We start from the raw sequence: 71,435 nt of genomic DNA on the forward strand, positions 1-71,435 counted from the left end.
GTTATGTTGGAATAGTCCATCGCTAGCGATGCATGCCTAGCAACGTCTTTCTTTATTTCTTTTGCTTTATGTGATCTGGTACTCTAGTAAACCACTCAACCGGACCACTTCTATCTATTCACCTTACATTATTGATAGTACATGACAATTGATATGCCACATCATGTGTTAATAGAAAATCTCTCTTGAAAATTGAGTCTCCAAAATGCATGGAGATGTTGTATTTACTATCGAGAAACTGTAGGAGTATAGAAATTCTTCTTGCATAACACCTGGTTTGTCAAACGCTACATCAGTTATTTCTTCTTCATATGCAACATTGTTGTAGATTTCTACCACCAATATGAGATCTAGAAAATCTCCACTATTGAAGTCTCTGAAAAGCATCGGAAAATACATGGCTGATGCCTATTCGGAAATCTTTGATACACCTGATAACTCTGAGAAACATTACCATCGCAAAACCGTAAACAAAAGTATCTGCATATCATTCGTTGCTAAACTGCATTATTAAAATTTGTACCTTTTTTCAGTAACAATAATTAGAAGCACAGTATATGAGATTTGTCACAAATTAATAGATAACAATTAGTAACTATCAACCTTAATTAATCACTTTTAATTTTTGTAAAATTTATCAAATTTTGTAAAGTTATCATTAAAAGCTGTTAACCTTTATATTAGTCAAACGAAGCCCAATAGGGACCACTTCGTCCTTTTTGCTTAAAATTGGATTTTTTAATTTTGCGCCTCCTGGTATAAATCACCCCGTATACTATGAGCTATGAAGTATTTGATTCTACGAATCAGTAAATCTGTTTTAACATTTATTTTACAAATAACACATACCTATACTTGATATTTAAAGAACTATGGTTTTTGGGGTTGTTATGCTATGACTCAAATGTTTACAAGCCACGTGACTATAATTATTATGTTGAAATAATTGCGTAGGTACCTATGTCTTCACTAAAACTCAACAAATAGAACATAAAATGAAGACAAAATATTTTTAGATACCATATGTTTTATTTGTAAAAATAATTTCGATGTTATTCGTTAAAATAAAAACGAAACGATTTTCTGTTTTTTGCATGCATTGCATTTTATTGCAGAAAGTGCAGATGAGAAACCACTTACACTTTCTGAAGCTCTTGGATTACAAAAAAAATTAACGCTTCTAGAAACAGCGATTCTAGTCATAGTTTGGAATGCAATTCTAGGTCGATTTAATGCTGTCAGTAAAAAATCTCAAGAATCGAAAATTAATTTATCAACTTTATAATTCTCTCGTCCTATTCCTCCAAGATATGTAGGTAGGCCAGGAAATATAACATAGAGTTGGACGCGACTTTTTGTTTCGGCAAGCTGAATTTATCACTATAGATGCTAAATATTATGTACAATAACATATTAGTTTCCAGTCATAAAAACTGGGGGAAGATTGTTTACAGGGTGGTTAATTATATAATTTTTACGTAAATTCACGTTTCTTGCTTATAACTTTTTTCCGTTCATTTCCACGAGAAAACAGTATAGTACCTACTTTTTTTCGTGTTCAAAAGACCTACAAAACTAGCCCTCGAGTGTGAAAAAATATTGGTTAAATCAAAAGTTATAAACAGACGAAGTTTATTTATGACTTTTGAATTAAACATTTATAAACTGCGTTATTATTACCAGAACGTTTTGACAACGCATCCTCTCATTGCTTATTACTGCCTAATAACTCACACGAAATCTGGAATCGGTAAGTTGAATAGTTTACAAGTTATGGCCCTATAAACAAATTAACTAATTATTAGTCTGGACGATCCCGAGCATTTTACACAATCGCAATGTCAAATATATTATTTTCAAGCGAATTTCGCTTTTTTAACGGCAGGACTATGAATATTATCGACATTTTCTTCGGACTCGTTGTTGTTCGCTTCCCCCACCCTTCCACCGCGCCAAGGCTCGCCGAGAAATCAAGCGACCCATGACTTGATAATATTTCTTATGCACTTAACATACTTCTATAAATAAAATATTTTTATCTGGAAAAGTACTCGGGTTGCCACCGGTTATGACAATATTTTTTTGCCGCTACCAACCTAATTTGTTTAACAATAGGTCGTCAACTTTGACAGTCTGTAACTCCGTTGAAAAAAATGAAAAAAGTCAGTGCGATTGTGGAAGATGCTCGGGATCGGCCAGACTAATAACATATATCTACTAATAATTAGTTAATTTGTTTATAAGGCCATAACTTGTAAACTATTCAAATTACCGATTTCAGATTTCGTGTGAGTTATTAGACAGTGATAAGGAATGAGAAGATGCGATGCCANATTCCTCGCTCTTCCACGCAACCACATAAAGAAAAGAAAAATAATTACAAAAAATTTACAAAGAACATTAGAAATATAAAAATAATATTTCATCAAATATATATTATAATTTTTTTATTGACTCTTTGTGTGCCTATAGATTAAAATAAGATGATAACGCAGACAAAAATAGTATGATAAACCATAAAAAATAAAGAAAATTTAAAAAACTGGACAGAGGGGCAGAAGTAATTAATTAAAAACAAATTATACTATATATGTGCAGGCCTATAAATCTCTTCGTGATACGAGGAGCTGCTTCATCTGCCTACGGAACGACAAAATACTTGGTGCTCCTTTTATATTGTTAGGGATTTTGTTAAAAATCTTCGCGGCGTTATACGAAAAAGAGCCTTGAAATTGAGCAGATTTGTGTTCTGGAACCAAGTACAGGTGTCGGTATCGGGTGGAACGGTTGTGTACTTCACTGCCTTTTACTAGTTTGTTGCACAGATAAACAGGAGATTGAAATGTTTCAGTTTTATAAACTATGCAAGACAAATGTAGCTCACACCTTTCTTTTAAATATAACCATCTGGATTCCAAAAACTTATGAGTTATGTGATCAAATTTTCTTAAACCAAACCAATATCTGATGCAACTGTTCTGTATTTTCTGCAAGGTATATTTATCTGATTCTAATAGACAAGGCCAAAAAACACTATCACAGTAATGTAGTAGAGATAAAATTAGCGAATCACATAACTTTAGTTTCACATCAGTACTGAGTGAATCTTTATGAATATTAAGCAGTTTTAATTTCCCGTACGATTTTTGTACTAAATAGTTTACATGCTTTTGAAATCTTAGATTAACATCCAAATATACTCCAAGGTTTTTGCATTCTTGTTTGGGCTTAATTACTTGACCATTAACAGAAATTCGAAAGTCAGGATGCAGGGTTACTAGTTCCCTAATTTTGCCGAATACTAGCAATTCAATTTTGGCTTCATTCAAAATAAGTTTATGAGCAGTACATAGTAGTGAAAATTTACGCAAGTCTAAATTTATTTCATCAATGGCTATATTAATATTACTATATGGAAATGAATAATATACCTGTGTATCATCAGCATACTGGTGAATTTTGCAACTAGATAGGTATGTAGAAAAGTCTGCAGTGTAGACTGAAAATAATAAAGGGCCCAATACACTACCCTGAGGAACTCCTTTATTTGTGACCCTGAAATCTGAAGATTTACCACAACACAACACCTTTTGACGCCTGTTGCATAAATAATTTTTAAAAAATAATTGAGGAATATCTCCAAGACCGAAATATTTAAGTTTTTTAAGCAAAATGTTATGATCCAACGTATCAAAGGCCTTGCTTAAATCTAAAAGAATCAAGCAAGTACTAAGATATTTGTCATTTGATCGAAGTATATTGTCTGTGACATCTAAAAGGGCTGTAGTTGTGCTATGATTAGCCTTAAATCCCGATTGATGCAATGGTATAATATGATTTGCAGTAAAATAAGAATTAAGTTGCTCACATACTATTTTCTCTAAAACCTTAGAAAGAGTAGGTAATAAACTGATGGGTCTAAAATGAGACAGGCTTGTGGGATTTGTGATTTTAGGAACAGGACATATATAAGCGTGTTTCCAAATATCGGGAAATTCTCCTGAAGTGAGACATTTATTTATAATAAATGTGAAATACTCAATTAAATGTGGAAAAAATAAGTCTAAGGTTTTTAAGTTCATTCCGTCCGCACCTGTAGCGTTAGATTTCAATTTTCTTAAAACCAAACAAACTTTCTCATCNCCTACAAAACTAGCCCTCGAGCGTCAAAAAATACTGATTAGATCAAAAGTTATAAACAGAAGAAGTTTATTTATGACTTTTGAATTAAACATTTATAAACTGCGTTATTATTACCAGAACGTTTTGACAACGCATCCTCTCATTGCTTATTACTGCCTAATAACTCACACGAAATCTGGAATCGGTAAGTTGAATAGTTTACAAGTTATGGCCCTATAAACAAATTAACTAATTATTAGTCTGGACGATCCCGAGCATTTTACACAATCGCAATGTCAAATATATTATTTTCAAGCGAATTTCGCTTTTTTAACGGCAGGACTATGAATATTATCGACATTTTCTTCGGACTCGTTGTTGTTCGCTTCCCCCACCCTTCCACCGCGCCAAGGCTCGCCGAGAAATCAAGCGACCCATGACTTGATAATATTTCTTATGCACTTAACATACTTCTATAAATAAAATATTTTTATCTGGAAAAGTACTCGGGTTGCCACCGGTTATGACAATTTTTTTTTGCCGCTACCAACCTAATTTGTTTAACAATAGGTCGTCAACTTTGACAGTCTGTAACTCCGTTGAAAAAAATGAAAAAAGTCAGTGCGATTGTGGAAGATGCTCGGGATCGGCCAGACTAATAACATATATCTACTAATAATTAGTTAATTTGTTTATAAGGCCATAACTTGTAAACTATTCAAATTACCGATTTCAGATTTCGTGTGAGTTATTAGACAGTGATAAGGAATGAGAAGATGCGATGCCAAAGCCTTCTGGTAATAATAACGCAGTTTATAAATGTTTAATTCAAAAGTCATAAATAAACTTCTTCTGTTTATAACTTTTGATCTAATCAATATTTTTTGACGCTCGAGGGCTAGTTTTGTAGGTCTGTTGAAGACAAAAAAAAAGTACCTAACTATTTTCTCGTAGAAATGAATGGAAAAAAGTTATAAGCAAAAAACGTGAATTTACGTAAAAATTATACAATTAATCAGCCTGTAAACAATCTTCCCCCCATTTTTATGACTGTGGAAACTAATATGTTTTTGTAGAAGAAGCAATAAATAATGAGTGCATTCATTTACACTATTTACAGTGTTACTTGAAGCAATTACTAAAGAAGGATTCTGGAGAAAGATCATTTTCTGCACTAAAAAGTGTAAAAAGCTATTTAAGTGCAAGTATAAACCAAGATAGACCCAATGCACTTGCATTATTATGTATATTAAGAGAGTTATCTATTTAAAAAGCTCTATCTCTCAAATTTAGAAGATCTTAATCTTTAACGTGACCACCCTGTAGAAGAAAATATAATTACATTTTAACTAAAAGACGTTCTTTTATTCTGTAACCATTCTCGTGCGGCACTTTATAATAATAAAATTGTAGTACCTACTTAACTTAACTTACCGACAAGCGAGGCTTCCCAAGAAGTCCAGGTTTGTACTTGCAGCTCTTCTCAGGCGGTATGAGAACCAGAAGTTGCTCCCTGTCCCCTGCCGTATCACTAGCTGCAGGACCTGGGGACCTATTCCGAGTGCCCGCCGACAGATTATTGAGGTGGATGTTGGAGGAGTTGTTCCCATAGCTGATGTTGTTCGTGTTGTTCACTTGCACCAGCAAACTGCAGGTCTGCGAGGCGATCTGGAAGAGTCCGTCCTGCAAGTTCCTGTGCTTCGGCGTGTCCTTGCCGAAGTCCCAGAAGTGCGGCATTTTGCGTTTACCCCGGATCGAACATTGGATTGGCGTCGGTTCTTCGTGACTTCCACCGCTAAACTAAGCTAGTAAAAACGTATGCCCATTGATTGCCACCCTTAGTAGGGTACGATGAGTTTTCTAGCTGTTGCCTTGCGCTGGATTAGGGTATTTGATTGACATTTTGTAATTGTCGATTTTGGTAATGTGTCTTGCCACGCCAAGGGCTTATTAATTTGTTTTTCTTTTTCATTAAATTGTACAGCAAATAAAAAAGTACTTTTTTTCTGTTTCCATCAGTGCCGGTTGATGAAAATTAAAGTGGTAATGGGTATTATAATAATAATACCATACCACTTTTTAGGAGATGATTTCTAGGTCCACAAAGAAAACTTTCATGATGAAAAAATTTTGATAGAAATTTGAGAAATAAAACACGAGATTAGGGGACGCCGATATTGGATTCTCCAAAACGGAAGCGTATAGGTATATTTGCAAAATCATTGTCATGTCATTTTTTCATTTTCAAAGAAGCGTAACCCCTAGAAAAATGTAGAGGCTAATTTTTTTAATTTTTATAGCCGTTTTTAAGATTTTCGCACTTTTTTGAAATAGAAAAACGGGTACCTACTTGTTTATTATGGTTATAATGAACTGTTTTCGAGATAAGGGCGACTGTTGATGTAATAAAAAAAGTTATAACAAAAAATCGATTTTCAACTTCAAGAACTATAAATAACTGAAATAAATAATTTTATTTGAACTTGTGACATTATTTTTTCGAGTCCTACCCAAATTCGAGAAATTACCCACATTTCCCGAACACCCTCTATACATATAAGCAGCGCCGGACTGGAAGAAACAAACGGCCCGGGAATTTTTCAAACTAGCGGCCCTAAAAAATTTTAAACTGACGGAGTGACGGTTTGCCATAGTAAAAAGTAAACGGGTATTTCTAGTGTACAGTTTTGAAATAGTCGTTATTTATGTCGAGTTTTCCAAAGTTGAGAATATTGAAAATTTTTAAATGTATTATTTATTTTATCCATCAATTAGTTTATGATTTCTTTTATTTTTTTTTTCAGTGGATAATTCTACCTTACATTCGACTACTTTTAAGAGCTTTACTCGGTAACTTTTTACTAGAGACTTTTCTAAATCCATTAATCTTAAACCATAGAATACGATTTTGTATTCTATATTAAATAAGACATGAAAATATGAAAGCTGTAATCTAAGAACTTAATTCTAGAATAAACCACAATTATTTGTACGAAAATAAAACCAAGGAAAGCGTATTGTTAAATCATATGTATTAACCTAATAGTATTTAACATCAGTAACATCACACATACCTATGATCTTATTATTTAAAAAAATTACCGACTGTCTGCCATGTGTGCGCCCTCATTAAAAATCTAGGAAGCTTTGAAAATACCTATAGACGAAGAAATAGCTAACTACGAACGCTAACTAGAGTAATATTTAAAACTGTATTATAAATCTAGAAAAAAATATTCTTCATTATCAATATGCAGATACAGGGGTTTAAAAAGTTTTGAGTTTTGAGTAACAATGGTGTTGATTTGGACTATGTACATAGTTAGATTTTTAATTAAAACATCCTTAATGTGATTTTTATGAAAATCACTTCTAAAAAAATCGCTAGGGGTCATGGATAGAGATATGATCATTATAATCGTGGTGTGAATATGGTGTGGGCTACACGCTTGTTGTAACGTTACAAATAAACATGACTGGCGAACTCTAGGAATGGAAATGCCTTTCTGTCGTATTTCTAATAGATACCTCATTTCTACATCTGTTAACATAGTAGGTAAATTAAAAACATGGACATGATAATATTAGATCTTTGTTTCTGGGGTGAGCACGGCATAACAAATTATTGTGTTGTTCATTATAATATATACCTTGATGTTATTGCGTAAATGTTTGATATCTTCTTTGTTTATTGAATGTATACTTCCTCATTCCGGTATTTGTTAGAGTACTTCTAAATTGATACCCTTAATAGACACCTAAACATGTAAAAATATTCAACATTTTTATCGGTAACGACGGTAACGTCATAGATAACGATATCATTTTATTAACCACGTTAGAAATTATTTACTATGGTGTAAGTAATCAAAGTCAAAATAATTTGATTTCATCATTTAAATGTTCTTTACGATAAATACGTTCAATTAACATATTTTCGTTGAAGCAAAAAGCGAAAAAAGTGAAAATAAAACCATTCTTATAAATAGAGGATAATATTTAATTACCTACTGATTTTATAGTCTAACCTTCCATAAGTTTCTTATTAAGACAGCCTAAGATCGTAGCTCGCTATGACCAAAAATTAAGAAAATTTTCAGAGAAGGGCAAAGTCTCATCAAGATTCAACTTTTTCTTATTTATATTAGAAACATAGGTACCTACTGTACGATGTCGGGCAATTATTATTATTATTATTTTTTTTGATGGGCCGTATTGGCTACCCCCTGGATACATCCCTGCATATAGGTACATTACATATTTTAACACAAATTAATTTTTAACAGGATAGCCAATAGACGCTCGCGTCTTTGAGCCTGTTTGAATTTCATGCTCAACAAAAGGAACATAAGCAAAAAGGACGAAAAATGTTTAATTTTGGAAAATCAAAATTATTTCCGTTAAACCGGAAGTATGTACCTAATTAATAATTGATTTAATTATTTAGCCTCAACATTTTTCTGCTATCAGTCAATTAAGTATCGTTACCGAAATAAAATATTTCACAATTCGTTTGGTTAAACAAAAATAAATTAACACCAAACAATAACTTTAATTAACATCATCTTTCAATTAATTTATGGTGTCAAATTTTTTAGTGTGATTGACTTGAACCATATGCATATGTACCTACTTTTAGTTAAAAGGTATTTGCATTGCATATTAAAAGTTTCTTATTGAAAATGGAAAAGATGTTACACATTTTTGTAAAAATATTCAAATTTTACGTCTTGGTATTTCCGAAGGAGCGCCCTAACCCTGTAAATAAAAATAAACCATGTTGCCAAGTTTTAGAATGTCATAACAAATTTGATAATTTTATAGGAATTATTCTTCCTTCCAGACAAAATTCTCTAATTTATTTTCAACATGTCGGAAACAAAATAATAAACATTTCTTTATACAATTTTTAAGTAAGTTTTATCGAAAACCAATTTAAGTACGTTGAGAAATTGAGGTTAATCATGAAAAGAATGCTTTAAATGTGGCAACAATGTCTGCACGAGGAAATGTTGATATGTGATAAAAAAAGTGTTAACTTCTGCTGATAAGTATTATGTGGATGTGGTATTTTTTGATAATTCGAAATAGAAATAATTTTTCATGTAGCACAAAAAGTGGCACGCCCCCTTAAAATGGAACAGGAAGAAGCAATTTACAAAGGGTTTTTATTGTTACCACCAGTTGGAAAATTATTAAAGGTACTTGCTTATTATTGTAACAAAGTATTATATCTCTAAATATCGTGACTTGTTTTAGAAATCATGGCAACAGAAACACTGCTTGCTGTTCAAGGCAAGCAAATTCGGAATAGAAAGGTTAGAAATATATGATGCTGCGGATTCGAAAGAATCCAAGATTCTTACCCTTGAAAACTGTATTAAAGTCCATGCAAAAAGTGCTACAATTTTCTGCATCACAACGAAAACAGCAATCCACGAATTCGCTACTTTAACAGAGCAATCCCTAAACGAGTGGTTGAGTGCCATCCAATCTGTTGCCTTCCCTGAAGAGGGTTCCAGACTTACGAGTATCGAGGAAGACAACGATCTGTACTGCTCTTCTGGGGAAGGTGTATTTAATGTGAAACTACATCATTCGCCAGCATCTCAAAGATGTGGGCTAGAAAATAAACATTATACTTTAGTGTTAACCTCAACCTCCTTGCAATTAAGGAACATTAAAGACGATAAATTGTTATTTACTTGGCCTTACTGTTACATTAGGCGTTATGGTTATAAGACTGGAAAGTTTACTTTCGAAGCCGGTAGGAAGTGTGAGTCTGGTGAAGGTACATTTTTTCTCGAGCATCCTAATCAACAGGAAATATTTAGGTATGTTAAATATATTTTTTAACATCGTATGCTCTTTAGTCTTATAAAAAGTTAGTACGTACTAAAATTCGTCCTAATCTGTGAGAGTCAACACTAGTGTTATAAAGACAAGATAATTTGCACTTGAGAATATTTGCCCATGTTTGCACACAAAAAACTCATTGTGCACAAATATTTTCTTCAGAAATGCAAAAGGAAAATTTTTCTGAATTCTCTAAAATTTCACAGTACCTACTCAAGCGGCATGCTGAACTTTAATAACTACATTTTTAAATACTGCTTTGGTAAATAATGAAAAGTATGAAGCAAGTCCTTTGCTTTTATACTTATTTATTCTCGTTCAATCTTATTTCTGCTTATTGAAAATGGGGTGTTTGCTATTATTTGCTGTTTTACAAATTACCATAAAATTAAATCATTTGGTAATGAAACTTTCATTACAGAATAGTATTCAGTTGCAAAACATATATTTTTCATACCAAATTACAAGTTATTGATTTGAATAACGATACTTATAACCACGTTACGATAATCTAAGTACACAGCAAGTTCATGTTTTGGATAAAGGATTATATAATTTAGAGGCTGAACCATAATTAGTGCATATTATGGAATAGACTTCCAGTTTATAATTTCTAGTGGAAGTATATATAGTTTCATTGTTATAAAAGATCTTTAAATGCAGTTTGTCTAATACTTTAGTAGTAATTTTATAAACTTTGAGAGAAATTGCAAAATTAAAGTCCCAGAAATATCTCTTTAGTTTGAAGTGTCATAGTATTAAAATATTATTTTCAATGTAGGAAAAATCATATGAAAATTTCTACCCAGACGCCTTATTCAATTTTAATCATATCAGATAAATATTAAAATATTATATGTAAGGGAAAAGTCTCGGGAAAAGTGTAGGAATATGTTTCTAAAAACAAAATTTATTTTAGATGCCTAGCGACTAAAATGAAATCTATGAAAAAATTACTATCCGGGGAAACATCTCCCGTGTTAGACTGCGGCGATTTACAACTTCAAGCGGCCCTAAGTATGGAAGCTAGATCGCGAACTCCATTACCACCATCACCGACATCTCAGCTTATACAAGATCCAAATTTCAAATCTCAACTTAGCTTACCCGACTTAGACCAAGCCTTAAAAAAGACGAAACCAGCGAAGCCTCCCAGGAAAGGTGTGATCCCAAAAAAACCTTTCAGTAGTCCCACCCCATCAAACAACTACGTTTATGAGACTGTGGGCAAGTATGATGATATAGAATATAGAAGTGATGCGTGGCGTACACTCGGCGTCGATGAACCTAACCATACAGAGCAAGTAAATGAAGACGACGAACAAGAAGACTACATGTCGTGGGGACAATTTAAAAAAGAAGTGGAAAATATAAAACCTCCCGTACAACCGGTGGCGCCTAAGATCATTACGGGTTCCACAACCGATTTAGATGACTCATATTACGATAAATTAAATTTCTTCGGATCCACCAGCAAACTTAGTACCAAATCTGGGTACAAACAAGTGTTACCTATACCTGTGGCTGCCACTCCGTACCAACCTTCGTTTAATGAATACGATGAGGTTCAGTGCTTGGACATGGAACCTGTGAGGCCCGCTGACGACTCTCATTTAGGATACGCTTTAGTTCGAAAAGAGCCGGGTAAGGAAGGTCTGAAGGAGGTTGTGAGCGATGACAAAAAGAAGAAAGAAAAAGATAAAGTAAGTCACCAGTTTCACAACGAGGAGCCTTATGCAGTAATTAGTAAACCAAAACGAGTCTAGTCAAAACAATTTGTATTTTTTTGTATATGATTTTTATTTACAAAGTGCAATTATTGCACCATTATTACCTCTCCGTTTATGAAAATTTTCAACGTCTCACCTATTCAAAGATCAATTTAATATACCTTAGTCTGATCCGAGCTGAAAAAAAAACTATCACATCAAAATCAGTATAACAGTTTTTGTGAGTGTTATCATCTGTTATCAATTTTTTCAAATGGCTTTTTATCAGTTTTATTTGATATGATATGCAGGATCTCCTTTTGTAGTATTGAGATTTTTCTATTTTTGATATCAGTAGTATGTAGATACAAGTATATTATTATTGCGAAATTAATGAATAAGCAAATAATATTTATGATTTTCATCCGTATGTATTGGAAATATTTTCAAAAAATAAATTAATGTCAATATTAATATTAAATCGAATTTAAAGGAACTAACTGGTGACAATTATGTAATACAGAGTGTTGCAATTTTCTACATACAGAATTGTAGAGGAAATTCTCTTACTAGAAATAATAAAAAAGAAATTGGTCTTCAAACGCTTCACATTTAAGACTTGGTGAAAAACAATATAATTTTTGTAGTTATTCTCATTATTTTATACAGTGCAACCCATTTGAAACCTGGATACCCTCATAAAATTTTTATTTACAGGGTGATTTTGACCAACTTAATTTTGAATTGTAGAGGGGAGAAAAGTGTACTTTAGAACCAAGTGTCATCCTCTTTATACAAAAACCAAGGCCTACCAGATAATTTTTTAACGGTAAAAATTAAAGAACCCGTATTAGCGATTTTTTTAAAAAAAAATCTGAGCACACCACTGGATTAAGCGCCCCTTAAAATGGGCCTATACCAAATTTCATAAAAAAATATTGCATATTAATAATTCTGACAAATTTGAAAATCATAGTTATGAATTTTTTTTGTCTGGCGAAGCAAGCCATGCAATAAAACGTCAAAAACAAAAGACAATAACTATTTTTATTCATAACAATATTCAACAAAATTATTGATGTTTCAGAAGAGAAGAATTATTAATTAAATGCTTGTTACCTCCACCAATTCGCTTCTAAAAAATCGCTAATATGGTTTCTCCAAAAATGATCTGGTAGTCTTTGGTTTTTGTATAAAAAGGATGACACTTGATTCTAAAGTACGCTTTTCGCCCCTGTACAATTCAAAAATACATACAATATTCAGTCTATGAATTTTTTTATTACAGACAATGATTTTTCTTTCGAGAAAACAATTTTTTGCCCATTGACTTTAATCTCGTTAGTATTTGTGTTCATTTTACTGTTTGGATAGAAAGTTAAATCAAATATTTAGTACTTGGGTATAGAAACACAAACAAAACAAACTAAGGAATGACGTGCGCCCAGGGGAGATGTGGAAGTCGTTACCTACTACGCAATTTATCTATTTTGTTAATGACGATTAATATTACTTCAGAAAATCCGGAGAAATTATCGCATCCCGGGAGTTCGGGAGGTTGAACATTATTCCCGGAGAGTCCCGGGCATTCCGGGAGAGTTGGGAAAACTATCTGTTATCGGAATTACTGTAACAATTTACCGCAACAAGGACGTGCCTTGAAATTTTTCACCAATGTCTCGGGTATCGAATTTGGTTAATTAAAAAAAAAAATTGTATTAACTGTTATAATTGTATCTATTGTAATCACGCCACTGCATCAAATTGCTATTTCAGGGCAAAATTAGAATAGTCACTTATGGTATAGTCTTTCCGAAGTCAGTTGAACATGTAAAAAAACGCCTGACAATAAAATTGAATGACTTTCATAGGCATCATTTGGCAAACAACGTATTTTAATTATTTATGTCCTCAAACAATTTTATTATATTGATGGTAAATTTCCTTTTGTTCCATTTCAAAAGGCCTCCAAAATGCCATGTTGTAATATTATTTCTCCCTTTCGCAATTGTAATATCAATGATAAATAGAAGGTGCCTATAATAAACTAAAATTACCTGAATCACACCAATTTCCCCACTGCTGCACTGCACTGCTGGGCAATTTGTCGACCTCAGTTGTCAACAACTGAGATTTATTAACCGGCGGCCCTTCAACTAGGCGTGTACATTTCTACCACCTCCACGTTTAGTTCGACCAGACCTGTATATGGCTATGGCTAAATAAATACGGGAACAAGTTTTTCATATATTTCAATGAAAAAATGAAACACCTAGTTTTAAATGTTTTAATTTGTTGGTATACCATAATTTAGTGTCACTTATGCCCTTTGCACGAACTAAAAATCCACTTGATATCACGCACCTGAAAAGAGTTAGTAGGTACTAGCATCCCCGTGGACCTCATCTCAAATTTTTTCTTTAAATTTTAATATCTCGAATTCTATGACTCCTAGATATAGGGAATATTTAATAAAGTGACTCTCAAATTTCACATAGAATCGGAAAATGCTATAATATAAAGGGTGTTCCATTTAAAATAATGAAGTTGGTGTCGACTTCTGGTTAACCAGAAGTGCTGGAGAGTTCTAAATATTTTAGTTGTATTCGCCCCAGAAACATTGCCCAGTTGCCAAATTTTCAAATTTTTCGGAGCAGTATTTTCCTAGATATCGACCGACGCAGTTCCCACTGGGACACCCTGTATATTAATAATGATATTTAAATAAGCGTAACTGTACATTCCACAATAACTATTTAAATTAAACAGTAACTTGTGATTATTGAGATTAGAGGTACCATTGAAACTAAAAAAAATTTCACAAAATCAGTGAAGGAGCAGTTAAATAGACTAGAAGACATCAAAGACAATGAGTTTGCAGACTTATGTTCATGCCAACTTTTTTCTTTTGATCCGAAATTTACTCTACACTTTTGTTGGTAAATTATTGCAATGCCCTATATATTATTTTTTTTTAATACATATTTCCTAAATTAAACGTTAAATGTAAGTGTAATACAAAGGTCTAGCAATTATATCGAATAGAATTGAAAAAAAAAATTATTGTCACGACAAATAACGATTTTGCATTCAAATTTTTCAGGAAAATGAAACATTTGTACGTTCTGCATCAGTGTTTGTGACGTTTTTGTGATGTTACATGAAAAGTTTTGCCATTAATCCAACATTTATTTTTGCAGGATTCAGCAGAATTTTATCCTGGCATTGAAATATAAAATGGGTATTATACTATTCAAAATTCTTTTACATTCGGTAAAGAAATATCAAGACTGCAATTTTAATTTAAATCTGTGGCTGTTTGTGATAGAAACCTGTCCTATATTATTAAGAAAAAAAATGTTAGATCAGTGGATCGTATTTTTTTAGATTATAAGTTTGATGTCCAGAACTCCAGTATTCTCCATAGATCCCCAGATCAAAATTCAATACTATTTTTTATTTTTTAAAATCATTACACTGTCTGCATACATAAAAAAATATATAGATATTAAATTTTATTGCTTTAAGCAGTCAGTTTAAATTAATTAAATACATCTTCAGCTCATTTGCATTCCAATAATTCAATATATAGTAGTAAATTTTTAAATCTGTTAAGAATTTCTAAAGATTTTAGTGAATCAGACTAAAACAAAATTTCATTTGTTCTGTTAAAATTCCTTGCATTCCACTTAATTTTCGAAAATTTCAATCAAACGTTAATTTCGTTGATTCTACTTCTCATAGTTAATATGGCTCTGTGATATTTGCAACCATCACCATGAATTTGATGTAAACGTTTAGTCGCCAAGAAATGTGCCTTATATAAAGTACTTTAATATATACATATATAGATGTAAGGATAGCATAGAAATACATGTCAAATATTAACGTAGAAATTATCACTGTACCAGTCAATTATTTCAGTCAATAACAAGTATAAATTTGACTTTATAATGTACCAGTGATGTTACCATTACATTCTCTTTTTTGAAATGAGAACTCGCTTAAAATATGAATATGATAATTATGTGCTAAATTTCTTTTTTTTTATGTTGCTCGTACACGCAGTAATTATATAAGCTCGTTCCACTGAACAACGTTCAATGGATGTTCCGATGTGCACTAATGAAAAAAATTAATTAAAATCTTCTCGTTATTGTGTTTCGCAAGAAGGAAGAAGGTTCATGAATTTATGTAACAATTTTAACACAACTTTATGAACTGTGTGTTTCATCAAAGGAACTTCAACACCAGATATATTAAAATGCCGTTATTAACATTATAGGTATGTTGTAAGGCTAATTTTATTAAAAAAAAATATTTAAGAGTGCTCATCAAAGTCTTTCATATAAGTTATAAATTTAATGAATATGAAAAATTGTTTTTTGTCTTCACTTGTACAATGTAAATTGTTTTAATATCGAAAATGTATTCCAATTTTATTGTATAAAAGCCAAAGATTATTTTATTGTGCCATCATGGTTTTTTTACAATAACGTATAATTAAAGTGACATAACTAAATTCTAAACATTTAAAAAACTTACTTTCCCTTAAAATTTATTATAGAAACCGCTTCCATTATTTAATAACTTAACTGCCATGTTACTTAAAATATTGTTATTTTGTATAGAAATTAAACATATTAAGTTCTTAATGTTAGTTTATTATCAAAATTTCTACATGTAATTTTTGTTTCCGCTATCATTTTATAAATTCTCCAACTCCAATTGTTCGCACTTTTTCACCTTTTTCTGCTAAAATGTCTTCTATATTCCTTTTTCCATTCAAATCAGTAAACCATCTGAGATTGTCTGCTATCAAATGGTTGTTCTTGCAACCCGTACATGTGACAATAACGACTCCTTTTTCATAAGCAATTTTAGAAATGTGATGTTCATTTCGTGTAGTGCAAACTTTACAAGTATACTGCAGAAACAATTTTCCTTCTAATTTTCCTAAAGGCTGAGACTGCTGTGTACTATGCTGTTTAATAAGTGGATTAACTGTTGCACTCTGGACTTTGGGAAATGAAAGTCTATTGGGCACAAATTTATTAACTGTGGATGTTCTTATTAACCGTGGTATAAATTTAGATGCGAATAATCGTAAAGCCATTTCACTGGACAATAATATAGATCTAAATCATTTTAAATCTAAAATGCATATTTAAGTAAATACAAAGTAATATAACCCAATTTTACATGAACAATCATAACCACAAAACAGAGAAAAGGTCATAACCATAGACTACAACAATCCATAATCCTGTAGATTGTAGTCATAGTCAACAGTTATAGAAGAGAGTGATTGCAGTGATGGGAGTACTCGAATGAGAAATCGAGAATCGACTTGCTAAAAGTACTCCAATACTTTTAACTATTCTCGATAGTTGTCAGGTTACCTAGCTGAGTTCTCGAGTGCGATAAATATTGGAACGAATTTACATACACACATATTGTTTATGATCTTAAAAATATTTATTGGAAACGAGAATATATTGAAATAATTTTTTTTAGAAAATATGTATTTACAAAGCAGCAAATTTAAATAATTACACACAAAATTTTTTATAATAAAGATGTGAATAATATATACCCGCACCACGATAATAATGTTCTTCATGCAACGTTCAATCCAGCTTTTGGTTCTCGATTTTCATTACTGTTATTATCGTTCGATTCTTAAAAGTATTCGAGAACCAAGTACCCGATTCTTACAATTAAAAATGCTCGATTTTGCTCATCACTACGATGTAGATTGAATTTAAAGACATAATCCCGTAACCAAACTACAAAACAAGGAGACTATACTCCCTGCTACAAACCTTCATCAATTTTCTTTAAATCCATTTTTCACCTATTCACTCGTGTCAAATGTCCATCAAAAACTCATGACATATCATATCACATATCACAGACAGCTGATTTCCAACTGACAAAAAATATACTCTGGAACACTTCAGATTGACCTCGTGTGTTCCAATAAGTTAGAGTATTTAATATTTCACTAATGCACTCCTAAAGTGTTCTAAATCAAGATAGTACGCTTGAGTAATTGTACGATCAAACGAACTTAACTGTGAAGTTCGATCGTAATTATACTAGGCGCCTCGCCCGAAGAGATCACTTTGATTGAACTATGTAGTACCGCTTTAGGTGCTAGTTGATCACACATTTTATAGAAAGGAACGCTACTATTGCCGTTCCGTTCTGTATTACTAATACTCCGTGCTGTAACTATCTTCATTACATTTTAAAGTTGCAAGAGTGGATATGAAACATTTCCAAATTGGGTTGGGATACTTACTCCTTTATATCTTATTCTTAAAGAATTTTTGTTTAGTGGGATTACTTATTATTTTGTAAAGGGAGGGAGTGATCTCTTCGGGCGAGGCGCCTAGTATAATTACGATCGAACTTCACAGTTAAGTTCGTTTGATCGTACAATTATACGACGGCGCCTCGCCCTCAAGATCACTTTGATTGAACTATGTAGAAGTTTAAAGACTTAGAAATGTTACATATCCATCCTGTTGTTTTCAATAAATTACTGCCATCAGTGTAACACATTTATTATGACCATGCACAAGAACTCTTCGTGTATGATTTTACAATATTAAACATGTATGAATGTATTCACAATTCAGTTGCTAAAACAGATTTTGCAAAATTGTTGTCTTCTACAACGGGACGGTTGTAGAATTTTGCAAAGACTTTTGAGGTTTTTGTCCAGCCTGCTGTTTTCCTAATAACATCCCAAGATACACCATTTCTAGCGGCTGCCGAGGTAGAGGCATGCCGTGTGGAATACGCTGAAAAAATCTGCGTATTTATTCCCGCTGCGTTTAACGTTTGTTTAATCCATCTGCTAATTGTGTCTTTTGATGCCCTCTTGTATGGATCCTTTGCTGTAATGAATAAATAGTCTTCTGATTGTGGTCTCCACTCTGACGTTTTTTCTAAATAGGATATGAGTGTTGAAACAACACATAAATTAGGTTTTCCAGTGAAATAAGGTACTTTAAAAAAGGGCTGCGGAGCATTATTCTTCGAGTTCTTTACCTGGTCAGTTATATATATGCATACTCCTTCGCCATCAAATATAATATTATCCACTTTTATAAGGTATAGTGTTTGTATTCTATGGCCTGTGGCCAGAGCCAATAGTGTAGCTAGTTTCTTTGTTAATATCAAAGTAGGTAATGTCTCGTCTGGTCCTAGTGAATCGATATAATTAATGACTATTTGGGGATTCCAGGTGGTATTATATCTTGGTTTTGTTGGTCTAAGCCGATAAACTCCTTTTAAAAATCTTCTTATTAAAATGTCTTTTCCAATTTCTCCAGGAAATATTAGAGAAAGCGCTGATCTGTGTTGATTAAGCTTGCCGTACGAAGTGTTCCCTTTTTCAAATTCTTTCTGCATAAACCTCAATATTTCTGATATATCTACCACGAGTGGATTTTTATTGTTTTCTAAACAGTAACTCCACCAAGATTTATATGACGTATTATATTGTTTATGAGTGGATTCTGAAATGGAGTTCAATGTAACATCCACTGTTTCTGCAGGATATCCCTTTTTTAAGAGTGCTTGCCGCACAAACTCCCTGCTACCAGGGTAAGCTTGGCATGAAGAGGATGGTTCATTCTAAAAGGAGAAGATAACAAATTAATGTCAGGCCCTAATACCACTGGTTCGCTAATTAATAATTTTTTGAATAACGGGTACCAAGGTTGCGAAGGCCAGTCAGGTACAACAACAATGCCTTCTGCTTCATCAGTGATGATTTTTTGCAACGTTCTGAGGATAAGTGTAAAAGGTGGAAAGGCATAAAAGAAATTTGATTTCCAAGAAACAGTGAAAGCATCAACTGCTATAGAATCTGGATCTTTGTACCACGAAATATAATTGTTGCATTTTGCATTTATCTTTGTTGCAAATAAGTCTATGTCTGGACACCCCAGTTTTTTGACAATATATTTAAAAGCAAAATCTGCTAGTTCCCATTCTGTTTCAGGTGACAATACTCTAGAACTTTCATCTGCTTTATTTTCGGATGACGCTATGTAAGAGGCATAGAGCCATATGTCCCTTCTCTCGCACCATTGCCATATTTGTCTAGTTAGTTCATTCAGATATCGATGTTGAATACTACCCATTTTGTTAATATACGCTAGCGCAGTCGTATTATCAACCCTGATAAGAACATTACAGGACCTCAGATCCTTAGCAAAGCATTTTAAGCTGTAAAAAGTTGCTAAAAGTTCAAGATAATTAATATGCAAGTTTATTTCCTTTTTAGACCACCAACCATGAGTACTATTTCCTTGACAGTGAACGCCCCAGCCTGTTTTTGAGGCATCAGAGTAGATTTCGATAGCGAAATTATCTTGTCTGATTTCGTTGTTCGATATGTTTATGTTTTCTAGCCACCACCTCAGATCCATTTTAATCGAGGCTGGTAGGGTCATGATTTTATTATAATTTTGGTTTGTCTTTTTTAATGCTAAATATTTTTCCTTTTCAAAAGTTTTTGTATAAAGTTTTGCATATTTTATTGCTGGACAAGCTGATACAACGAGCCCCACAAATTGTGCAAATTGTCTAATTTTTATATGCTTTTTATTTTGAATAGTTTTAATACAATTAAATATCTTCTGCCTTTTTTCCGCAGTCAGCTCTATCGTCATTTGAATTGAATTAAAAATAAAGCCTAAAAATTTACATGTTTGAGAAGGTAATAGAGAGCTTTTTTCCCTATTAATACTAAAACCTAACCTTTCCAATAACTGAATGGTTAAATTGGTGAAGTACAAACACTGTTCCTTTGTTTCGCCCATTATCCAGAAATCATCCAAGTAGGCAACACATATTACACCATTGGACCTAAGATAACCTAGAACGGGCTTTATAACTTTTGTAAAGACCTGTGGGGCCGTACAAAGGCCGAACGGAAGACATGTGAATTGGTACAGATGATTATCTACTTGAAACCGTAAGTACTTTTTATAATGTTTGTGAACAGGTATCAAGAAATATGCGTCTTTTAAGTCAAGACTAGTCATGTAACAACTTTTCCTAATTAATTTCATTACCATTCTCGAGTCTTCCATTTTAAAGTGTGACGTAATTATAAATCTGTTCAATCCTTTTAGGTTCAAAATAAAACGATTTTTCCCGTTTGGTTTTTTAACGAGAAAACAAGGCGAAATAAATTGATTTTTAACTTTTGTGCATTTTTCTATTGCTTTCATTTCAATTAGCTCTTTTATAGCTTCCTGTAAGGCCCGAAGTTCTTTCCTCGACTTGCCTTTTAATTGATTTTGTTGAATGGGTCTTCTAAAGAAGGGAATTTTATAACCCTTAATATACTCCTTTATTGTCGTTGTAACTGGTAGGCCTTCCCAATGCTCACTGAAAAAACGTAACCTTCCTCCGAAGGTACTTACCTCTATTCTCGATATCTCTTGTTGGATTGGTAACGCCTGTGAGGGAGCTCTGCCGGTTTCCTGTGCCGAGATTGCCCGTATTGTCTCTGGTTTCTCCTCCCCCGAGACGGGCCCCTAGAGTTTAAAGTCGGCACCTTCCACTCTGTTCGCCTTGGATTACTAGCAAAAGTCGACGCTTTATTGCCTTTTAAGTCTTTACTTGACTTTTCAATTTCTTTTGCAGCTTTTAGTCTCTCCCCAAAATCTGCACCGAAAAGTTGTATATCAATGGAACTGGTCTTTGCTATGTTCATAGCTAATGGATTTAGTTGCGGGGTTAGAAAACTTTTCCTTTGAACTGAAAAGGAGTGAAACAAGTCAGTTAGTAACTTACCGGATTCACTAAGAATCGGAACAAGGGATTTTGCCAAATCACTTTCATCTACCAATACCATAGTTATGGCCTTACCCAGTGCCGTTATTCCTGCACCCAACTGAGATTGCATAATCACCTGATATTTATCTTTCTTTAAGGATATATCGGAAACGGCTTGGGCTATTTCTGGATTTAATGTAGGCGTTTGCAACCCGCCACAGTTGCTTGGGACTGGATATTTCGCCAGCAGTTCTAATTTATTATCTTTTGATATACCTTTTGTCAGCATATGCTGCCATCTAGGAGACAATGCCTTGTGCAGCTCCACTTTTTCGGTCTTGGCATTCTCAGGGTCTTCTCCCAAGCATTTCAACACTTCTTCATCCAAACCCGGTTCATGTACCACCAATATACTATTATTAATATTTGGTGAGGGGGCATTTTCCTGCTCAATACTTCTGGCAGATATTACAGAAGGGGTAAAACCTTCCGAGCCATCTTGTAATGTTAAAGAAGGGGTAAAACCTTCTTGGCCAAAGGATGTCGAGTCTCTGGGACTTCGAACCGGTGTCGAGTTTCTTGGCATTTGCCTTGAGTTTCGATCACCCCTTGAATTTAAGCTTCCTCTGTCGTAATGTTTTGACCTTTTTGACGTTGGGGATTTGGATGATCTGGATTCACTATGGCGTCTAAAGCGTCGTTCCAACGCTTTTAGCCTTTTTTCCAATTGAAGGGTTTTTCCACGACTAGAACACCCTGGAGACGGTGATCGTGATAAGCTTCTTTTCCTTTTTGACTTTCCCATTGTTAATCCTATTTTATTTTCCTAAAACAAAATAAATTAGTCTAGTTATAACAAACACGACGTGATCTTCTAGCACACAAAAGCGTAATGAAGATAGTTACAGCACGGAGTATTAGTAATACAGAACGGAACGGCAATAGTAGCGTTCCTTTCTATAAAATGTGTGATCAACTAGCACCTAAAGCGGTACTACATAGTTCAATCAAAGTGATCTTGAGGGCGAGGCGCCGTCGTATAATTATTTTCTTTTAAATCCAAAAATTCCTCTTGAAATCGGATAACAGCTTTAGTAGTCTAACTGATCTCAGATCTTAGTTTACGAAAACCCTTCCTGAGATGATATTTAAATACGTCAGAATTTATTATGTTGATTACAAAGTAGGATCACTTAATTGAATTGAATGCACGTTATTTATTTGACAGCGGTATATATCCATAAGAGTAACTACTCTTGTGTATATATCCACGAAGAAGAAGATGATGTTTAATTAGTGACAGTTGACATTTTTTCGTTCTTTTTGTGGTTCATTTCGTTTTGTTGATCGTTGTGTATTTTAAAATTATGAGAAATAAATATTTTTCAGAAGTAATCTTTAAGATTCAACTTATATACTATGAATATATCTGGATTACAAATTAAAATTAAGACTGATAATATGGATGGCGAAACGGCTGATGAAGCAAACAATTTACTTAGGAATGGTATTTTGGTTGAAACAAGCAAAGGGTAAATATTCACAGACGATGACGTTCCACTTTATTGTATAATAAATTTTTATTTTTAGTTTAATTTGCATGTCACTAAATGATGCTCTGTCATCAGATTTAAATTTGTCTGTTGAGGATCTACGCAATGTTGCTGCTCAGCTAATATCGCAACAAAATGTAGCTGGTAGTAAAGACAGAATATTACAAACGAGTATAAATTGTGATAGTGATGGATTTTCAAGTGAATGCAGTGATATCAGTAGCATTAGTACTACTACTTCAGGTTCTGGTGTGCAATCGGCATTTTTAACGTTTTCTTCTTTGTCAAATGATATTCATACAAATATATTTAACTGTGAGGGCCAAATACAGAGTATTATCAATAGGCCTAAAATAGTCTCAATAAGTAACCTAGCATTCGAAAAGACTGTTCATAATGTTAGTAGTATTATTACCGAGAAAATTGATGCTCCACTTATAGAATTAGGTTCTACTAATGGTGAAATGACAAATAAATCATCGGTAACAACTAATATTAAAACACACACTGCTGAGGAATTAATAAATCCAACCATATCAAAAAATATAGTAGAAGTTATTAAACCAAAGAAGGGTCGAGGGGGGTGGCCTAAGGGTAGGAAACGTAAGCCAGAGCTACTAAATCTCCCTCCTAAGGCCCCTGCCACTGGTTACAATTTGTACCTAAATGAACAAAGAAAGTTATTTAAGGAGAGTAACCTTGCTTTTCATGAAATCACAAAAATTATAGGCAATCGTTGGTCTAGTTTGACATTGGAGGAGAAAAAACCTTATTTAGAAAAGGCCGAAGAAGACAAAAAGCGGTATAGAGAGGAATTAAGACAGTATAGGCAGTCTGACGCATACAGGGCTTATTTGACCAAAAAACGAAAAAAAAGACTTCAAAATAATGTTCTGTCTGAGAGTGATATGGATGCTACTGATGATTTTGATGTAAGTAGAACCGTTACCAAGATGTTGATGCTTTGTGCATGACGTTACTTCAGAAGTGAGATCTATCTCTTTGTAAAGCAATAAAGTATAAAGATATGGATTTACTTATTAAAAATTCGGTGAAATAAAATTGTTCTGTCATTTCTTTTTGTCATAACAACAACAATTTAGGCTGTTTTATATCTCTGTGGTGACTTTTAGGAAGAAGATAATGAAGAACTCTATTGCCGAACATGCGACCAGTGGTTTCATAACCTTCACAATAAACGCGAGCACTTGCAGGGCAAGCAGCACCTGCAGTCGGTTGCAGGTGATATTACGAGGGAGCTAGGATCTGATATAGAAGGAGTCGCAACTACAAGTACCGTTTCTTTCAGTACATCATTAGATGAGTCTAGTCTTGATGGTATGCCCAATTTAAAAAATACTACCGATGGCCAAACCAATACCAGTTGTAACGTTTATGATGCCATGGCCAACTTAGCAGCTATCGTTTCCAGTGAGTTATTACAAAGATTTCTCCAAACTCGGATTATTTTAATTTTATTTTAGAAAGGGAAAAGGAAATAAAAATATTGCAGAATCGTTTAGACGAATCGAAATCTCAGCAAGAGGCCTTATGCAGTCAGCTCCTCCAACTAAATGAACGACACAAAAAACTGCAGAAGGACTTGTTGCAATTGAAGGAGAACGAGAAGAATATGGAGAGTAGAGTTTTTCATTTATGGCAGGTTCCCAGTTGGTTTATTATTACAGATTTCAATACAGACTCGGCAACTGATTTTACTGAAGGTACAGAATAGATAAACCTTATAAGACTACCTAATTATTGTGTTCGGTAATATCGCGTAGCCTTCAAATTAGTACTATGATAGTGATTCTGAAATTTTAAGCCCTAGACAGAACACGATATTCGGAGTTGGTAATTTGTATTTCATGGAACACTACTGCATTTACATATGTCATTTTTTTAAACATTTTCTCAAACGCAAGGTTTTGTCCCTTATATTTGTAAAAATATTTATGAAACGGAAGTGATATGAAAAAAAAAATTAAAATAAAATATGAAGCCCAAGTTAGCGCTAAAAATGAAGTATATAGGATGGATACAATACATATATTTATTATTATTATTATTTTGATATAAACAAATTTGCCTATGTACTTTGTTTATCTTTTTTTAGATAGAGTTTTTCCATTTTAAAATTAATAGCTTTATCAAAAATTAAAAAATCACAATTCCAATTTTTAATAAATTGCTTCAGTAAAACAAATGTTTTCGCAGGTATGTTCAATATTTGATAAAAATATAGGTAATTGAACAAAACGGGTAAGTTTCAAGGATTGTAATAAACGATTTTTTTTTCCTATGAAATTTTAAAAGTTGAAAGCTAAGGGCTTCGTAATTGTTAATCATTTGAAAAATGTTTCCATTTTCACTTTTTTAGACTAAGCACATTGAAAATAAAAATTGATTTTAAGCTGAAGATGAAGATATACATTAGAGATGGGCACTTTTCGGGAAAGTGTGTTACGGACATGTAGAGAAAAGTACTTTTGACCTTGAATCTAATAAGGCAACTACGAGTGACGTTATGTTTTCACAGGTCACTGCTTGAGGGGGACACAAAGCAAAATATTACTTTTATTCTAATGAATATGTGTCGATATATTTTACTTATTACCTACCTTTAGACTTTTTTATAAATTAGTTTCTAATTTTCCTGGGACAGCCAAAATACTTATTTAAATCTTTTTCCATCCTACTGTAATTCTTGAAAATTGTTTTTGAGCAGATGTTACATTTATAATGATTTTTACGCAATTCAGAAAAATATAACTAAATTGTTGATTTTGGCGTCATACTTCATTTATAAACTAATTGTGTATTAAATATTAAATTAAGAATCAACTGATTACTACTATTATTTACTAATTGTTAACTTTGCCAAAAATAATAAAATATGGACATATGAAAGAGGTTATATTTTTAAAATGTCAGTTTCAGTTAAACAATTACCAACAAAATTACAAGAAAATGGCTAAATATCTTCAATAGGCCCATTCAGTAGAATTTTTTTTTTGCATATTCCAAAAGTTTACCCTTAATTAGTTAGTATGCCAAAAATCAATTTTTTGTTTCAACGAAAAATACATGAAATAAATTAATGAAAACAGAGTGTGGAAAAACGTTGAGCAACCATTGCCTGACGTCATAATACCGGTACGGGCGACTGGCAGAGCACTCCGCTTGCTCTCATCCCATTCTGTGTTAATACATACGGTGTGTGGTTCGCTTGGCAGTTTCGTTAATCATTGTTTTTATGTCTAAATGGGTCGAAACCGAGGATTGTACAAATNCAAAATTGTTGTCTTCTACAACGGGACGGTTGTAGAATTTTGCAAAGACTTTTGAGGTTTTTGTCCAGCCTGCTGTTTTCCTAATAACATCCCAAGATACACCATTTCTAGCGGCTGCCGAGGTAGAGGCATGCCGTGTGGAATACGCTGAAAAAATCTGCGTATTTATTCCCGCTGCGTTTAACGTTTGTTTAATCCATCTGCTAATTGTGTCTTTTGATGCCCTCTTGTATGGATCCTTTGCTGTAATGAATAAATAGTCTTCTGATTGTGGTCTCCACTCTGACGTTTTTTCTAAATAGGATATGAGTGTTGAAACAACACATAAATTAGGTTTTCCAGTGAAATAAGGTACTTTAAAAAAGGGCTGCGGAGCATTATTCTTCGAGTTCTTCACCTGGTCAGTTATATATATGCATACTCCTTCGCCATCAAATATAATATTATCCACTTTTATAAGGTATAGTGTTTGTATTCTATGGCCTGTGGCCAGAGCCAATAGTGTAGCTAGTTTCTTTGTTAATATCAAAGTAGGTAATGTCTCGTCTGGTCCTAGTGAATCAATATAATTAATGACTATTTGGGGATTCCAGGTGGTATTATATCTTGGTTTTGTTGGTCTAAGCCGATAAACTCCTTTTAAAAATCTTCTTATTAAAATGTCTTTTCCAATTTCTCCAGGAAATATTAGAGAAAGCGCTGATCTGTGTTGATTAAGCTTGCCGTACGAAGTGTTCCCTTTTTCAAATTCTTTCTGCATAAACCTCAATATTTCTGATATATCTACCACGAGTGGATTTTTATTGTTTTCTAAACAGTAACTCCACCAAGATTTATATGACGTATTATATTGTTTATGAGTGGATTCTGAAATGGAGTTCAATGTAACATCCACTGTTTCTGCAGGATATCCCTTTTTTAAGAGTGCTTGCCGCACAAACTCCCTGCTACCAGGGTAAGCTTGGCATGAAGAGGATGGTTCATTCTAAAAGGAGAAGATAACAAATTAATGTCAGGCCCTAATACCACTGGTTCGCTAATTAATAATTTTTTGAATAACGGGTACCAAGGTTGCGAAGGCCAGTCAGGTACAACAACAATGCCTTCTGCTTCATCAGTGATGATTTTTTGCAACGTTCTGAGGATAAGTGTAAAAGGTGGAAAGGCATAAAAGAAATTTGATTTCCAAGAAACAGTGAAAGCATCAACTGCTATAGAATCTGGATCTTTGTACCACGAAATATAATTGTTGCATTTTGCATTTATCTTTGTTGCAAATAAGTCTATGTCTGGACACCCCAGTTTTTTGACAATATATTTAAAAGCAAAATCTGCTAGTTCCCATTCTGTTTCAGGTGACAATACTCTAGAACTTTCATCTGCTTTAATTTCGGAGGACGCTATGTAAGAGGCATAGAGCCATATGTCCCTTCTCTCGCACCATTGCCATATTTGTCTAGTTAGTTCATTCAGATATCGATGTTGAATACTACCCATTTTGTTAATATACGCTAGCGCAGTCGTATTATCAACCCTGATAAGAACATTACAGGACCTCAGATCCTTAGCAAAGCATTTTAAGCTGTAAAAAGTTGCTAAAAGTTCAAGATAATTAATATGCAAGTTTATTTCCTTTTTAGACCACCAACCATGAGTACTATTTCCTTGACAGTGAACGCCCCAGCCTGTTTTTGAGGCATCAGAGTAGATTTCGATAGCGAAATTATCTTGTCTGATTTCGTTGTTCGATATGTTTATGTTTTCTAGCCACCACCTCAGATCCATTTTAATCGAGGCTGGTAGGGTCATGATTTTATTATAATTTTGGTTTGTCTTTTTTAATGCTAAATATTTTTCCTTTTCAAAAGTTTTTGTATAAAGTTTTGCATATTTTATTGCTGGACAAGCTGATACAACGAGCCCCACAAATTGTGCAAATTGTCTAATTTTTATATGCTTTTTATTTTGAATAGTTTTAATACAATTAAATATCTTCTGCCTTTTTTCCGCAGTCAGCTCTATCGTCATTTGAATTGAATTAAAAATAAAGCCTAAAAATTTACATGTTTGAGAAGGTAATAGAGAGCTTTTTTCCCTATTAATACTAAAACCTAACCTTTCCAATAACTGAATGGTTAAATTGGTGAAGTACAAACACTGTTCCTTTGTTTCGCCCATTATCCAGAAATCATCCAAGTAGGCAACACATATTACACCATTGGACCTAAGATAACCTAGAACGGGCTTTATAACTTTTGTAAAGACCTGTGGGGCCGTACAAAGGCCGAACGGAAGACATGTGAATTGGTACAGATGATTATCTACTTGAAACCGTAAGTACTTTTTATAATGTTTGTGAACAGGTATCAAGAAATATGCGTCTTTTAAGTCAAGACTAGTCATGTAACAACTTTTCCTAATTAATTTCATTACCATTCTCGAGTCTTCCATTTTAAAGTGTGACGTAATTATAAATCTGTTCAATCCTTTTAGGTTCAAAATAAAACGATTTTTCCCGTTTGGTTTTTTAACGAGAAAACAAGGCGAAATAAATTGATTTTTAACTTTTGTGCATTTTTCTATTGCTTTCATTTCAATTAGCTCTTTTATAGCTTCCTGTAAGGCCCGAAGTTCTTTCCTCGACTTGCCTTTTAATTGATTTTGTTGAATGGGTCTTCTAAAGAAGGGAATTTTATAACCCTTAATATACTCCTTTATTGTCGTTGTAACTGGTAGGCCTTCCCAATGCTCACTGAAAAAACGTAACCTTCCTCCGAAGGTACTTACCTCTATTCTCGATATCTCTTGTTGGATTGGTAACGCCTGTGAGGGAGCTCTGCCGGTTTCCTGTGCCGAGATTGCCCGTATTGTCTCTGGTCTCTCCTCCCCCGAGACGGGCCCCTGGAGTTTAAAGTCGGCACCTTCCACTCTGTTCGCCTTGGATTACTAGCAAAAGTCGACGCTTTATTGCCTTTTAAGTCTTTACTTGACTTTTCAATTTCTTTTGCAGCTTTTAGTCTCTCCCCAAAATCTGCACCGAAAAGTTGTATATCAATGGAACTGGTCTTTGCTATGTTCATAGCTAATGGATTTAGTTGCGGGGTTAGAAAACTTTTCCTTTGAACTGAAAAGGAGTGAAACAAGTCAGTTAGTAACTTACCGGATTCACTAAGAATCGGAACAAGGGATTTTGCCAAATCACTTTCATCTACCAATACCATAGTTATGGCCTTACCCAGTGCCGTTATTCCTGCACCCAACTGAGATTGCATAATCACCTGATATTTATCTTTCTTTAAGGATATATCGGAAACGGCTTGGGCTATTTCTGGATTTAATGTAGGCGTTTGCAACCCGCCACAGTTGCTTGGGACTGGATATTTCGCCAGCAGTTCTAATTTATTATCTTTTGATATACCTTTTGTCAGCATATGCTGCCATCTAGGAGACAATGCCTTGTGCAGCTCCACTTTTTCGGTCTTGGCGTTCTCAGGGTCTTCTCCCAAGCATTTCAACACTTCTTCATCCAAACCCGGTTCATGTACCACCAATATACTATTATTAATATTTGGTGAGGGGGCATTTTCCTGCTCAATACTTCTGGCAGATATTACAGAAGGGGTAAAACCTTCCGAGCCATCTTGTAATGTTAAAGAAGGGGTAAAACCTTCTTGGCCAAAGGATGTCGAGTCTCTGGGACTTCGAACCGGTGTCGAGTTTCTTGGCATTTGCCTCGAGTTTCGATCACCCCTTGAATTTAAGCTTCCTCTGTCGTAATGTTTTGACCTTTTTGACGTTGGGGATTTGGATGATCTGGATTCACTATGGCGTCTAAAGCGTCGTTCCAACGCTTTTAGCCTTTTTTCCAATTGAAGGGTTTTTCCACGACTAGAACACCCTGGAGACGGTGATCGTGATAAGCTTCTTTTCCTTTTTGACTTTCCCATTGTTAATCCTATTTTATTTTCCTAAAACAAAATAAATTAGTCTAGTTATAACAAACACGACGTGATCTTCTAGCACACAAAAGCGTAATGAAGATAGTTACAGCACGGAGTATTAGTAATACAGAACGGAACGGCAATAGTAGCGTTCCTTTCTATAAAATGTGTGATCAACTAGCACCTAAAGCGGTACTACATAGTTCAATCAAAGTGATCTTGAGGGCGAGGCGCCGTCGTATAATTATTTTCTTTTAAATCCAAAAATTCCTCTTGAAATCGGATAACAGCTTTAGTAGTCTAACTGATCTCAGATCTTAGTTTACGAAAACCCTTCCTGAGATGATATTTAAATACGTCAGAATTTATTATGTTGATTACAAAGTAGGATCACTTAATTGAATTGAATGCACGTTATTTATTTGACAGCGGTATATATCCATAAGAGTAACTACTCTTGTGTATATATCCACGAAGAAGAAGATGATGTTTAATTAGTGACAGTTGACATTTTTTCGTTCTTTTTGTGGTTCATTTCGTTTTGTTGATCGTTGTGTATTTTAAAATTATGAGAAATAAATATTTTTCAGAAGTAATCTTTAAGATTCAACTTATATACTATGAATATATCTGGATTACAAATTAAAATTAAGACTGATAATATGGATGGCGAAACGGCTGATGAAGCAAACAATTTACTTAGGAATGGTATTTTGGTTGAAACAAGCAAAGGGTAAATATTCACAGACGATGACGTTCCACTTTATTGTATAATAAATTTTTATTTTTAGTTTAATTTGCATGTCACTAAATGATGCTCTGTCATCAGATTTAAATTTGTCTGTTGAGGATCTACGCAATGTTGCTGCTCAGCTAATATCGCAACAAAATGTAGCTGGTAGTAAAGACAGAATATTACAAACGAGTATAAATTGTGATAGTGATGGATTTTCAAGTGAATGCAGTGATATCAGTAGCATTAGTACTACTACTTCAGGTTCTGGTGTGCAATCGGCATTTTTAACGTTTTCTTCTTTGTCAAATGATATTCATACAAATATATTTAACTGTGAGGGCCAAATACAGAGTATTATCAATAGGCCTAAAATAGTCTCAATAAGTAACCTAGCATTCGAAAAGACTGTTCATAATGTTAGTAGTATTATTACCGAGAAAATTGATGCTCCACTTATAGAATTAGGTTCTACTAATGGTGAAATGACAAATAAATCATCGGTAACAACTAATATTAAAACACACACTGCTGAGGAATTAATAAATCCAACCATATCAAAAAATATAGTAGAAGTTATTAAACCAAAGAAGGGTCGAGGGGGGTGGCCTAAGGGTAGGAAACGTAAGCCAGAGCTACTAAATCTCCCTCCTAAGGCCCCTGCCACTGGTTACAATTTGTACCTAAATGAACAAAGAAAGTTATTTAAGGAGAGTAACCTTGCTTTTCATGAAATCACAAAAATTATAGGCAATCGTTGGTCTAGTTTGACATTGGAGGAGAAAAAACCTTATTTAGAAAAGGCCGAAGAAGACAAAAAGCGGTATAGAGAGGAATTAAGACAGTATAGGCAGTCTGACGCATACAGGGCTTATTTGACCAAAAAACGAAAAAAAAGACTTCAAAATAATGTTCTGTCTGAGAGTGATATGGATGCTACTGATGATTTTGATGTAAGTAGAACCGTTACCAAGATGTTGATGCTTTGTGCATGACGTTACTTCAGAAGTGAGATCTATCTCTTTGTAAAGCAATAAAGTATAAAGATATGGATTTACTTATTAAAAATTCGGTGAAATAAAATTGTTCTGTCATTTCTTTTTGTCATAACAACAACAATTTAGGCTGTTTTATATCTCTGTGGTGACTTTTAGGAAGAAGATAATGAAGAACTCTATTGCCGAACATGCGACCAGTGGTTTCATAACCTTCACAATAAACGCGAGCACTTGCAGGGCAAGCAGCACCTGCAGTCGGTTGCAGGTGATATTACGAGGGAGCTAGGATCTGATATAGAAGGAGTCGCAACTACAAGTACCGTTTCTTTCAGTACATCATTAGATGAGTCTAGTCTTGATGGTATGCCCAATTTAAAAAATACTACCGATGGCCAAACCAATACCAGTTGTAACGTTTATGATGCCATGGCCAACTTAGCAGCTATCGTTTCCAGTGAGTTATTACAAAGATTTCTCCAAACTCGGATTATTTTAATTTTATTTTAGAAAGGGAAAAGGAAATAAAAATATTGCAGAATCGTTTAGACGAATCGAAATCTCAGCAAGAGGCCTTATGCAGTCAGCTCCTCCAACTAAATGAACGACACAAAAAACTGCAGAAGGACTTGTTGCAATTGAAGGAGAACGAGAAGAATATGGAGAGTAGAGTTTTTCATTTATGGCAGGTTCCCAGTTGGTTTATTATTACAGATTTCAATACAGACTCGGCAACTGATTTTACTGAAGGTACAGAATAGATAAACCTTATAAGACTACCTAATTATTGTGTTCGGTAATATCGCGTAGCCTTCAAATTAGTACTATGATAGTGATTCTGAAATTTTAAGCCCTAGACAGAACACGATATTCGGAGTTGGTAATTTGTATTTCATGGAACACTACTGCATTTACATATGTCATTTTTTTAAACATTTTCTCAAACGCAAGGTTTTGTCCCTTATATTTGTAAAAATATTTATGAAACGGAAGTGATATGAAAAAAAAAATTAAAATAAAATATGAAGCCCAAGTTAGCGCTAAAAATGAAGTATATAGGATGGATACAATACATATATTTATTATTATTATTATTTTGATATAAACAAATTTGCCTATGTACTTTGTTTATCTTTTTTTAGATAGAGTTTTTCCATTTTAAAATTAATAGCTTTATCAAAAATTAAAAAATCACAATTCCAATTTTTAATAAATTGCTTCAGTAAAACAAATGTTTTCGCAGGTATGTTCAATATTTGATAAAAATATAGGTAATTGAACAAAACGGGTAAGTTTCAAGGATTGTAATAAACGATTTTTTTTTCCTATGAAATTTTAAAAGTTGAAAGCTAAGGGCTTCGTAATTGTTAATCATTTGAAAAATGTTTCCATTTTCACTTTTTTAGACTAAGCACATTGAAAATAAAAATTGATTTTAAGCTGAAGATGAAGATATACATTAGAGATGGGCACTTTTCGGGAAAGTGTGTTACGGACATGTAGAGAAAAGTACTTTTGACCTTGAATCTAATAAGGCAACTACGAGTGACGTTATGTTTTCACAGGTCACTGCTTGAGGGGGACACAAAGCAAAATATTACTTTTATTCTAATGAATATGTGTCGATATATTTTACTTATTACCTACCTTTAGACTTTTTTATAAATTAGTTTCTAATTTTCCTGGGACAGCCAAAATACTTATTTAAATCTTTTTCCATCCTACTGTAATTCTTGAAAATTGTTTTTGAGCAGATGTTACATTTATAATGATTTTTACGCAATTCAGAAAAATATAACTAAATTGTTGATTTTGGCGTCATACTTCATTTATAAACTAATTGTGTATTAAATATTAAATTAAGAATCAACTGATTACTACTATTATTTACTAATTGTTAACTTTGCCAAAAATAATAAAATATGGACATATGAAAGAGGTTATATTTTTAAAATGTCAGTTTCAGTTAAACAATTACCAACAAAATTACAAGAAAATGGCTAAATATCTTCAATAGGCCCATTCAGTAGAATTTTTTTTTTGCATATTCCAAAAGTTTACCCTTAATTAGTTAGTATGCCAAAAATCAATTTTTTGTTTCAACGAAAAATACATGAAATAAATTAATGAAAACAGAGTGTGGAAAAACGTTGAGCAACCATTGCCTGACGTCATAATACCGGTACGGGCGACTGGCAGAGCACTCCGCTTGCTCTCATCCCATTCTGTGTTAATACATACGGTGTGTGGTTCGCTTGGCAGTTTCGTTAATTATTGTTTTTATGTCTAAATGGGTCGAAACCGAGGATTGTACAAATATTGTATAGTTCCAGGCTGCAAAAGTACCTCAGGATCGACTCCGAATAAAATATTTATTTCGTTACCGAAAAATGAAAAGTTTGTGCAATGTTATCCACAGTTTCCCCAATCACGGTATGCAACTCAAAATCACCTTCGTTTTTCTTTGGTTGCATGTCTAGGGGGTTTAAAATATTATTATTTGAACATTTAGAGCACAATTTTCAACTTTATGCCGAAAAAAAAATTCTACCCCATCTAAATGGTTGTGTTCACAAAAAATTCAAAATACGTCGGCGAGAGGGACCTTTAAGAAAGCAACTCAGAACCACCCTCGTTTTTCTTTGGTTGCCCGTCTAGGGGGTTATAAATATTATTATTTAAACATTTAGAGCAGAATTTTCAAATGTATGCCGAAAAAAAAATGTCTACCCCATCTAAACGTTCCCGTCCACGTGGCGAGAGGGACCTATAAGCAATTTGTTTAAATAATAATATTTTACAACCCCCTAGACGGGCAACCAAAGAAAAACTAGGGTGGTTCTGAGTTGCTTCAAATACTAGTCAAAGTACTACTGGCACATACACGTCGTCGCATACATCCACAAGTACCGAGTTTAGTACGTTGGATAAATTTGTACAAAAATGGAATGCAAAAGAAAATGTAGAAAAGCAAATTATTTACTTCATTGAGAAAAATCCGAAAATGTATTTGTCATTCTATGTTTATAATAAATATGTTGTGTGAAAAATGCATTTCAACAAGACTTGATGTATATCTCTTATACAGTCACTATTTATACACTTAAAAATATAGGTATATAATATAGGTAAAAATATAGCAAATATCTACACATCTCTCCGACTGCTCGCGACTTGATCGCCGAGTGGCCGGTATCGTGACGTCATTACCTGTTCTCCAGCAGTGTTGACCTTTTTAAGGATCTTATAAATTCAGAATTAAATATATTACTTATTATTAATCCTATTGACCTAATTTTTTTAAGATATATTTAGGTGGTTAAATACCATCAGAAAATGAAAGAAAAAGTTTAAAATTATAAATCACTGAATGAGCCTATTTTACATGTAGGTACCAACCTCAAAAATTTTTTGCGGGAATTATGAATGCAACAAATTCCGCGTATGCGCATACAACTTTTCAATCTTGAAAAAGTCGTCAAGACATGTCCACTTTTCACGACATATCCGCGGCACATCTCTAGTATATATTGTTTTTTTATCGTTTTAATAAGTTTTTGAAAGTGTGATTTTAAGTTATGTACTTTTATGCAAAAGAAAGTGCCAAATGTTTTCAAATAATTCAACAGTTCCTGGTAAAATCATGATATTTTTGTTTACATTTTGTTTGGGTCCAATTGATCAATTTGAGTTTTAAAATTTTTTTCTACATTCCTGTCAATTTATGCATTATTGCGTCTGCAGTCTTATTTGCTACAAATACTGCATTGGAGCTGGGAACATACCGACTGCCATTTTTTTATATAATAAAAACGTTAAAATTGGAAAAGCATGTTGAATTGGCTGTGTACTAGCAATTAACTCGGAAAATATTATTTGTGAAAGTAATATATCATTTTCTTACTATAATGCATTTTGTGATAGATGATAGAACTTATATACGTCCAGATGATTCATATATAATTCAAATGACCTATTTCTAATTGTTAATTTTTTAAAAGGATTTAATTCATGCTTGATAATTAGGTAGTTATATAGAGAAGCTAATATAAGTCTGATGTCAAAAAAAATATATATATCTATTGAATTGCCCCTTTAAGACCGTTTGTATAATTATATTTAGTCGACTGTTATATTTATATATATCGTACGTAGAAATTTCACTTTTCCTTTTAAATTGGTTGATTAATTATAATGATACAAGCTGTCATATCAAGACCCGTTAATTAAAAAAAAATGCCTTGAAAAGGCTCATTGTAATAAAAATATACTGTTATTTTATATTAAGTTTAAATCACTTACTCCCAATTCACCATCATTTTAATGCAAGATTGTCCGTGATAGGTGATTCACAAGATTTGATAAATTTCCGATTATGGAATAAGTTATAATTTGTATATTAATATGTTGAAGAAAATATGAAATTAATTGTATATTATTTCAAAGCTGGAAAAATGTACATTAAATTATTTTTATTGACTGCATATATTACTTTAGTTTTTGTCTTCAGCAGCTCGTAGTACTTACTAACAGATCTGCATATAAGCAGGGACGTATTTGTAAGTTATGCGCCCTGGGCAAATATGATCGGCCACCCCAGTACCTGTTAGTAAATGTAAAATGTCAGCAAAAAACCCTACTTCAGAAAAATATGTCCCTGCATATGTTTTTTTCCCCATGTGAACTAAATTTCTAGTCTTAAAATCTGAAACTTTATAGATTTCGAGGCATTGTCTATATTTATAGTTGTATGACAGTTTTAGCATTTGAATGTCTGGTGGTGGAGTAAATCAATTGTTTTATTGTAGATGCTCTAAAATAAAAAGTTGTGTGTTATTAATACTTTAATTAATTAATATTACAAATTATATTTTCATGTAAATAATTTGTTCTTATGAAAAGCATATTTTAAAATTAATTACCTTTTATGATTCTGTTATCTTCAAATTTCCATTAGTTATTTGATAATTGACCATTTTTTTTAAAGCTTTATTTTGTTTACATAATTAAGTGAATGTGGTTACATTTTCGTTAAAAATGATAAGCATATCAAACCATTTTTAATAATGCACAATTTCAGTTTTTTACTAAAGATGTTGATGTAAATTTATTTATTGTATATATTAACATTTTATTTATTATTAAGAGAAATATCTTTATTAGACCGGTTCTGTTTATTTTTGTAAAATTATAAAAAAAAATTAATCACACAGGAGCTTATTTCAAACCCACGCCTTTAGAGATATACAGTTAGTGTTAGAGACGTTTAAACAATTTTTCCTCCACAAATACAGGGTGAAACCTTTTTGTATCCTTTTCCTTGAAGTGATAACTTCTATTATCATGGCAGATAAATCTTAGTGGTTCAATGTTTGTATAAACATAACAGGTAGATTATCGAAAAATAAGGATAATTGGTTGTATTTATTCTATCTGAAAAAATTTAATTCTGAGAATTGAAAATACTTTTTTCTCAAATATTTTCTAAATGCATGTTTTATCTTCAAAATTTCGCAGAATATTTTCGATGGTAGACGCATATTTTTAAAAAACAGGGTGAACTATTTTCGGTGGGATTGCAGGGTACAGGCTAGGCAGTAATAGAGAAAACTGCTATCCCATGTTGTTTTTTTAAACTGAATTTACTGATGCAAACAAATTCTTTTTAACTTCGTTGCTTTTCGATATACAGAGGATTTCTTGAATCTGACCAATTTCTACTGGTCCATATATTTCCTTTTCTTAGTTTCCATGAAATGCTACTAGTTATAGTCTTTCCGATTTCAATTGAAGAACCAACAGATTGACAGTATGTACCAGGTTCGGTCGCTGACGCAGCAACTCGGCATTGACATATTTGAAAGACTTGTTCCCATATTTATTTAGCCATACCCATATACAGGTCTGGTCGAACTAAACGTGCAGGTGGTAGAAATGTATACGATCAGTTGAAGAATGCGAGCGCAGGCAAAGAAAAACAAAGACAGTTGCATTAGGCTACTGAGCAATAAATCACAGCAGTTGACAAGTGGTTGATAAATTGCCCAGCAGTGCAGTGCAGCAATGCGGAATTTGGTGTGTTTCAGGTAATTTTAATTTATTATATGTACCTTCTAACAATCATTCATATTACAATTGCGAAAGGGAAGAAATAAGTGGGATATTTTGTTTACTAATATTATCACAACATGGGATTTTGGAGACCTTTTGAAACGGAACAAAACGAAATTTACCACCAATATAATAAAATTGTTTGAGGATATAAATAATTAAAATATGTTGTTGGTCAAATGAACATATAATAGAAATTTTCTACACATATACAAATTATTATAATTTTTTACCTTTAGCAGAAAACTTTTTTAGGGACGCCTATGAAACTCATTTTGATTGCTTGGTTTTTTTTGTACATGTTCAACTGACTTCGGAAAGATTATACTAATGGAATACCATTTATATTTTGAACGGACTGATTCTTTTTTTGTAACTTTTACAATATCGTTTACTTAAAAATTAATTTTTTTATGTATGATGGTTAAAAACTTAATAATTCTCTAAATTATTTATTAAAAACGAAAAAAAAAGTATGCCACTGATAAAATACAAAATTTAGAATTTTTTTCAAAATATCAGCTCCTTTTACAGTAAAAATGTGTTTGATTTTTTCTTACAAACTTACTATTTCACATTCATTAAAAACGTTTTGTAATAAAAAATAATTACATTTAAAGGAAATTATGGAAATGTCTCTTTTAAAAAGTATTTTTTCTGTAGCTCTGATGATTAAATTGACAATATGAAATGTTTTAAATAAAAGTTCCAATAAAAAAAAAATTCTATTACACAAGGTGCTTCATTTATTTCAGATTTAATTTCCCATTGATATTATATCTGTCACAATTTTGGTGTGATTTGATAGTGGGACATGTAATTTTATTTAAATAGTCCCTAAAATATATATTTTTTATTTGGAAACTCGGATTTACAAGAAAAATTTATAACTAAAAGAAACCTGTCTACTGTTCAAATGTTCTCATTTTCAATGAGCAAAATTTCAATGATAGAATATTGTTTAAAAAATATTTGAGAAAAAAATATTTATCTAAATTGTTTTTACAAATATTTTATAATTTTATTAAGTGTTACATTATTACAGTGTTACATTATACAAAAATTAAAAAAACAACTTTTATAAATATTAAATTAAAAAAAATTATAATCCTACAATAGTACATCCTAACAATCCTTTACCAGCCCATTTCTTAGGCGTTAACTGAACGGTGAGGTACCGCTCACCCCTTTTCAATTTAATGTTTATTTGTGAACCTTCCGAGTGTTGAACAACAGTTGCAATATCTGTAATGTTTTTGAAATTGGTCGAGTTCACTGATCCAAATTCAACAACCTCGTCGTCGGTACCAATTCCTGCATAAGCGGCTGGAGATCCTGGAGTAACTAAAGTAACTCTAGCAAAAGGCGTTTTATGAACCACAATCTCTGGTCGATCAGTATCCATCGGGGTAACTTGCATGTTGCTGGTGCTTGAAGTAGAGTAATATCCTTGCAAACCGTTCTCGATTTGTTTCATGATGTTCTTGTGATCATTTTGTAAACATATTATTCTGTGACGGGCATTCCGTACTTGATATACGTCTATCGAATTTATGGGGTATCCCTCGGGGTCCACTAAAGGGTCATTCATTCCCACCCCATTTTGAGTTAAAATGGATGTTAATTGCTTTATTTCGTCTTCTATCTTATCCTTTTGGTTCATTAATTCTAAAACATGTTTTCTAATATCTTCTTGGCTCATTTTGACCACTATAGGAGCTAAAAAAAGTATAAGTATTAGAAGAGTTACTTTTAAATATATAAAACTATAATTCGGATTTTTAAAGAATTTTATTTTTCAAAAAACGTAAATTAAAATGATTATGCAAAAATGCATCATCATGGACCCTTTTCTTTTACTCATTATTTCGGAATCATGTGTTACGATCCGATGAAAACCAATCAGATTGCTAGATTTCGGATCGTAACGCCTTATGATTCCGAAATCATGAGTAAAAGAAAACAGCAATGATAGACACACTTTATTTTGTTTACTTTTTAAGCGTTGATTAACCTAAAAATGTTACAAATTGAAAACCTAAAAACTGCCAAAATTTGATGAATACTTACATTCTAATAGACGAGATTAATTTAATATGTTCTTACAATTTTTAGAGTGTTAAAGATATCAAATTGAATTAGAGGTAAGCAACTCGAATAAAGTAAATAGATAGATCAACCAGTGAACCACATAAAATGCAAGGGTATAAATAAATAACTGGCGGCTAACGACACCAATTCCACTTTGGCTTCCACATTACGCGCATGCTCCAACCGTCAAACTCATTTAGTTTCCCGGGCGTATTTAAAATATTGATATTAGGTATAATCAATTAGATTTAGGGAAATAATATATGTTGGATTATATTTTTAATTTCTGTTAGGCAGTTGAACACATAAAAGGTACCTATCTAAGATTTACATTATATTGGCTGTATTGAATTAAAAAATAATGTTTTATTGAATGCCTACTATTTTATTGCCAGAAAAAATATTTCTTGCTCAATTCATACGCTTGTTCTGCCTTTTGGCAAAGAGAGTAACTGTTAATACTGTATGATTAAATTATTTTGTTGATAGTTAATGTAGATTGTAGATTAGCAATGATCTTAAACACAATTCTGAGTTTTTGTTATTCATTGTTAAAACCTGTCAGGCAAAAAAAACACTTGTAAAAATAAAGATATTTATTTTTTAAATTAGCATATTTAAGGCAATATTATTTGCTTCAATATTACTTGGCTTCGATAACTGATCTTTTTTTCTATTACCTGTTTTCTTCGTCTTAAAAAGTCGTCTCTGTTGGGATATATTTTTATTATGGGGTATACTTGTATCCAATTTTTTGCACACTTCCACACTGTTAAAATTTTTGAAAGCTGTCAAGGTAGGCAAGAGAGGGGCTATTGGTTTTTTTACTATATCCAACCTTCAGGAGACGTAAGACTGTCGATAATAACTCGTGTTTAAATTTTTCTTTTTCAATCAAATTTATTAGTATTTTCATTTAGTTTTGTTTTTGATAATGAACTATTTTTTTTATAACAATTGGCATTTCTTCTTGGGTGTTCGGTGGTCTGTGGGTGTTCATCTTATCGTCAATCGTTAAATACAGTTGGTTATCTAGAAACATTTTGGTTGTTACTTATACAGGGCTGGAAAATCCACATGGTCCATCTGCCTTTACATGAGAGCGACAAAGTAAAGTAAAGTAAAGAAATCTATGCGATAGACAAGGATGGCTATAGTGAAGACGTTTTATAATCTGAATAGTCACCGCCTGGATTTCTACGACTTAGTTTATCGCTCTCACGTACGGCCGATATACCATGGGGACTTTCCGAACCTGTATACTCTGTGCCAAAACATAGAGTTGAATTTTTCTCAGAAATGTTTCCTATTCGTGTATATTAAATAGTACAAATATGAATAGCTGGATTCATTGCGCATCACTTTTGTTATTGACATTTTTTTCTATCTCTCGACGGAAAGGGTGGGGGAAGCCCTTAATGTCTGATCAGAAAAATGCATTTTTTTAAGGATTAGCACATCAAAAGCCCATAGTGTGATACCTCGTTGGAAAGGTGTTTTCATGCTNTCTATCGCACGGATTTCTACGACTTAGTTTATCGCTCTCACGTACGGCCGATATACCATGGGGACTTTCCGAACCTGTATACTCTGTGCCAAAACATAGAGTTGAATTTTTCTCAGAAATGTTTCCTATTCGTGTATATTAAATAGTACAAATATGAATAGCTGGATTCATTGCGCATCACTTTTGTTATTGACATTTTTTTCTATCTCTCGACGGAAAGGGTGGGGGAAGCCCTTAATGTCTGATCAGAAAAATGCATTTTTTTAAGGATTAGCACATCAAAAGCCCATAGTGTGATACCTCGTTGGAAAGGTGTTTTCATGCTTCATCTCGTGGTGAATGCGTAATGTAATGTACCTCAATATGGAAACCTATAGAGCAATAAATAAATAATGATAATGAACTGAGGAACACGACGCCAACGAAAAGACATTTAATTACCAAAACAAAATGTCTTTATAAAAGAATCTAACTAAACCCACGCAAATGAGTGAGTCAATCTTGAAAATAAATAACAAAAACAATAACAAATTGTAATTTTTTATTTTCTAATTATAATTTTTCTTGCGTTACAATTAAAAATTATTGCTTGATTTAGAACTTAATTTAATTTTATTGTTCATTTAGTTTATTTATATTTTCATAGTTTACTTATCCCATTTATATTATATATACAATATTTTTTCTTCAAATTTATTAGAAATTACATTGCTGTGATACAGAATCCATTGTGGATTCAGATTTTACATAAAAAAAATAGCTAACTAATTTTTGTCAAATCCGACATCCAAAAAAAAATCTTTAACATGTAGCTAAAAATAAATTCAAATCATGTGATTTAACACACTTTTTTAAAAAGCATATACTCAAAAAGTGGAAGGCCTTACTCAACGAATTGCGCATTTTTTTTTATTTTTTGACGTATGGCAACAAAATGTTGTAAGTAACGATCAAACGACATACAGTACAGTATGTCCAAACGAAAACTGAGCTCCTTGAACATAGTTTTACATCTCCATATTTCGATACTGATTTATTTAACTTCGCACGAGTTATTACGTAACTATTAAAACACTCGGTATCTCAGATCCAGGAAAGCGTGAAGAAAAGATAAGTGCGAAGTCAATGACACCAAAAAATAATCGCCTGTAAGCGTGTGTCATGTACCACCTTACAGCACGAAGTACAAGCGAATCCGTTCATTTTGAAACGTTTTACATTTTACAGTACTTCAGCGATCTATTTCCACTGGGCATTGTTAAAAAGCGCGGTGTGGCCGCAAAACGGAAGTTCCCCCATTGCCCATCAAAACAATTGAACCTACCTTTCGGTCCCTAATCACAGCTAATGTGATTCACTCTATCCACACTATTATTGCATGTGCAGGTGTTTACTCTGTAGTTAACATGTACCAAGACCTGTTTTTTCTTTCTAGGGGCCTGGAGGCGTATCGCATCGCCGAAGATGACTCCTGCGACAGGTGTCATCTTCAAAGGTCTAACGCTATGCGCAGGAGAGGCAGAAGGCCCCTTCTGAAGGCGTCGACTTTGAAGAGAGTGCAAAGTGCCAGGAGAAATTTTGAAAAGTGCATCGAGAGATGTGGATTACTGGAAACGAACGACCTTAAGGATAAGAGGACGTTGGGCGGGTAACGTTATTTTCTTAATAGTTTTTCTTCCTTTAATAATAAATTCCCACGCTGTGGTACAAGTGTCAGTTTGGGGTGGTTTTTTTAACGAAATCAATTTTGTCTGCTTTGAAAATTCACAATGAAAAGTCGTAAATACTCGTACATCACTAAAAATGTTTTCACGTTATACAGAGTGATCTAGAAATGGGTGTGAAAAATTAGGGGTGATGGAACATAATATGAAAAATAAAACGGTAAATACCTATTTTCTTATGATCCATCACTTTTGTTTTTAAGATTCAATGCGTCAAAGATGATTTTTTTAAATCAAATTTTAGCTTTATTATATCTTTTCCAAAAAAAAAAAGAATATAGGCAAGAGATAACAGCCAGCAATTTCTAGCAAATGGTAAAAATAAACTGCAAACAGTGACGTTTTTATCTTTGTAAATTTATCTGGAATCAATTTTAATACAATGCTCTTTTTTCGAAAAAAAATTGTTTTAAAAAAAATTTTGATGCCCTATATTTCAAAAACAAAAGATGATTGGCCCATATGCTATAGGGAAATTTTTATTTTGTGATGTTATGCCACCCCTTACACTCATTTCCAGATTATCCTGTATATTATTATTTACGGATTTGCCTTTTTTTACATTGTATTATAATCGTAAAAACCAGTACCATAATATTTTTTTTCTACAAACGTCAAAAAATGACTAGGTTTGCGCATTGACAACAATATGCGAAGTGACACTTTTTTTCGGATTCTTACGTTACCATGACACCGTGCGTAAAATACTTCGCGCACTAGGGTGCGAAGTATTTCGCACACTGCATGTAAATTAATAAGAGTTTTGTATTTCAATCTTTGAAAAACTCCAAATTATTATTTATTTTTAAATGAATAACAATTAAATACTTTTAAAATAATGCTAACAGCACATTTTCGGATGCTTTTCTTGCTTTATTTGTTTCACACCACTCCTTAAATTGCCGATATGCATTTTCATATTGGCGCTTCGATTTTTCCGGTAAAAGATTTGAAGTTACCAAATTGGCCGCATCTGCCAAATTAGGTGGGGTACTACTTAGTTCATCGTCACTAGCATTTTCCATTATTTTAAATAATATCTGGCACTTCAAAATTGAAGACGCGAGCACAAACGTCACTTTAAAATAATTATTATTGTTGTCAACAACAGCCACTTTGTTTCCATAGTAATAGTGAAAATTTGATTAGGAAAGACATTTCAAGCCAGCTCAACACTATTTTCTATAATAAATTAGGCATTTTACTTATTTATAATACTTTTAAGAGATAGATTTTGACGTTTCCAGAAAAAAATATTGTTTGCATCTCGTGCGCGAACTACTTTGCTGGTCTCGAATAATTTTTTAACTCGGCTTCGCCTCGTTAAAAAATTCAATTCTCTATCACCAAAGTAGCATTTCGCGCACTAGATACAAAAATAACTATTTTTAGAAATGATCATTCTGATTTTCATATTGAAGAGCGATGTTGTCCAAATATTATAGTAAATATTTAAAAAAATGCGTTTTACCTGATCCCCAACCCGATATAATGTAGATTCATATCCGATTATCCGATATTATACTCTCGTAAATATTTATTTTCTAACAATTTATTATATGTTGACTATATTATTCAGGTAAAATACATACACGCCCTCTCTAGTTAGTTTGCAAATTTCGAAAGAATCACCAAGTGTGGTTCCTGCGGCTTCTGGAACAATGTGAGGTAGTGTTTATGTTTTAATTTTACAGGTTGCTAAGACGCCTCAGGAAATTCAAAATGAAGCAGATCACTATGAAGAGAATAGAAAACAAAGCAACAAAACCGGCAAAAGCCATTCCGTGGATTTTGAAGTGGAAGTCTCGAAAAGCCGATCCAGTTTGCAGCCCAAGGTAAGTCCCACATTTGCTTTATTTTGAGAAGTTTGTCGTTTCGTAATAAATGCAATTGGTATGGGTATGAACTAGACATAGGCGCCGGAACTTTTAAATTGCTGTGGGTGCTTGTGTCGCAAATAACAATAAAAATATAGCTACGAGCTAAAGCGAATGATTCGATTCTACTGATGATCAAAATAATGATACAAGTTGTTACAAAATCAGAAAAAAATAAAGCAAAAATTGGAAATAGTTAACACAACCTAAAAAATATGTGATAAGATCTGCTTGTACCATTTTAGTGGCGCAACTTTATATTCTAATTTAAATCAACCTGCATATTTAACCGTTTTCGATAGTCCCATGACACCTTCTTATCTTGTGACACGGTGTATACAGGGTGGTCCGTAATTGTGTATCGCAAAGCATGCGATGGTAATAAGTATGGAAAATTAAAATTTTCTTAATAGAATTTTATTTTGTAGAAGTGTGGTCTTGCAAAGTTCCAATATAATATTTGAAATTGCTTAATAATTCCAAAATCGTTTGAAATACGAACTTGAAGTTTCCAGGTATAGTGCAAGTGAAACATAATTGCAAGTGCAATAGTGTATAATAAAGTGCAGTAGTGCATAAGTGCAGGTGCAATAGTGCATAAGTGCAAGTGAAACATAATTGCAGTGGTATAACAGAAAAAAATAAAATAATCAGGGCGTAGTGCAATCGGAACATAATTGCAAGTGCAATAGTGTATAATAATGTGCAATAGTGCAGAAGTTTTTTCAAGAATTTCACAATTTTTCGAAATAAGTCTTTTATCTACAAATAAAACCTCTTGTTAATTTAAAAAGTAACACATTAGTGCACCACAAATTAATACGTTTGGCATATTGGAAGACAATAAGTGACAGTTATTTTTATGATTTCTCTTTTAAACCCAGGTTAAAAAATATGAATAACTCTACTTCGATGATTTAGCCAATATGGAGTTTCTATTTGGGTCAAGCTCGAAAAATGTCTTTTAACCTGGGTGTAAAACAGAAACTTTACTTATAAAAATAACTTACCTGTTATAGCCAAAACCTAATAATTAATTTGTGAACTAATTTCTTGTTTTCTTTTACCGCAAATATCGAAAATGTCCGATCTCAAAAATTATGCCTTGTATGTTCGGCAACACTCATCCGTCCATAGCACTTTGTTAATAAAGTTGGAATCTCCAGCACTTTGATTTTGAAACCAATTGTAAAATTCAAGATGACTGGGGAAATCAGCTGTTTCGCTTCAACGTTCAAACGCTCTGTGGTCCGCAGGCACGTACCCAGTCAGAAAATGTGCTGCAAAGTAGGGCCGAATTAACGAGAGTTGAGAGGCAAAATCTGCTATCTTTTAAAAGATCAACTAAAACAAATTTATTTTTCGATTTTCTGTCTTTATTAGGCCTTCCGAACACGTGGTTAAAATTAATGACATTATGTCACCTTGAATAATGTCCCGATTTGACTTGCACCTTGCACTGTAAGTTTCAATTTTGTTTTTTTTTCAAACCGTCTCGGAATTATGAAATAGCTTCAAATTTTATTTTACACTGAGGGAAATATCATAAATAAAAATTGATTAATCCTAACAAAATATCTGCCTTAAATGGGCTCCAGAAACGATGCGATTAAAGGAGCGTATTAGGGGTTAAAAAGTTTTTTGCTAACTTTTTATTTATTGTTGAAAATCTGATTGCTGTTATTACGGTAACTGTAGTACAATTTTTACCCCAGCAAAATTTTTTATGGCGGTTGTACAAGCAAACATCTGTTTTTGCTACAAATAAGTTACTTTTTAGACACTAATAAGTTATTTTTTGCCATAACTATGTGCACTTAGTTAGATTCAATTGTTAACTTTGTCTTTAAACGTTCTCTTCATATTTATAAAGTTAAAAGTAAAATAAGATGTCTATATTGGACAGTCTTTTACATAACATGTTTATCCTTAACCTAATGTATAAGCTTTGTTGGTTATTATTATGTTACTGACATAATACAAGCATAATACGTTATTTATATGAAAGACTGACAAGGCACCCTTCTTGTTGGATCAAAATGGCTATGTGCAATATTGTTCTCGCGTCTGCGTGTCAACTATGATTACTACGCGCTAAAAATGTAGCAGTTACACAATTTTTTACTTTTATTTAAATTATTTATTACCGTTAATAGGTCTATCTACTCACCTTTAATGAATAAATGAATGAATGAATGAATAATTAATTAATTAATTCTTGTTCCACTAAAGCATCGACTTAAGGTAGCAAAATTGTGTTAGCAAAGTAATTTTTTTTATCATATGATATTGTAACACTAAGAAGAAGAATTGCTACTATAATACAGATTATTTTAACGAAACTTTCGTGTTGGTTAATTTTCTTCGGTACAGAACCTTGCAAAGCCCAACTGACCAAAATTTTGGAAAGAAAAATTTTATAATTTTCTATGCTTATTATCGTGCTTTATGATAAACACTTACGGACCACCTTGTATATAAAACCATTATATTTATGCATTTTAAAAATTTTCATTTTAAATCATTATATTTAAACTGATTTTGAACGAATTAAGAGTACCGGAAGTAGTCAATGATGTCTCCTTAAGCCTGACCTGTCTTGCAACATTTTTTTTAATTGTCTTAATGTGAGTAGAAGATTGATATGATACGAGAACTCTGCTATAACTGCTCTACTGTAAATCATAACCCATAACATTTAAATATAAGTATAATATCTAAATATATTCCACTGATAATAACTATACCTTACAAAATTGTTTCCTGCGAACAATGGCCGAAGCCATTCGCTTGTAACAAGTGGTTACGTGACTCACGTGTGTGCTATTTCCGAATAAATTTTATCATGTTGTGGATGTCCTACCTTTCACTACCGACAAAATAGACGAGATTCTGTAGTAGCAGTTTGTTCTAAATATTACCAGACATAACAGGAAATGTGGCGCCTTAGGTACTGTGAGCACGTAATTTTCACAAAAAAAAAAATGTTTGCATGACTGGCATACGGTGATTTTGAGCAGACAACAACAAATAAAAAAAAACATGTTAAAAGTATAGTATTTTATTTTACTAACAACGAAGTACGTATGAAATTATTATTAAAATAAAAAATGAACATTTTTTAGTAGACCGATCGAAATAACTCATTTAGAGGGAAAAAAAAGAAAATTGTTGCCTGGACTTGGTAAAGGGGCTTATAATAAACGAACAAAAAAATACATGCGTGAGCAGGGGTGGTTGAGGGTTGATTTGGTTGACTGTATATCTATGAATTCATCAAAATTAAAAAATATAAGTACACTAATCGATCCTACGGAAAAAAATTATTATTTATTTTATTCCACTATTCGACTTAGATGTTTATAGCAATACTGTACAAAGATAAATTTTGGGTCAAACAATGAGAGTTTTTTTTGTATTTTTTGCCGTAGAATTGAATGGTGTAATCAGTTTTTGATTTTTTCTAAATTTAAATAAATTATCAACAATTACTGAAAAATTCATCGTTGCAAGTCATTTTTTTACATATTTGAGCATATTTTTGAACTGTGATTACATATTTTTTTATTTCACCAAAAAGTATAAGTCAAAACGAAAAAAATGATCACCGGAAGAAAGTGTATCAGACTGGAAAGAATTAATATCTCGGAAACTTCTTGATTTTTTATTTAAAAAAATTTGTGATTATGTAAGACACAGAAAGGTATACTTTCACCAAGTTTCGTCAAAATTAAATTATTTTTGCGGAAATGAGAAATAAAAAACGAAAAATCAGAAAAAAAACCTGTTTTTCGCATTTTTTTCGCCAATTTTGAGGTTATCTTAAAAAGTGTTCTTAACAAAAGTTGTAGATTTTTGCATGATCTACAACTTTTGTATTAAATATTTTTTTGTTTGACGTCAACTTTCGTCAGAAATCTCAATGATACAATTTTTCACAACTTTTCAATGCCCCAAATCAACCCTTGGCCACTCCTGCTCACGCATTAATTTTTTAGGTTTATTATAAGCCCTTTTACCATTTCCACTTATAAAAGTCCAGGTAACAATTTTTTTTCTCCATGTGTAATTTAGTTGGACTATAGAAGCAGACTGCCCAATCAAAACTCAATTATACAGGGTGTTTTCAAAAGAAGTAGCACAAATGGCACCAGTGAATCTACAGCTAAAAAGAATACATTTTGCATAAAAATGACCTTAGTAAAATGTTCACCTCTTAGNTAAAGGGGCTTATAATAAACGAAAAAAAAATACATGCGTGAGCAGGGGTGGTTGAGGGTTGATTTGGTTGACTGTATATCTATGAATTCATCAAAATTAAAAAAAATAAGTACACTATTCGATCCTACGGAAAAAAAATATTATTTATTTTATTTAACCACTATTCGACTTAGATGTATAGCAATACTGTACAAAGATAAAGTTTTGGGTCAAACAATGAGACAGTTTTTTTTGTATTTTTTCCGTAGAATTGAATGGTGTAATCAGTTTCTGATTTTTTCTAAATTTAAATAAATTATCAACAATTACTGAAAAATTCATCGTTGCAAGTCATTTTTTATTTTTTTGCATTTTTGAGCATATTTTTGAACTGTGATTACATATTTTTTTATTTCACCAAAAAGTATAAGTCAAAATTAAAAAAATTATCACCGGAAGAACTCTGTACGATGATTTTTAAGTAGAATTTATCTTTGAAAATAAAAATTTTTCCGAATGGAAAGAATTAATATCTCAGAAACTTCTTGATTTTTTTATCTAAAAAAAATTGTGGTTATGTAAGACACAGAAAGGTATACTTTCGCCAAGTTTCGTCAAAATTAAATTATTTTTGCGGAAATGAGAAATAAAAAACGAAAAATCAGAAAAAAAAACCTGTTTTTCCCATTTTTTTCGCCAATTTTGAGGTTATCTTAAAAAGTGTTCTTAACAAAAGTTGTAGATTTTTGCATGATCTACAACTTTTGTATTAGATATTTTTTTGTTTGACGTCAACTTTCGCCAGAAATCTCAATGATACAATTTTTCACAACTTTTCAATGCCCCAAATCAACCCTCGGCCACTCCTGCTCACGCATTAATTTTTTTAGGTTTATTTTTTTTTTCTCCAAGTGTAATTTAGTTGGACTATAGAAGCAGACTGCCCAATCAAAACTCAATTATACAGGGTGTTTTCAAAAGAAGTAGCACAAATGGCACCAGTGAATCTACAACTAAAAAGAACACATTTTGCATAAAAATGACCTTAGTAAAATGTTCACCTCTTAGCAGGTACAGCCTCTCAAAGTTTCCAAAAAAATATTGAGTAACGGTTGTAATTTGAAAACCAAAACACGTATAACAGTAAAATTTTCTAGTAATGCATGTGCAACTTCTCAACAATTTATCGAACATTTTTGCCCTTTGGAGGGGGTTGACATAAGCATCCCCTGTAATTTTTTTCTACAATTTTTTTGTTTGACAAAAACTGGATATTCAAAAATACTTATCGGATAGACGGTTGGCTGTACTAATTTCATTCAATTCCGTCAGCCTATTATGAAGGTATACATTTTTTTCATGTAAATTTTAACACTCGGTATCTCGAATACCGCATCCCCAGGAAAAAAATTATAGAGCAAACTACCACTTATATACTACTACTTATATTTTGACAATTTATCTATTCCCGTAGTTTCTGAATTCAAAGTGATATCACTTTGTATATGCTATTTTTCTTGTTTAACTCGAGCCAATAATTGTTAAATGGTAATTTTATCACAAGGACAATGATATTTTAGAAGTTTCTTTATTATAATATATTTTTGCATTTCTAAAGGTTTTCGTGTAATTGATTATTATGTTAGTCATCGCACCAACGCATTTTCGATTCAAATTTTTTGCCAGCAATTTGATTTATATAATAAAAAAAACTTAAAAATTATTTGTGGAGTTCACAAACATATTCGATTATTATTTCATGAAAATTAATGGAAACTGAGTACCGCAATCGATAGTTCCACTACACTGGAACTAAGATGGCGTCATAGCATTAATTTATATTTTTTTTGGGTTTGTCATGTGTATGAAAAACAAACATTAATATTGCAGTTTTCTAATTTATTCTGGGAGTAAAATAGAAATAAATTTCAAAAACTTGACAGGATGATTTATAAAAAATACTGTTTAGGTAGTTTGGCGCCATTTTGGAGTGGGTTTTTAGTACTCTCTCAATACAGGGTCTCTATCTTGCACATTTACAAGGTAATAACGGAAATAAATATTTAAGGATTAAAATACCGAACGACACAAATATATTTTTCAATTTTTAAACACAAACAGTTAAAAACGTTCTAAATGAAAACGTATACCTTGTTTGTAAGTTCGTTGAAAATCTCTTTAAGGGCGCTTCTTGAAATTATTATAAGAACCACTATTTTCATTTAAAAAAATCATGGACGACGTCACAGCTTCCCCACAGACTGTACATAAAATCATTATAAAAAAATCAAAAGAAAACAATCCGACTTTTTAATGAATTTATGCATTACTTTTATGTCCACTATAAGGGCAACTATTTTACTACATCGATTATTAATTGTGGTGCATGCGCCAGTAATAATTATTTTATGATATTATAATTTTATTTGAATTGATCTATCAATGGAACAAAAGTTCTATCTGCTAATTTATTTGCTTAAATTAACATTCTTGAAAATTGGCAAATTATATATTAATAATTTAATATCGTTTTCATTTGTATCGCTATTTATAAACTGATGTTAAAGACCTTTATGCCTTAGGCATTTACGTTTGTAGATATTTAGCAAAACAAATATAATAAACTGTATATTATTATTCAGAATGTAGCACGAATGAAATTTGAATAATTACTGGTTCATTAGATTTGCTGGGAATTCTCTGATATATAATTAATAAACGTTTATTCGCAAATCTTTAAATTCGAAAGTACAATAAAATATGTTTTTAAAAAATTAAATTATCTATATTCGCTCTTTAGAATTCAGGTATTTTAATTTTTTTAAAACTATGTTTCCTCGTATTATTTAAAATCGAGTCCTTTAACCTTGACACCCTGCAACATATTATTTCTTAATTATTTTGGGATTTTATTGTTGCGTAAGACAAATCTGACCTTGACAAAACCGAGTTATTATACCAAATGAAAGACACTTTTGTAGGAAATTACATTTATGCTTATTATTAGCATTATATTTCAGGTCATTGACTTGTAGATACATTAAATTATTTTTTGAAAGAGAAGTATCAAGTTCATACGACTTTAGACTATTTTCTAAGATATGTCATATATTTAGATTTCTATAAAAAATAACACTATTACTGATTTATAAACGCTTTTATACGACGGTTTATAGCAAAGGGATTTTTTTTGATGGGGAAATAATTCACAGTAATCTAAGTTTTGTTTATTCAAGAAAAGGAAATATTTACCTACAAGTTTTAGATAGCCTTGCAAAAAAATTTTTTTATGTTCTTAGAATCCCAAAGCATTAACAAACGTCAAATATTTTTGCAAAATTTTGTGACATTAAATGAAGAAAAAATGTTTTTAACGATGGAGATTAAATTTGATATACCAGGTGTCCCGAAATTAATGCAACAAAATTTAATCACAGATTCTTAAGACTTTAGGGGACCCGTATTTTTATTTTTACCAAGTGGCCCCCTCTTTCGGAGTTACAGCTCCCTGAAATCCGCCCCTGAGAATAGTCTTTTTTTATATCTCAGAACCTTGTTGTATGAGAATCACTAAACTTGGTACACAGGGGTTTTATGACATGGAGAATCTAAGTGTGCTACGCTTTTTCATGACCCTCTTTGGAGCTAAAATAATTTGGTCGCATATTTGAATTTCTTAAAAAATATTAGTCCACTAGAAAGCAATTGAATTTAGAAACTTTTTGTCTCTTGATATTTTTTTCGTAAAACGCAATATTTTCGAGAAAAATGGCTAAATGTGATCGAATGTGTGTAAGAAATTATTGCACAGTAAATCCAAAAGCAGTTTTGGAAAAATCTCTACGCAGACCTGCCATGGTTCGAAGAAAACGTTTTTTTTTTTCATCCTTGACATCAATTTAAAAAAGTAAAAAAAATGACTTTTTACAGTTTTTTAGAAAATCTGACGCTAATTGACAAATATTTATGAAAAGACTAATGTTGAGAGAAAATTTTTCAGCTCAATGTACCCACAATAAGCTATAAGTTGACAAGTTGATGCATCAAACCGTTTTTCTGTTCCAAAAGTGATCAAAATTTTGGAAAGAATTAAAGAAACACGTTTATTGATCCTAAACATCACGTAATCATTATCAAAATGAAATAGAACAATTTTTCTTGACTTTTCCCACAATTTTGCATTAAGTAGATATAATTTAAAGAAATTTTCAAAAATTTTTTTCTTTTTTTTTTTTCTTTTGGAAAATCATCGATATCTCGGCAACCAATAGTCGCACTAATACTTTATCGAAAATCATATTGAAGCTGAATAAATAAGCTAACTGACCTCTGTATTGATTGACTTTGAAAAAAAATTCCTGAGTCCATGGACAATTCTAAAAAAAAAAAAATTGGAAAATTTGCTCCATAACCGTAGCTTAAAAAAATGTCTAAAGATCTTGAAACTACATACTTACGGCATCAAAATGCTACTTTTTTATCTCGATACGATCATTTTTCACTGAGATACAGCTCTTCGAAAATCACAAAAAAAAATGTATGATCATTTTTTGTTCCTCTGATCTTTTCTAATAGTGTATTTAGATTACAACAAAAAATAACACTGTTACTAATTTATAATTGCATCTACACAACGCTTTATAGCTAGGGGATTTTTTTGTGGGAATAATCCACAGTTTTGTATATTCTATTTTTAGAGAAAAGGAAATATTTAGTAAAACGAATGTTTCATGAGTTTTAGTCTTACAAAAAAATTTTTTTTCGTATTCGTTCATAATCTCAAGGCATTAACAAACATTAAACGAAAAAAACAGTGTTTTTAACGGTGGAGATTTTTTATTGATATGTTTTAAAATGATATGTTGTTTTGGTACAATTTTTTTGCTAGCAAGTTAGGCTCATATTTTTTAACCATAAACTATAATCTAGATGAATCAAAATTCTTATTATTTTTTTCCTCCTTTATATTTTGTATTTTTCTTACACTGTTCCTTTTAGTTTGTCTTCTTTCCTCGATATACTTTTAAGCATTTATTTTCTTTCTTCGCACGATTCGTACCTATATAATCTATACATACATTTGATAAAATTTTCACTGTACTTTTTAAATTTCTTTTTCATCGAATACATGCTCCTTTGAAAAAACTAGATGAGGCACGGTTGCAGCAAATGGGTGGTAAGACCACTGACCAATGAAAAAACGTCCTTGTCTCCAGGTACCAAATTTTTTTCTGAAAAATGCTTACAGACATTTCAAGGTGATCTTTGTTGCGGTTTCATGTATATCGATAAAAGTGAAATTCACAGTCGTGATAAATTTGTTTAAAAGTACCAGACCTAAAGTCAATATTGGGCGTTATTTATTTAGGTACGGGAATTCACCACTTTATTTATCACGGACCGCGACCACGAATAAACTTGATTGCAGATTGCGCATCCGTCGATGTATCTCTTGGAAAACGTGTATAAATAAAACATTTTTACATGTGAAGTATTTGGTAGTAATCGTGACATACGGACGCATGTTATAGCCGAAAATGATAGTGCTGCAGAGGTACATCCGCAAATTGAAAAAGTTGAAAATCAAGAGGTAAGCCTACTAAGATCTCCATGCTTGCGATTTTTTTTTGTTTACATAGTGCATTATTGCGCAACTTGTGTTTGTTGATTTATTTCTCCCTAATAATTTGTTGGGGAAAATGGGAAAAGATCTTGCTGGCGCAATTTTTGAAACATTCATACTTACATAGATAAACTTTGACGAATATTATGTACCTATTTTTTATCATCTTTATTTCTAGGACTTTGAAATTGCGAAAATGAATGGCAAACACAAATCATTGGCTAAACTTTTCAACAGGTTCTAATTATTTCTTCATGATTATCAAAAAAACTTAAATATACATTATTATAATTTTTCTGCATAATTGCACCTTCTTTTCCGTATCAAACTGTTTTTGAAAACCATTGGGCATCACGAATATCAGAAAACATATATTTTTAAGTTGAAACAGATAACCTAAGCATTTAATTGCAAATCGGCGTTTTTGCATATTGCATAGAAAACTACGTAACTTTAAATAAAAGTAATTTTACTCTATTAATAACAGTTTACTGATTTGTGTGAGGGTGATAATTATTTTTGTAATTATATGTATAGTCGCATTAATTTAATACACAGATTGATTGACAAAGAGAGCAATAATAATTATGCTTAAAAACAAGCTTAAATTTAGTCTCTTATAAAATTAAGCTGTTATTATAAGAAAAAAAAAATTAGCAAGGTATCTGGTTATATTTTAAATCATTATTGAAAAATTTGAAATCTACCCAAAAAGCATTGATGTTAATAATAAATCACTTCTTATGCCGTTGTTATTATCGAGAGAAACAGTTGTTCAAGAACTCAATGATAAATTATTGCAAATGCAAATAGTTTGATTGCAATAAACAGCCGACTAAGGACAAAGTTGTTACGATTTGAAGAAATCGTGTTAAGTAAATGCATTTTGAAATGTGAGTGGATTAAAATACTAATAATATATACAGGACGTCCAAAAAAACCCGAAATCCCCCGATATCTTTTCAACGTGAGGGCCTATCAAAAAAGTTGTAGGGTATCAAGAAACCAATAAGCTGTGACCTTGAATTTGCCTGGACTAAGTTTCAAGGTCACCATGAAAGTATTAATTAGAACATGCTATTGCATGGCAGATTAGTCAGAAAATTCTTCCTTTGTGGGTCATTTGGAAATCAAACTAATTTTCTTTTATTCTACATAATTGTTACAAGCAAAATTTATAGGATTTTGGATGATAAGTTAGATGGTGACCTTAGATTTGACCTTCATTACAAGTTACAAAGTCAAACTAAGGTCAACTTAGTGAGCTATTTTTTGTGCCAGGAACCGATACAGTGCCAAATTTTATATCGCTATCTGTAATTAAAAATTTTTTCAGGATGTCTTTGCAGGACATTTGAAGGTCAAACATATTTTTCACATTAAATGATTGATATAAAAGTAACATAATTTAATAGACGTATTCAACTAAAACTATGATTGACAACAATTTTGATAGGTCAAATGTAAGGTCATCGTCTAATTTGACATTCATAATTCTACAAATGCTTACGTGAAATATTGTTATTGATTTATTCAGAGAAAAATATTTTTGACCTCTAAATGACCTGCAAGAAAAATTGTCTGACTGACAACATAAAAAATGTCGCGCTTCTTCTAATGTTTTCAAGTAGACCTTGGTTTGACCTTGAAACTTAAGGTCAAGGTTAAAAATGCAAAGTTGTCGGGAAGTTCGGGTTTTTTTGAAACACCTTCTGTACGGTTGTACTATTTCCAAAAAAAATGTTCGTTTGAAATATTCGTTGTAATCTTTCTTAAAATGGCATCAAAAATAAATACCTATTAATAAAAAATTAAAAATATTTTTGGTATAACAAATTAAAGTTAAACCTTTTAATTTCTTGGAATCGTTTAATTCTAAATGTAGTAAATAAATTAATTTTCAGTTATTGCAGAAATTCGATTGGGTAAATATATTTTTCAATTTTTTAAAATATCATTGAAATGTAATTGATGAAATTTAGTAAATAGCAGTGTTAACCTTGATACTCAATGATTGTGCTCTTAATTTGTTGTTAAAAAAGCGTAACATAATGACTTTAAGACGTATCTATATATAAAATAAATTTACTTGTTTATTATTTATAAGTATAATTAGCTTTGATTGTTTTGGATACATACGTAATAGATAAATTGTTTTTAAAAAATATGTACAAGCATCAAATCGAGGCCTTATTAAAATGATTACCGAGAGGATGCCAGTTAATTAGTTGTAAAGCAAATTAATTTTATTTATACTAGGTTAAGGTGAAGTGATAAATAGTAAATAAGTGCGAATCGGATATTTTTTATTTAAAAAAATTGGAAAGGTGCATTATTTAATAAAAATTGTCTTCATAAATATGCACATGATCCAGGAAATGTGCATATATTTTTGTTATTGTGTATTACAATGTGTTTGTAGTTATGTATGGTAGGATAATGCTAAATGCTATAATATTTCCGGCGTGGATATCAACAACTTGCGCAACGATTTTAAATTGACATTTTCTTGTTTCGTAAACCGCAAAGAGAATCATTTGAATGTCATTGTTAATCATACAGTTAACTATAGACAATTGGCTAAATATTTAAGAACATGGAAGTTCCAAAGTAAAAGTTGAACAAAACTCATCTGTAATCACTTGTAGGTACTTGCAATTATTGATTCCACTTATATACATTTATTGCTACAATTCTTTCTCTTCAGCATTATCATCATCGTCATTGTCATGAAGAAACGTACGGGGCCTGTTCAGAAAATAACCGAACTTGATTTTTTTAAACTTTATTATTAATTTTATACATTATTGGTCCTTGTCTCATTCAAAACACTCCCCTCCCCCATTCATACACTTTTCCCAGACGTGTTAACATTTCGTGGAGCAGTCCTAAATAGATTCATTGAAATGGTCTTTAAACGGCGTCCTTTCAGCACTAATTTTAATTTCGGAAATAAGAAAAAATGTTTCCATTTTTGTGAAAAAAATTATATTTGCTGCTCGCACTCGTCTCTAGATTTTTTTTCACATAAACTAGCAAATGCATTTAGTAGATTTTTCAATCAGAAATCCGATTCTGACGAATATCAATTAAAAATTACTCAATCTTTCCAATGACCTATCACTCTTGTCTTCATATAACGCCTATCAAAAGTTATTCTATTTTGTCCCTCGACATAACGGTTTAGTACACTGTGCGGGATTTAACACAGCCGCACTGGGCGACTGGACAATAAATCTCAGTTGTTGACAAGTGATTGACAAATTGCCTAATAGTGCAATGCAGCAATGTGGAATTTGATGTGATTCAGGTAATTTTAATTTATTATAGGCACGTTCTATTAATAATTCATATTACAATTGCCAAAGGGAGAAATAAGAGGGATATTTTGTTTACTAATATTATTACAACATGACATTTTGAAGACCTTTTGAAATGGAACAAAACGAAATTTACCATCGATATAATAAAATTGTTTGAGGGCGTAAATAATTAAAATATGTTGTTGGCCAAATGAACATATAATAGAAATTTTCCACACATTATATACAAATTATTATAATTTTTTATCTTTAACAGAAAACTTTTTTAGGGACACCTATGAAACTCATTAAATTTTATTGCTAGGCGTTTTTATATATGTTCAACTGACTTCGGAAAGACTATACAATTTTGTTAAGTAGTATTAAAAGAAATAATAATTTTGTTTGATTTTTATCCATGCATAAAAATATACAAAATGCAAATTTTCCAAAATATAATAAAACAAAACAGCACTAAATGCCATGTGTCATTCATTTGTTAGAATGCTACTAGTGCACTAAAGAATTATTACGGGTGTTAAAAAATTACATTTCGTGTTAGTAAGAATTCCATATTTTAGTAAAAATTAATAAGATTGACTGACTTATTTTTGACTGAAAGAAAAACTTTTTCCGTTAGCTGAAACGAAAAATTGGCAAAATTTGGAAACTTTAGAAATTATAGCTCCATTTTTTGCAGTGTAGTTTTAATTTGATAATAGAGATAGCGATGACGACATAGCATAAAAATATCTCGTCACGCTCCAGATTTTGATTTGTAAATTGCTCCACGGTATCACCCATCATTTCCTGTGTTACTAAAATAAAATTAATGGAACAATAATAATAGGTAACTAGAATTACATTATAATACTTTAATAGTCTACATTTTTATTATTTTTGCCATTAAGAGTAAAAAAAAAGCTAAAATATATACAAGAAAGTTCCACACTATGGTCGAAATTTTTTACAATTTTTACTATTTTGTACCAAAAAGAAAAAAAAAACAATGACGTCATTTTTGAGAGATGAGACTTAAATATTTCAGGTTGAATGTCGTTTTATTCGTTTCTTGTATTATTAAAATTATTTATTTGTTATAGTTTTAGTTTTTTTTCTGTTTCTGTAGGTATTTTGGCACTTGTGAAAAAACAATTAAAAATTAATTAGATTCTTGCAACAAAAGCATCAGTCAAGGTTTATTTTGTGAGATTATATTTGCCTACCTAAAAATAAATAAATAACTTGAAAATATGGATATCAGTATTTTAATTAACACAATGACTTTTCTTTGGAAGCGAGCGGTGATAGGAAACCAATTTATAAAAATTCTAAATTTTAACTGTAATCATCCTAATAGTTTAGAAAAAGAAGTAATAAAATGTTTGTAAGACAGACCCAAAATTAGTTCTTCAAAAATTGAAAATTTAGCAATAAATAATTGAAATTAATAAAAAATGCACCAAAAACAATCAATACCCTGACAGTTTTATTTATATTCAGTTTTTTAATTTTTCGCATTGAAAGATCACGGAGAACATGTAAACATCAGAAAATGTACCTTTCCTGTTTTGTCCAGCAAATTTGGAAAGATACTCAATAATTGTGATGCATGTGTAACTAGTTTCCTAAAAGTATTCTGCGGGGTGTACAAAATTCAGGAAACGTAAGATAAACAAACATGCTTTTTTTCCTTATTTTGAATGTATTGTTCAGTTGTCTTATACAATGAAGAAAACTTAATAGTGAAGAGATATTGTTTCTAACTTGCTTAGATTTTTTAAAATGCTGGACAAATAATTGCGCATATAAACTGCTCTCACTTAAGGGCCCCATATTCTTTAAATAGTTTTTTCCGCAAAGACAAATAATTTCAAACATTTAATAACTGAATAATCTAAAGCTTATCAAATAATTGGAATGTTATGTCATGCCACCTGAGTATTTTCAAAGACGCCGCAGTAAAACGAATAAACAGGTGCAAAAAACGATCAAACCATCAAGGTTTTAGGTACTGAAATCTACGAAAATACTAACTTTTTTATATATAACTCCACATGTAAATATTCTTATAACATTTACTTGCTTAGTCCTACATATAAAATTGTTTAATTTTATTTATAAATACGTGAAAATAATTCTTAAAATGTGGGGTTAGAATAACAGCAAACGCGTGTTTTACAAACTTTTAAAGATTTCAGTACCTAAAAACGCCAGAAATTTCACTATTTCTCGGCCAGGAATATGGCCACCTTAAACAGTGAAAAATCGGTATCTTGCTGTATTATCGTAAAATTATGGATAAATTTGACATTAGAACATTTTTAGGACAACTAATCAAGATTAAATAATAATAAAGATTTATTTAATCAGTTTTGGTCACAGGTGGCAAAATATTCAAATATAGACCAAGAAAAATTCTTTTATTGTGTACCTAAAAGTTCGCTTCAATATCTTGGTAAGATATTTAGAGACGTACAGCATATACATATATATTTTTAAATTTCATCAGTACCGTGTATCTCAAAGGTTTCAAGGACAAATGTTCATATGAGAAAGTGTTTATAAATTTGGATGAAGAAAATCGTCCTTAATTTTTGACACGATGTAATATTACACTTACTAAATAAATTATACAGAACGTCTCATCAAAAATTGAGCACAGTTTAACGGGAAGTTAATCAAATATTGATCCTTTTGGAATCTTCTATGTCAAACATGCTTTGTAATTTTTTATAAGTATTAAAACAAATATTCGCTTTCAGGTATATGAAAAATTGTTGTTCTTTTATTTTTTAATTATTTTTACCAACTGTTTTTTGTTCAACTTAATATATTTTATTTATATAGAAGTCCCCAACTTATTCGTTTTTATATTCAAGTTTAGAAAAATTGAAAAAGCAATTCAGAATTTCTGGATTTAATTTTTTTCAGTACCTTCTCGTTTCATTACCGCTAAATAAAAATCAGGTTTTCCCGTTTTTTTTTTAAGTACTATTTAAAAGATATTTTCAGGATATCTATAAATACTTTATATATCTAAATATATGCTACGCCACGGAAGAATAGATAAAAAACCACATGATGAAATAGTTTATCATTTCGAATAATAAATACAGTTTTTACGTCAACTTCCTCAGCTGCTTTGTTAAACTGGTTTAAGGTCAAGAGTCAAATAAGCTTTCAAGAAAATAGTTTTTCGGATGAAATAAAATACAAAAATCAACAAAATATGGAATCTATCGGTGTTGATGGTACTGTTGTAGAGTTTACTCATTGTAGATATGCATAATGCATAGGTAAATATGAGTACAGTCTTGTGTACAGTTGTTCACATCAAAACATATAATGTGTACATACCTACGAAAAATTTAAACTTAGAAATTAAATTATTATCAATTTTAAGATATAATAAGTTTCAAATACTTATATTTCTGCTATTTATTTAAGTTCATGTTCAAAATATTGCAATTTCCTACTATAATTATCGATTGCATTGTTATCTGAACTTCCATTGTAACTTGGTGACCTTAAACGCAGGTATAATAATTGAAAAAGCAATTCAATTCACGTAAAAAAATTCTACAGAAACGCTTTACTGTTTCTATCATACCTAGTTGATAATTAAACTTTGTTGTATCTTGAATTGACCTCTAGTTATAAAAATTACTAAACAACGTAATTTTATCTGATTGATTTATGTTATTGTCATTTCGAATTCGCAAGTAGTCTTTCCGAAGTCAGTCGAACATGTAGAAAATTTCTATTATATGTTCATTTGACCAACAACACATTTTAATTATTTATGTCTTCAAACAATTTTATTATATTGATGGTAAATTTCGTTTTGTTCTGTTTCAAAAGGTCTCCGAAATGCCATGTAATTATATTAGTAAACAAAATATCCATCTTATTTCACCCCTATTACTCTTAGTTACTAAATTGTAAACAATTGCTTGCTGTATTATATCTATTTGATTAGCCCATTTGCAAGAGTAATCGTCTTTATTGTTCTATATGAATTTTTTGCAGATAGAACATGATTATGAATAACAATCTAAATATAGAATCTTAAACAAATCGGACTAGTGGTTAAATATTTGAATTATAAAGATAAGTGTATTATGAAAGTAAATAAGTCATAAATTTGAATTTGTAAGAAAATAATGTGAGCCTAGGTAATTTACCATGAAAAGAATATCACAAACTTCAAGATTAATCAAACTCTTAATTTTTTTACTTGGTTTTCGTTCAAGTCTGACAAATCATGCAGATAAATAATAATGTTCCTTGTTATAGAATTGAAGTATTTTTTACACCACCCTAATCATTTTGGGATGTTACATGTAGATGCCACATCGACCAATGAAGAAACATTGATCCTAGGATTTTTCTAATCCTAATAGTAATATAAATTTAATGGTTATGTTTTAGAATGTTAAAGACTAAAAAAGTATGGACGTACTGTGTGATCCAACACTGACGATTACGCTGGCGCCATTACAGAAAAACGGAAAGAGCAAATAGGAAACCGCAAACGGGGATCTTTATAACATGATTAAGTCTTACTGTCGGCTATGACTTTACTGAAATTACTTAGCCCAATTTCATACAGATTTATATGAAAGTTCTCATTTTTCACAATAATTTTTATTAAATTAACTTCATCTGCAATACGGTCCTCTTCAAATATTTTTTCTTGTTTAAATTTTTTAACCACAACTTCGTAACTTTTAAAGATATTTCAATTAAACTTGGCATAGCGATAATTTTGGGATAGTCAAAACATGGGATATAGCTTAATTTTTACCTAAAATACAGACCATTAAAAACACCTTAAACACAAAAGTTGAAGTTTTATTATAATCCGGAATATAAAGAGTTCTACTTTGCTTGCCAATGGAAACCTTATAATATATTATTTAATAAAAGTAACCTTTAGAAACTTTTTAATAAAGAAATCATCAGACCATCTTACAATAAAATACATATTATTTTGAATATGTTCATATTGCTTTGGAAGCAAAAGATTCAGTAGCATCACATATGATTAATTTTTATCAGTTTAGATAAAATATTTTACTTAGTGGCATTTTATTAAATTGTTCTTAAACTTGACTAATTTGAGATTTGAAGGCATCAAGAATATAAAAGATTTGTTAAAATATTTTATTTTCTTCTTCACTGTATTTTATTACAGAAAAATATATCTGTAAGTCTGCACCGAGTTTTTTCAAATTTTTCTAATTTTTTGCTTCGGGAAAGGTTTTTTCCCACTTTTCCTCTTTTTTTTTTTCGAATTGTAACATCTCTAACCTCTATATACGCTGTACCCAATACAATTTGATAATTAAACTTGCTTACATTTTATTTATTTACTTTTCATTTCGTATACCATATAATTTAGTGCGGTATAAAATTTACTTGTTCTTCCAAATTCGCTTAGACATAGATTTAGCGCATTGTACAATACGGTCGTTTCCCATTTTATTTTGTTTATATTAGTGTATCCATGGAGGGAGTCGAAAACAGGTAAATAGAAATAAAAATACAGTCGATGATTTTTTTTATTTTTAGATCTCAATTAATACATTGTGCCAGTAACAGTTAAAAAATGTAAACAACCAGTCCATTCCCAACGTTTAATATGCATGGGATGTCTGTGGATGGTCTTAATCCTAATGCTAATAAAAACATTTTGAGCAGAAATAAAAATATGAATAAATAAAATAAATACGAACTCGGGATTTCGGGAAAACTAAAACATTTTAACTTTAAAAAGTAAGTACTGTCAGAAGTAAAATGCCTTTTTTGTAAAAAATATTAATAATTTAATTAACAAACGCAGTTTAGAATTAAAATTTATTCTCCTATTCTAAATAGTAAAGCAGTTGGTCTAGTTTATTTTTATTTTTTTTTTATTTTTCTGTCTTGTGTATCTGTACTTGTATAAGAAATTGGAAATAAATTTATTGGCTTAGAAATGTATGTTTACGTCTCAAATTTGATGCCAATAATTTTTAATTTTGCGATGATTTTTTTACTCAAAAGATATCAAAATAGATTGATCATTTTAAAATTTGGTATATGTGACTGTCTCTAATACAATTTTTTAATTTCTTATACAAAAATGGCATTTCGCTTACACAGAGATGAATATTTTTACAAAATTACGTTTTAATCAAACTGAAGTGTTTCTCAAAATGCAAAAATTCAACTTATTTTTTTTGTCAATAGTTTAGATCATTTGGAAATATCCTGTGCATATTTAATATTGGAAAATAATTAGAGTCATCTGTTTTTTAAGTGGCATATTATTTTATTATTTAATTCTAAAGATAGATCTTCCAATTTGTACATGTTCACCAGCTTAGAAATACATTTTTAAATTCACAGTTTTACGTCTGTCAATACGTCCGTCATCGCTCCCCTTCTTTAATATTATTTTGAGAAATTCCAACGAAATATGACAAACAAAAATGTTATTAGGTAGGCTATTTCATGACTATTTTATATTTACATGTTTTATATTATCCTATTTTATTCTCGAATATTACCAAATTGTTCATGGAGTTTGTATAAAAATACAATAAAATTTGTTGTTCTTAATATTAATATCTTCAGGGTCTTTCAAAGCGAGGGTCACTAAATATAGGCAGTCCGTCACTGTTAGAAGGATCAGACTGGAATTATGTATATTCCCTTAAAATATGTTCCCCTAAAAACTATATTTAACATGTTTCAGTAATATTTCAAAAAAATATTATTCATGGTGGATTTGGTTTGGACACCCTGTATCTAAGGTCGGCTAGATCTCCGTTTCAAGATCCATTGAAATATCTTAAAATTAAACATAAACATTTTAGAGAATTTTATAGAGAAGCATTTTAGTGCTGAGATATACCAGGTCTGTTCAGAAAATAAGCGAACTTTTTGAATTGCGCGCTAATAGAGATATTTAGTGATATGCGGTTGGTAGCATTGTGCTGCGCGTAGCCTCCTCTGTAACCGCATGTTCTTGGACTGTTGATATCTCATTTAGTTTTCGTGATGTTGTTATTTGAATACAACGTGTTTAAGTGTTAGTGACGATTTTTGAATTGTGCGATTTTCTGGAACAACGAAGCAACGTAAAATTTTGCGTGAAACTGGAGAAAACTTTCACGGAAACGTTTCTACTTTTGAAACAAACTTACGGAGATGATACTCTGGGTCGTACGCAATATTACGAATGCTGTTCACTATTTAAAAGTGGTCGTCAGTCAGTTGCCAAGATGATCCTCGATCAGGAAAGCCTTCGACTTCTAATTGGTGACTCTCACATACAGAAAGTCAGATCTAGTGCCTGTAAATCATCTATTGACTGTCAGAGCAATTACAGAAGAGTTTAGCATCTCAATTGGGTCATGCCATGAAATTTTGACTGAAAAATTGAACAAGCATGCAACGAATTGCAGCAAAATTGGTTTGTAAACCTGAAGGGTTATTTCTTTATTTAACCATACCATCTATCGTTATGATCAGTACCATAACGATATTAACTAGCAAAAGAGTTTACTATTTACTTGTCGAAAGGGACTTTAATTAATACTTGGGAACTTAAAAATGTTGTACGTTCAGAGAATGAATTTTAGACACTTACCGTACATCGCTCACGAAGAGTATAATCCAGGTGTTGGTTATACAGAGTGTTCCACTTGATGGACACTTAATTTGGAAGAGCAAGAAAACACCAAAACTTTGAGAAAGGTTTTTAATAACAATAAAAACAAAACAAACAAATAAAATAACGAAGACACAACGTATTCGAACAAACATTATTAATTAATTTACACGCGATAACGCAATCCGAGATTCAGGGAACCCAACGCTAATTCATAGCAAAATTTGGAAAGACTTTATCCATTATTAAGTTAACCCGAGACTCTAAAATTAAGAAAACTGCCAGTGTGGAATCCAAGGAGAAAACTGCCTTTTTTGGAGATCTCTTGAATTCGACACCTCTATTCGACACGTCTATTTCTTGGGTACAGAAGTTTCGGTTCTTATTGGCGGGCCCGCTGAATATCGGGGGTTGAAATGGCTTAACTATACCATGTTAATACCTAATTGCCTGTATTTACAATTGTATGGATAATTTTCTGATTAAACTGAACTTACAAGTAACCCTACACCTTCCTCTTGTGACTCCGTATAGCAACACGGGATGGATTAGTCAATCTCATTTAATCTATTCTTATAGCTTGAAAAATCTGCCTAAAAACAAGCTATTTGATCTATTATTATTTTTCTCACAACATTCTAACAACTTATTTAAATATCTTGGAATTTCTACATTTTTTCGAATGTATTTCGCGCTTTATTATCGCCATTCACCATGGGCTAAACCGACGCAGTTAGTCGATACCAGATGCCCAACACATGGCCCCGACGATCTAAGTCCACTTGTTCAAAATCATTGTAGATTTCATGAGGCCTTCTCCGAAGGATTGCGATAGTCGAGCTTTGCAAATTTATTACTCCCGGTGACAAGAGGCACCAGTTTCTCAACGACTTTATGGCGATGCTAAACCTACTTGAAAACCCTTAACTTTTTAGTAATGTTTAGTTGACTTAATGGGTCCCATCCGTTCCGAGAACTAACAAATAATCTATCACGAATCCCGGATTTTGTTACATGTTCCTCGTTTGATGACCGAACAACAGAAAGAAAATCGATGTCAAAGTGATGCTCACTGTTTTTTATGACAACAAAAATGTCAACAAAGCCGTGGCGAGACAACTCATGGTTTCTTCCTCAGTTTTGTACAAAAAATCAGATTATTTCCCTTCCTCACCCTCCTTCCTCTCAGCTTGGCTCCTTCCAATTCTTTCTTATTTACGAAATTAAAATCAGTGCTAAGAGGACGCCATTTTCAGACTATTGATGACATCAAAGCAAATTCGTCACAGACTTTAAAGGTCATTTCAATTGAAGGACTGCTTTGCGAAATGAAAACACTGCTGGGTAGTGTATAAATATGAGAGGGGAGCACTTTGAAGGACACAAGGACCAATAATGTATAAAATTAATAATAAAGTTTAAAAATAAAGTTCTGTTATTTCTTGAACAGACCTCGTATTAGCTTATTTGCTTTATTTTGATATGAGATCTAATATAAGAAAGGTTTGGTCAAATTTTTTACACGTAATTATGATTCCCCCTGTATATGAGTTAATCGTGGATTTTTGTATATTAATGGACATAACGTTTCATGAAGATATTTTAAAGTCCTTTTTTTAATGTGAATGTAGTATAACCTGTATAAAATACATTAAAAAATGTTCGACATTTAGCGGAAACCAAAAAGTAATTTTTTTCTACTAGTGCAAACATTTTGTAATACATTTCTTGCAAATTTTTTTACCTATAAAATATTACCATTTAAGGCTAACGAGTACTAGTTTACACAAGAGGTGTAGGGGTATTTATTTTTCGCAATCTGGAACTTTTGAAATTTCATTTCAAAGAATAAGTTGCTGAAGTGGAGGGGTAATATACCGCTTTCACTGTAATCGACAGTTTAGCTCAACAGTTGTTCCCAAAAGCACGTGGAAAAACCCACAGATTGAACTAGCCCACATTATAAATGTTTCTAATTAACTCTAATTAATCTGATCGAAATTACTTGGGAACTAAGGTGCCTTTATGTAGTTCCCTACTTAGCAGATTTAATTTGTGAGCAGTCATACGTTTTTTTTTTCTGTTTTAATTAACATCATGCGTGCATATAAATCAAGGTCTGAAATGAATAAAACCAGCAGGAAGGAGGTGTACAGACAGACCTACGTATCTGGAAAACCTCTGGCTCGAGTCGTAAATCCCGATGCACTATTTAAAAGAAATCTGCACCCGATTTGTTACAGTCTCGCCCGCTTTGTTGTCACTGTTCTCTCAACTTTCGTCAAAACTGGTGAAACGCTGTTATCATCAGTTAGTTCTGTGGGTGTATTTTAGTGAACGGTGCTTGTATGTAGTTGTTGTCCGTGATAGTTTTTATTGATTTTTTGCAGTGGTTGTCGGTTGTCCGACAGTTTTCATTATGGAATGTATACGGGAAGAAAATATGTGGAAATGTCTGTACAGAAAACTGCAAAAACAAAAATCCGAGGATTTTGGTAACGACAGGTATGTGGAATCCTACCCTTAGTTAAATTAAAAAAAAGTAAATCGCAGCTTTGTTATTGTAAACAATAACATACACAAACATTGTCCATTTATAATTCTTAAGTGCCAGATTGCAAACATCTTTTTATCTAGATTCCAGAACAACTGCTTTTAAAATACCTACTGTTAAGTACATCAAATATTTTTAGTTTTTTTCAATAAATTAGTCACATCACTTGTTGTAGTAGTACATTCGATAAAGTACATTCGATTAAATAGACGACATTTTATTAATTCCTTAAAATTTAAAATTGTTTTATTATTATTGTATTGTCTGGAAAAAAGGGTACATACTTCAAGGGTAACTTTCTTAGTACACAAATTATTTCATAGTTTTGAAGATATTGACTCGAAATTTGAAAAGCACTTTGGAGGGATAAATGTGCATTTTTTAGAGTGATCCGAATATTTCTACTTGCACCTTTAAATAAAAGATTAACAAAACCTCCAATAAAATATGTTTTTCCTCAAAAACGGTGCATCCTACGAAAAAAATTGAAGAGACCAATTAATCTCAGAATTGATGGCTGATTTCTAAAACAATATTAAAACGGAAAAATTCAGTGGCGTACCATTTTTTTTAAGGTTGTGGCATTCTCACACGGACGCCACTGGTGTAAATAGAAATATTGGAATCACCCCAAAAATGTACATTTATCCCTCCAAATCGTTTTTCCAATTTCAAGGCAATATCTTTAAAAGTCTGAAATAATAAAAATAAATAAAAAATTAAAATTTAAACACTCTGTATCTCGGAAACGAAGCATATTTCGACCTACGTTAAGTTTAAGAAACGCTGTTTTCGTTCAGCATAAATTTCAATATGGCGCCTAGAAAAGAATAAGGTTCAAAAGAAAATAATGTCAACAAAGAATAAAATCTGACAATAGTCTAAAATTGTTTTTATGTCTTCGGAGTTCTCAATACAAGATCTCTAGTATTATTAAAATGGCCCTCCCGCTATTTTTAAATATGTTGGCTATAGAATTATAGAAATCCAGGATTTATAAACGGCATTCATAGTTTTTTTATCCTCTTCAACAATGAGTTTCGCTGCATGAAAAGGGGTATTATAAACTTTTTTAATACTTCTGTGTGTAGAGTCTCTTATCTTATTCTTATTATATATTTTTTTAAAATATGCGTTTTCTATATCGCTGTACTACGTGACAAATATTTTATAAACGGGAATTTTGTGGTGTTGTGTACGTAAGTTTCAGAAACATTGACGAATTTATTTTGCGAATAACATTCTATATTTGTAATATCTTCCAAATGTTTCATAAACCAAGGCGCCTTTTATAATGCTATGGTATTTCTTTTCGCTAATGCAGTTAGTAACATCGTAAACTTATAAATAATTTTTATTAGTTTATAATGTATACCAACTGTTAATGATGTAAACTAACAATGAATGACCGTGTTCATATTTTGTAAAGGTTCAAATTTGGTGAAAATTTGAATTTTTTATATACAGGGTGGTCCCGAGGTAATTGGCCAAAATTCATGGGTAGATTCCCGAAGTAAAACTATTGCGATTTAGTCGAACTTACCTTAACTTAGCAAAAGTGGATAGTTAAAGAGTTACAGGGTGTTACATGTAAAATATTATTTTAGTTTATTTCCATTTATTTCTTAATAAATGCAAATATCTACACAAAATTTTGGGGTTTGGGGTTCTTTGGGTAGAGGAATTGAAATTTGTTCACATTTTGATTATAGTTCATAGAGGGCGCCAGCTGCCGTAGACACTGAATGTGTTGGAAACGACATAACTTTTTTATACATTAAGGTATCTCATCTTTGATGTCAAATTCTTATTTTCCAAATTTTTTTACACAAAGAAGGTAGACTTTATGAAAGTAGCTGTCTCGCACCGTTTCCGAGATATTTGGCTTTGAAGCTTCCAATGCTAACAGTTGAAATACCTAATTAAAGTAATTTAGAGATGTCAAAAAACAAGGGTTTATTTAGAATTAAAAATTGTAACGAACAGTAAAATAATAAACATTAGTAAAAAATATGCCTTTTTGACAATAATTGTTCAAAATGTCCACCTCTAACTTCAACACATTTATCAACGCGTTTATTAAAAGATTGTCTTATCTTAAAGTATAAATATAAATCCTTAATGCGAAATGACTGCAGCTGCAGCATTTAAAACCTGCTGCTAATGTTTTTCTCAAGTGTTTATAGTTTCTCCATAAACAACTGATTTCATGTAACTCTAAAAACGAAAATCTAGGCATTCTATCTCACATTTATGTATACGAGTATACAATATAAATTGTAAGGTAAGATGTAATTTTAATTAGATACGAATAATACTTAATAGAAATTAGCACACAAATGACAGCAAAAAGACAAGTGGAAGACGTCAATTATTTCATTTTCGTCCAAATTCTACTTAAGAAACTTTACCGCTAAATTAATAATACCTGTAGGTACTTAATTGTAATTTAATGCAACAGCATTGGAAGTTTCAAAGCCAAATATCTCGAAAACGATGCGAGATAGCTACTTTAATAAAGCACACCATTTTTGTGTGAAAAAAATTGAAAAATAAGAATTTGTTACCAAAGATGAGATACCTTAAAATACAAAAAAGTTATGTCGTTTTTAGTACATTCAATCTACTGCAGCTAGCGCCCTCTATGAACTCTAACCAAAATGTGAACAGATTTCAATTCTTCTACTCAAAGAACTCCAATCCTCAAAACTTTGTGAGGATATTTGCATTTGTTAAGAATAAATTTAAAAAAAACTGAAATAATATTTTACATT

At 31.7% G+C, this 71,435-nt stretch overlaps 9 protein-coding genes across 15 annotated transcripts in view; 4 read left to right on the plus strand and 5 right to left on the minus strand.

Moving 5' to 3' along the window:
* The first annotated feature begins 9,071 nt into the window (after positions 1-9,071).
* On the plus strand, positions 9,072-16,282 carry LOC108911321 (docking protein 2). 2 transcript variants are annotated; one of them, XM_018716229.1, is made up of 4 exons: positions 9,072-9,323; positions 9,382-9,956; positions 10,898-11,681; positions 14,888-16,282. In XM_018716229.1, the coding sequence occupies exons 1-4, from the start codon at positions 9,258-9,260 to the stop codon at positions 14,921-14,923; spliced, it is 1,461 nt and encodes a 486-aa protein (XP_018571745.1). In that variant the 5' UTR covers positions 9,072-9,257; the 3' UTR covers positions 14,924-16,282. The 2 variants fall into 2 exon arrangements, with proteins under 2 accessions (XP_018571745.1, XP_018571744.1); XM_018716228.2 differs by lacking the exon at positions 14,888-16,282 and having other exon boundaries at positions 10,898-13,549.
* A 48-nt stretch (positions 16,283-16,330) lies between these two features.
* On the minus strand, positions 16,331-16,916 carry LOC108911322 (DNL-type zinc finger protein-like). The gene has a single exon (XM_018716230.1). The coding sequence runs from the start codon at positions 16,801-16,803 to the stop codon at positions 16,390-16,392; it is 414 nt and encodes a 137-aa protein (XP_018571746.1). The 5' UTR covers positions 16,804-16,916; the 3' UTR covers positions 16,331-16,389.
* Positions 16,917-18,243: 1,327 nt separating this feature from the next.
* LOC111691782 lies at positions 18,244-22,366 on the minus strand. 3 transcript variants are annotated; one of them, XM_023455114.1, is made up of 3 exons: positions 21,588-22,366; positions 21,140-21,476; positions 18,244-19,337 (listed from the first exon to the last, which is right to left on the minus strand). In XM_023455114.1, exons 1-2 carry the CDS (start codon positions 22,297-22,299, stop codon positions 21,142-21,144), a joined length of 1,047 nt encoding a protein of 348 aa, XP_023310882.1. In that variant the 5' UTR covers positions 22,300-22,366; the 3' UTR covers positions 18,244-19,337; positions 21,140-21,141. The 3 variants fall into 3 exon arrangements, with proteins under 3 accessions (XP_023310882.1, XP_023310883.1, XP_023310881.1); XM_023455115.1 differs by having other exon boundaries at positions 21,140-21,383; positions 21,513-22,366; XM_023455113.1 differs by having other exon boundaries at positions 21,140-22,366.
* LOC111691783 lies at positions 18,244-27,320 on the minus strand. Its single transcript, XM_023455116.1, has 2 exons — positions 26,345-27,320; positions 18,244-18,356 (listed from the first exon to the last, which is right to left on the minus strand). Exons 1-2 carry the CDS (start codon positions 27,098-27,100, stop codon positions 18,324-18,326), a joined length of 789 nt encoding a protein of 262 aa, XP_023310884.1. The 5' UTR covers positions 27,101-27,320; the 3' UTR covers positions 18,244-18,323.
* Positions 22,812-25,831, plus strand: LOC108911316. Its single transcript, XM_018716221.2, has 4 exons — positions 22,812-23,026; positions 23,085-23,979; positions 24,181-24,478; positions 24,532-25,831. Exons 1-4 carry the CDS (start codon positions 22,914-22,916, stop codon positions 24,780-24,782), a joined length of 1,557 nt encoding a protein of 518 aa, XP_018571737.1. The 5' UTR covers positions 22,812-22,913; the 3' UTR covers positions 24,783-25,831.
* On the minus strand, positions 26,559-30,354 carry LOC111691781. Of its 4 annotated transcripts, none has more exons than XM_023455112.1 (3): positions 29,759-30,354; positions 29,128-29,464; positions 26,559-27,325 (listed from the first exon to the last, which is right to left on the minus strand). In XM_023455112.1, exons 1-2 carry the CDS (start codon positions 30,285-30,287, stop codon positions 29,130-29,132), a joined length of 864 nt encoding a protein of 287 aa, XP_023310880.1. In that variant the 5' UTR covers positions 30,288-30,354; the 3' UTR covers positions 26,559-27,325; positions 29,128-29,129. The 4 variants fall into 4 exon arrangements, with proteins under 4 accessions (XP_023310880.1, XP_023310878.1, XP_023310879.1 ...); XM_023455110.1 differs by having other exon boundaries at positions 29,576-30,354; XM_023455111.1 differs by having other exon boundaries at positions 29,128-29,371; positions 29,501-30,354.
* A 445-nt stretch (positions 30,355-30,799) lies between these two features.
* On the plus strand, positions 30,800-33,819 carry LOC111691779. The gene is made up of 4 exons (XM_023455106.1): positions 30,800-31,014; positions 31,073-31,967; positions 32,169-32,466; positions 32,520-33,819. Exons 1-4 carry the CDS (start codon positions 30,902-30,904, stop codon positions 32,768-32,770), a joined length of 1,557 nt encoding a protein of 518 aa, XP_023310874.1. The 5' UTR covers positions 30,800-30,901; the 3' UTR covers positions 32,771-33,819.
* Positions 33,820-39,156: 5,337 nt separating this feature from the next.
* Positions 39,157-40,339, minus strand: LOC108911313 (26S proteasome non-ATPase regulatory subunit 9). Its single transcript, XM_018716217.1, has 2 exons — positions 40,191-40,339; positions 39,157-39,839 (listed from the first exon to the last, which is right to left on the minus strand). The coding sequence occupies exon 2, from the start codon at positions 39,820-39,822 to the stop codon at positions 39,223-39,225; it is 600 nt and encodes a 199-aa protein (XP_018571733.1). The 5' UTR covers positions 39,823-39,839; positions 40,191-40,339; the 3' UTR covers positions 39,157-39,222.
* A 27,983-nt stretch (positions 40,340-68,322) lies between these two features.
* LOC108911318 (protein unc-13 homolog 4B) overlaps positions 68,323-71,435 on the plus strand; it is a 40,614-nt gene continuing 37,501 nt past the window's right edge. Inside the window, exon 1 of the mRNA XM_018716224.1 lies at positions 68,323-68,612. Within this exon, the coding sequence (XP_018571740.1) occupies positions 68,527-68,612 (86 nt within the window). The 5' untranslated portion in view covers positions 68,323-68,526. The remainder of the gene's footprint in view (positions 68,613-71,435) is intronic.

This window comes from Anoplophora glabripennis, unplaced genomic scaffold, assembly GCF_000390285.2.
Source record: "Anoplophora glabripennis isolate ALB-LARVAE unplaced genomic scaffold, Agla_2.0 scaffold519, whole genome shotgun sequence".
NCBI lineage: Eukaryota > Metazoa > Arthropoda > Insecta > Coleoptera > Cerambycidae > Anoplophora > Anoplophora glabripennis.

What these genes read in the sequence shown, in the direction of transcription:
- LOC108911316 (XM_018716221.2), top strand. Translation starts at nt 22,914, where the DNA reads ATGAATATATCTGGATTACAAATTAAAATTAAGACTGATAATATGGAT. An exon ending in TTGGTTGAAACAAGCAAAGG is followed by an intron (nt 23,027 to 23,084) that starts GTAAATATTCAC and finishes TTTTATTTTTAG; the next exon opens with TTTAATTTGCATGTCACTAA. An exon ending in ATGCTACTGATGATTTTGAT is followed by an intron (nt 23,980 to 24,180) that starts GTAAGTAGAACC and finishes GGTGACTTTTAG; the next exon opens with GAAGAAGATAATGAAGAACT.
- LOC111691783 (XM_023455116.1), bottom strand. Translation starts at nt 27,100, where the DNA reads ATGCAGAAAGAATTTGAAAAAGGGAACACTTCGTACGGCAAGCTTAAT.
- LOC108911322 (XM_018716230.1), bottom strand. Translation starts at nt 16,803, where the DNA reads ATGGCTTTACGATTATTCGCATCTAAATTTATACCACGGTTAATAAGA.
- LOC108911321 (XM_018716228.2), top strand. Translation starts at nt 9,258, where the DNA reads ATGGAACAGGAAGAAGCAATTTACAAAGGGTTTTTATTGTTACCACCA. An exon ending in CAGTTGGAAAATTATTAAAG is followed by an intron (nt 9,324 to 9,381) that starts GTACTTGCTTAT and finishes GACTTGTTTTAG; the next exon opens with AAATCATGGCAACAGAAACA. An exon ending in AATCAACAGGAAATATTTAG is followed by an intron (nt 9,957 to 10,897) that starts GTATGTTAAATA and finishes AATTTATTTTAG; the next exon opens with ATGCCTAGCGACTAAAATGA.
- LOC111691781 (XM_023455108.1), bottom strand. Translation starts at nt 30,287, where the DNA reads ATGGGAAAGTCAAAAAGGAAAAGAAGCTTATCACGATCACCGTCTCCA.
- LOC108911313 (XM_018716217.1), bottom strand. Translation starts at nt 39,822, where the DNA reads ATGAGCCAAGAAGATATTAGAAAACATGTTTTAGAATTAATGAACCAA.
- LOC111691782 (XM_023455113.1), bottom strand. Translation starts at nt 22,299, where the DNA reads ATGGGAAAGTCAAAAAGGAAAAGAAGCTTATCACGATCACCGTCTCCA.
- LOC111691779 (XM_023455106.1), top strand. Translation starts at nt 30,902, where the DNA reads ATGAATATATCTGGATTACAAATTAAAATTAAGACTGATAATATGGAT. An exon ending in ATGCTACTGATGATTTTGAT is followed by an intron (nt 31,968 to 32,168) that starts GTAAGTAGAACC and finishes GGTGACTTTTAG; the next exon opens with GAAGAAGATAATGAAGAACT. An exon ending in CTTAGCAGCTATCGTTTCCA is followed by an intron (nt 32,467 to 32,519) that starts GTGAGTTATTAC and finishes ATTTTATTTTAG; the next exon opens with AAAGGGAAAAGGAAATAAAA.